Raw genomic sequence first — 64,846 nt, forward strand, 5'->3', positions numbered from 1 at the left:
TTATACCAAAATATTTATAACAACTCTATGATCTTGAGTGAAATAAGTGGAACCAGGAGAATAATTTATGTAATATAACAGCATTGTAAAGAAAAACAACTTTGAAAGACTCAAGAACTGTGATCAATACAATCGCTAACCATGACTCCCAAATACCAAGGATGAAGCATGTTAATTATCTTCTGGAAGAAAGGTGATGGACACAATATGTGTAATGGAAACATCTGTTTCTGGATATGACTAATTTGTTTAACTTTACTGTACATATTTATTATGAAGGATTTGTTTTTCTTTTTTTGTTCTTTTCAGTTTATTAAGTGGGTATGTTGTACATAAATTTGCCCAGATATTTAAAAAGAAAAGAAAGAAAACAGAGTCATTGAACATTTTTTAAATGCACAGAAGATAACTGAAGGCATTTCAAAAAGTAAACATAAATGGGACAGTTTTAAAACTTAAATTTTGAATGTATAAATTATATATCGATGTACAAATACTTAAAAAGAAAACCAAGATCTACATAATAGAGATTCATAATTTCATATGCAATCTTCTTCAGTTATATATATTTATTGAAATGTTTGTTGTAATTGTTGTAGTTTTTTGGGGTCAACTAAGGTGGCATAGTGGATAGAACGGATATAGATCCAAAAGACTCATCTTTGTGAGTCAAAGTTGACCCCAAATGCCTACTAGCTGTGTGACTCTAGGCAAGTCACGCAACCCTGTTTGCCTCAGTTTCTTCATCTACAAATTAATCCTGAGAAGATAACAAAATACTCCAATATCTTTGCCAAGACAACCCCAAATGGAGTCACAAAGTGTCAGACACAAAAGCTAGCCCTACATAATAGAGATTCACAATCTCATATACAATCCTTTCCAGTTCTTCTACACATATGGAAATGCCTATTGTATTTGGTGTTTGTTAAATCTAGGGAAAAAAAGAAGAAATTTGATGAAATGATGTGGAGCTCCCCCAAACTCATCTAGAGGTGATTCAGTTCAGTGTCTATCCTAACAATAGTGTTTTATCCTATTCGTGTAAAATTAGTGTTATCTTTCTAGGCTTGTAACTACATACAGAGTGATACTGCAAGTTGTCACTATCCTAATTAACTCTAATCCTCTTTGTAAAAATGTTCAAGTTCTATTCAAGGCTCTAAATTGTGCCAATTAAGTGACAAACCTTTTGGAACCAGTACATTCAGAAGCAATAGGTTGTTAAAGCAAGGGTCATGTTATAACTCCCAGCATAATATTTACAGTCTTTTCTCTTTACCAATTACAGATTTTATAAAATGACTATGATTATATTCCACTCATGTTGCTAAGTACTTGATTATTGCTATTTCCTTACAAAATGTAGTGATATCTTTATAGATTATAATGATCATGGTCCTCACTGGTAACAATTTGAAGGTCATTTTGAGGACTGATATTCATACTTCCCAAAATTCTCCTTAAAGAACCATTTTTGGCCACTGAGATAGGGATTGGCAGGCAAAGGTATACCATAATAAGGGTAGATACATCTCAGATTCATTTCCAGTTAAGTCCTTACCAATTTGACACTTATCATAACCATCCATAAGAGATTAATAAATAGTCTTTTTGCTCTGGAAGAAGTCCATCAAGCATTTTTTTAAAGTGTCTACTATTTGCCAGACATGATGCTAAATGATTTATCATTTCTTTTGATCCTCTCAACAATCCTGGGAAGGAGGGAGGTTCTGTTATTATAAAATGTCTGAGGCTGGATTTAAACTCATGTCTTCCTGACTCTTTCCACCTCACCACATATCTATATCCAAGCCTTCATGTCAACACTGCCACAAGGATCACCCAGGAGGATCAAATCCTCTACTTCAGACAAGGGTGAATTTATAAACAGTCACTCTGTCCTCTTGACTGAAGACTGGCTTTTAGCTATAGCTGCAGGTAGGAATGGGTGGAGGTATTAGTGTTAACCTGAAAGTCTTTGAGTAGTTTCTACTAAAGTACAAGCACAATTCATCCTGAAAACATATACTATAAACTAGGATATATTGATAATTAGAGCTTTTAGATAGTTAAATTAAACTGTAGGAAGGGAGGAAGGGAGGAAGGGGGGAAGGGGGATGGGTGGGTGGTATTTTCATTGTCCTGATTGGTTTCCTAACACTATCTGGCAGATGAGACGGACAAGACAATAGCATTGGGTTATTTGGAAAAGCAACAATAGCAATCAATACACCCCCTCCGTTTGATCTTTGATGCACAGGATTAAGGTAAGGAATACCTTAGTCATAAACAGCAGAAGAACAAGGTCTTCTGAACAGGTTTACTTTTATGCTGGGGGGGGGGGGGAGAGGGTGCATATGTGAAAAAAAAATAAAGGTTCCAAATTTGAGCTTTGGAGTCAGACCAGGTCTTCTTGGCCATTTCCAAGAGTATGGTCTTGGATTGGAATTCTGAAAACAACAACTTCTACATAGAGTTCATTTATGAATCCTAAGTAAATACAGAGATGCCAAAGTTTTGTTTAGAACCTGAAATTTTTATTTAACTCACAAAATTGGTTTAAAATAGCTTGTTATAAGTATAACTAATAATTTCACATTTACTTTCTTAGTTCTCCACAAACTGGGGTCACTTACATTCCTGAGAGTGGTCTGTAGGACTAGAGCTAAACTAAATCTCATTATAAAACATCAGTAACTACTTAAAAGATAGGTGAAAGTTACTCGATTAGGCCACATTAATAAGATACAGATTTCTAGGTCATAATCCCAAATACCATTTAAATTCAGTATATTTCAGCTTCCAAACTAAGCTTTCAAATTGGACAACCAGTGTCTTCTGGGCTATTTCCCAAAACCAAATCAGATGAGATGTGCTAGGTAAATACTTTGAAAAACCTTAAAGAAGTGCATAAATGCTAATTATCATTATCAAATTATTGGTTGACACAAAGGAATATGCTGGCTTAAATAGACCATCTTCCAAGAGCACTGTAGCTCCCAGATAAAAGTTTCTATTATACAATTTTCTCATTTCATAAAAATCAATCATAACATTCAGATTAAAGAAGATTCAACCTCCTAATATTATAAATGCATCATATTCTAGGTATCATTACAAATATGAAAAGAACTTTTTGAAAAGATTTTTTAAATTATGAAGCAAGTGGCACGAGAAAGAATCAATATAAAACAAATTTTATGAAATTAAACACAAAATAATCAAAGCTATCTATAGTCATATGGAAAAAAATATTCAAATTACTATTGATTAGAGAAATGTAAGTTAAACAACTCAGGTGCCATCTCACATATATATATATATATAATCATAAATTTTAAAATGCTGGAGGAAATGGAGCACAATATTGATCTGCTGATGGAATTGTGAACTGGTTCAGTCATTCTAGAGAACATACTCTTTGACCCAGAAATATCAATCCTAGGTCTGTATTTCAAAGAGATGAAAGAAAGAGGAAAAGCTCCCATATTTACATATTTATTTGTGATGAGAAAGAATTAGAAAGTGAGAGGATGGCCATCGATGAAGAAATTGCTGAGCAAGTTGTAGTATATGATTGGGAAGAAGTTCTATTGTGCTCTAAGAAATGATGAGAGAAATGGTTTCAGAAAAACTTGGAACACTAACATGAACTGATGCAAAGTAAAGTTGAGTAGAACCAGATCACTGTACACAATAAGGGCAATATTATAATGATGATGAACTGTGATAGACCTAGCTACTCTGATTAATATGACTATTTAAGACAATTCCAAAGAATTCATGATACTTCTAGAGAGAGAACTGATGAACTCTGTGTATATAGTTTTCTCACTTTATTTTCCCTTGCTTTTTTTTTAGCAACATGACTGATATGGAAATTTTTGCATGATTTTACACATATAACTGCTATCCTGCTGCTTACCTTCTCAGTAGATAGGAGAAGGATTGGAAGGAGAGAATTTGAAACTCAACACTTTTTATAAATGTTAAAGTAAATAATAAATTTTTAAAGTAAAAAAAATGAAACAGAATAAAGTAGATTGCCATCAATCTAAGAGCATTAGATGATTTGAATGTATCTTCAGCTCACCCATATGGAAAAAAATTCATCTTCCAGTGTTGGCATTTTGTGCAGATTTCATTCAAAGACCAATAATTTCTGAAGATATTATGAGAGGTATTATAACAGAAACTGTTAATCTCATAGCTACAATGGTAAAAGGACACCATTCTCCAGCAATTACTATTTCAAATGCAGATCAAATATCCCATGTGTAAAAAAATTGTCCCCAATTGTCCCCAATTAATCAAACCTACAGAAATCTAAATTTTAAATATCTCAAATTTCATCGTGTTCTATTTTTCTAAATCCATGAAGATGCCAGCCAAATTAAGGTTGAAAATCATTACAAATTTCAAATCCAATGACAACTGCTTGAGTTAGAATTATCTAATCAGAGATATTCTCCTGTCCTAAAGGGTTTCTAAAAGATAGATCTTCTGTGGTGAATTTCCTTTTCACTGATATATTCCTTTACAATGGATTTTCACCATTGTCCTTTTGGTTATATGAATTACTTAAGGTGTGAGTCTTTATAAATAGGGTTTTTTAATATGAACAAAGTATTCTACATTTACCAAGCATTTTCCAAATGACATGCCAATTCCAGTCTTTCTGTGTATCTTGTTCCCTTATCCTAAAAAGAGAGGTAAATGGAAAAGGCTCTATCTGGAGTCAGGAAAACTTGGGTTCAAATACAACCTGAGATACTAATCATTTAATCTCTGTCTGCCTAAGTTTCCTCACCTGTAAAATAAGGGAAAAAAGTAGGATCTACTTTCAAGGCTGAAGATAAAATGCTAAATGTGTTAGCTAGCATTATTATCAATATTAAATTTTTAAAACTTTCTTCTTTTGCTATTTCTGTGCTTTCTTTTCTCTTCTTCCTGCTGCTTTTTAGCTGGCTATTTCTAGAGACTGAGAACTGGACAAAAAAAAATACAAAACCAAAGACCTTGTATTAATCCCTGTTTAATGAAAGAACTTTGTTCTATCTTCCTGCTCTTTGGAACCACTGGTCTAAGCAATTCAATCAGTCATAGCTTGCTATCTCCACTTAACCTTTATTAAACTTTTATGGCTTTTTTCTTTAGTATCAAGAGCATCTTTATATATTTCATGTTGCATTTAATTGAGTTTGAACTTTGTGCTGTTTAATTAAAAATGATGAGAACAAGGGTAGATGGGAAATGGAACTGACCTGAAATTGTTCAAAGAGTTATTTTAGCTCAATAGGCTTTATCTTGAAATTCTGGTTAGTAGTAAAATGATTAAGAAAAAGGTAGAGTCTAAATAAATATCTGAATATCCTTTTCCAGTCCACCTCCAATTACCCTAAAAGTTACCAGATCATAACTGTAAAGCTAGAAGGGTCGGGAGTTAGCTGGACAGTCAATAAACATTAGCTCATGTCAGACATTGAATGGTGGAGAAACAAATGTGAAAAAGAAAAGACAGTCTATGCCTTCAAGAAACTTATCTTTTTTTAATTGATATTTTATTTTTCCAATTACAAGCTATGGTAGTTTTGCAACATTCATCCATTTGAAAATTTATAAGTTCCACATTTTTGTACCACCTGCCCTTTCCTTCCCCCTCCCCCTTGGTAGGAAACATTCTGGTAAAAATTGTATATGTACTTTTGTTTTTAACATTTTTATATATTAGTCATCTTGCATAAGAGGTATTAGGACTAAGGGGAAAGAAAGTCACAAGATAGGAAGGAAAAACACAGAAGTTTTTAAAAAGTGAACATAGTATATACAGATTCCGTAGTTTTTTTTTTTAATCTGGATGTGGATGGCATTGTCCAAAACATATCTCCCAGGTTGTTCTTGATCTCCGAACTGCTGAGAGGAGCTGAGTCCATCACAGTTGATCCACTCACAAATGTGTACAATGTTCTCGTTTCTGCTCCCTTCCCTCAGCATCAGTTCATGTAATTCTGTCCATGTTTTTCTAAAGACCACTCTAAACCACTCGTTGCTTCTTATACAACACTCTTCTATAACATTCATATACTATAACTTGTTCAGCCATTATTCAAATGATGGGCATCCCCTCAATTTCCAATAAAGAAGCTTATGATCCAATGGTGGATGACAACACACATGCAAAAAAAAAAAAAAATGAAAAGGAGTGGGAAAGTAAAAAAGGAAGCACCAGATCTGGTACATGATAGAGAAGCCAAGGATGCAGCCTGGCCTGGAGGCTTACAAAGAACTCTGTGTTCTGCCCTACAATCCCAGTGGCAGAGGAAACATCTAATTCAAATTCTTGATTCTCCTCACACCCAATATCTAATCATTGCCAGATCTCATCCATTCTACTCCCTAACATTGTCACCTTTGTCCCCCCTCTCAACATTTGTAAAAGTTATTTTGTATATACTATCTCCCCCTCCCCACCATATCCTGTTATTTGTGGTCCAGGGTCCCAGATCAACATCCCTGTGGTACTATTTTCTTATTGGCTGACCTAAAGAGGAGATAGATCAAAGTGTGTTTGCTATTCTATTGTAATGGGTACTCTGGGTTAGTCAGGGAATTGGGGCTGGGGTCTATTCCATCACCTCCATTCACACACCCTCCCACGGTTATACAGGCTCTCACCACCTCATAGCTGAAGTATCATAACAAAAATCTTCAAACTCATCTTCCTTATCAAAAGCCTCTTCTCCACTCCTCTCCATCATTTGTTTACTTGCCAAAGTGATTTTCCTAAAGTACAGGTTTTTTACTTTTATTGACTAAAATTTCCAATTATATGTAAAGACAGTTTTCAATATTCATTTTTATATTGTTTTCTCCCTTCTCCCTTTTGCCCCACAAAAACAAAAAGACTGTGTATCTCCCTATTTGCATGTTGTTTGCCCCATCCCACCCCACGTTGGAAGGTGAGCTCTTTGAGTAGAACCTGTTGAACTGACTTTACATCTGCCCAGCTAACTAATCACCCCAAATGCTTTTTGACTTGTTCACTGCCTGATGGCAACGCTGTCTTAAGAGACAGTCCTAGAGAATAGGGTGAAATCACCACCAATGAAGGGGAAATTAAACTAATAATCCGGACCTGTTTTGCCCAATTCTACCAATAGATTTGACATTCTAAGTGAAATGATGAATATTTACAAAAATATATATAAATTGTCCAGAGACAGATCTCCAACTGGTGTGTTGGGCTCGGGGGTGGGGATTCCAGATCAGTTTAGACTCTCTTTTTTCTTGAAGGACTAGAGGGTTTGGGGGGGGGCAGGGATGCCAGATGTGGCTTGGTAGATTCCAGTTCAGACTCCCTTCTCCAATGACTAGGGGGCTTGGGGGGGGCCTTGATCTGGCTGCGTGATTCGGGTTCAGACTCGCTTTCTTCCCCAGGGACAGGGCCGGTCCGGGCTCTGCCTGCTCTCTCCCGGGCAGCGGGCCGGGCAGCGGGCAGCGGGCAGGGCAGCGCGCAGCGGGCAGCGGGCAGGGAAGCGGGCAACGCGCAGCGAGCAGGGCAGCGGGCCGGGCAGCGGGCAGCGGGAAGCGGGCAGCGGGCAGGGGGCAGCGCGCAGCGGGCAGCGGGCAGGGAAGCGGGCAACGCGCAGCGAGCAGGGCAGCGGGCCGGGCAGCGCGCAGCGCGCAGCGGGCCGGGCAGCGGGCAGGGCAGCGGGCAGCGGGCCGGGCAGCAGGCAGCGGGCAGGGCAGCGGGCAGCGGGCAGGGCAGCGCGCAGCGGGCCGGGCAGCGCGCAGCGGGCCGGGCAGCGGGCAGCGGGCGGGGCAGCGGGCAGCGCGCAGCGAGCAGGGCAGCGGGACGGGCAGCGCGCAGCGGGCAGCGGGCCGGGCAGCGGGCAGGGCAGCGGGCAGCGGGCCGGGCAGCGCGCAGCGGGCAGGGAAGCGGGCAGCAGGCAGGGCAGCGGGCAGCGGGCCGGGCAGCGCGCAGCGGGCCGGGCAGCGCGCAGCGGGCAGCGGGCCGGGCAGCGGGCAGCGGGCGGGGCAGCGGGCAGCGTGCAGCGAGCAGGGCAGCGGGACGGGCAGCGCGCAGCGCGCAGCGGGCAGCGGGCCGGGCAGCGGGCAGGGCAGCGGGCAGCGGGCCGGGCAGCGCGCAGCGGGCAGGGAAGCGGGCAGCAGGCAGGGCAGCGGGCAGCGGGCCGGGCAGCGCGCAGCGGGCAGCGGGCCGGGCAGCGGGCAGCGGGCGGGGCAGCGGGCAGAGGGCGGGGCAGCGGGCGGGGCAGCGGGCCGGGCAGCACGCAGCGGGCCGGGCAGCGGGCCGGGCAGCGCGCAGCGGGCAGCGGGCCGGGCAGCGGGCAGGGCAGCGGGCAGCGCGCAGCGGGCAGCGGGCCGGGCAGCGGGCAGCGGGCCGGGCAGCACGCAGCGGGCCGGGCAGCGGGCAGCGGGCCGGGCAGCACGCAGCGGGCCGGGCAGCGGGCAGCGGGCGGGGCAGCGGGCAGCCCGGGCGGGCAGGCCTGGGCCCGGCGCTAGGGGGAGCCCCGCTCGCAGCCGCCGGGCCCCGACTGCCCGAGGCCCGGGGCGCGAGGCTGGCAGTGCCCGGAGCTGCCGCCGCCATGGCCTGGCGCCTCCTGTGCGCGTCGCTGCCAGGCTGGAGCCGCCGGAGCGGGCAGGCGGCGCGACCCTTCGCCCCCAGGAGCAGGCGAGTGCCCGGCCCAGCCCCGGGGGGAGGGGGCGCGGCCCCTCGGGTTTGGGGGCGCCCCGTGGTAGCGGGGCGCCGGGCCGCGGGGGGGGGGACGGACGGTCGCCCCCCCACCACGGGGGAGTGGGGCGGGAGCAGCGGGGCGCAGGGCCCCGCGAACTTTGACCTTCCCCCACCCGCCGGGAGCAGGGTCTTGACCGTGACCTTTGGCCTCCTTTCCCGAGCCGGAAGCGGCCGCGGCTAAATTTAGGCTCGTGGCGGGGGGGGGGGGGGGGGGGGGCTCGTCTCCAGTGGGGGAGGGGCGGGGCCGAGGAAGTTGAAGGCCATGGACTTGGCCCTCAGCGCTTCGACCTTTGACCTCTCACCCCGACCTCTGAGGGGCGGGGGGGGGGGATAGGAATTACCAACTTTTTGTTTGGCCGCTTCCTTTCTTTTTAAAGTGTGTTTTTCCCTGGGGGGCAGCTGGGTGTCCTCAGACACTAAGGGCCCAGCTGCGCCCTTGGCCAAGCCGCTCAGCCCCATTGCTTTAAACAAACAAAAAATTTTTTGAAAGTTTATTTTTTTCCAATTCATGCAGAGATACTTTCAACATTCATTTTGTCTTTATTTTATTTTTTTACTTTTTTTCAAAGCAATGGGGTTAAGTGACTTGCCCAAGGCCACACAGCTGAGGTCGGATTTGAACTCAGGTCCTCCTGACTCCAGGGCTGGTGCTCTATCCACTGCGCCACCTAGCCACCCCTCAGCATTCATTTTTGTAGAATTTTCTCTCTTCCCCCCCCCAAAGACTGGAAGTAATCCTATACAAGGTATACATGCATAATCATGTTGAATATACTTCCATATTCTCATTTTACTTTATTAAAATTATACAGCAACCCCCAAAAACTTTTGTTGTTGATGATTATAGCTATCAACATTTTCTATGTTAGAAATATATATATATATATACACACACACACTTTCTTTTACATCACTCTTCTTTCTCTTTTTTTTTCTTTTACAAGGCAATGGGCTAGGTCATTATTAAATGTCTGAGACCAGATTTGAACTCAGGCTCTCCTGACTTCAAGGCCGGTGCTCTCCTAGCTGCCCCCATCACTTTTCTTTCAAAAGTGAAGAAACACACTATCCAGTAGAAAGGCTTGATAATGAAAAGAAAATCAGTCTTTAGGGGAAAATAGCCCTAAAAGTAAAAGGTAAGCCAAAATTATATTAAGTCTAGGTTACTACAGATTTAAGTGAGTGAATGAATGAATGAATGAATGAATAAATTTACCATTTGGTAACAGATAATTTAAAGTAAGGTATATGTTTTTTATAGAAATAAAATAATCATAAGATTATAAGACTCTTTATAAAGGCTTAGTTTCCCTTTCTAGCAACTAGAAAGAGGCAACTTGCCTCAAGGTTAAGTTCTAACTAGGAGAAAGAAGAGTTAGCCAAAGTTAAATTCTTCTTTTCAGTTTTGCTGAATAACCTTTTTTTCTTGTCTAAGTTGAATAATAGGGTCTTCTGAGGTGACTGTTAACTTCAAATAAAGTGCCTCTTTCCACTGAACTTTCTGATTACAAAAGACATTGCCTGTAGAGTAAGAACTTCTGAAGTAATTTCACTTTAACAACTAGACATGGCTGTTTAGCTCAGAAAACCTAGGAGAAGCACACAAATTAGATAATGTCTTATCTAGTTGAATTATGTTCAAAATGTGTTTTTCTTGTTCTTTTCTGCTATAAAATTAGTTCTGCGAATCCCTCCTTGTTTTTGATATCTGAGGAATAATTAATTTTAATAATTGAAATTCTTTTTATTTTTGATTTAATTTTTTTCCAATTACATGTAAAGACAATTTTCAAAATTCATTTTTGTAAATTTTGAGTTCCACATTATTTCTTCTCCCTCTTCCCTCCCTCCTCCCCAGGATAGCAAGTAATCTGATAAAGATTATTCATAAGCAGTCTTGTTAAAGTTTTCCATGTTAATCACATCATAAAAGAAAAAACAGAACAGGAAAAACCATGAGAAAGAAAAAACAAAAAGAAACAATTTTAAAAATGAAAATAATATGCTTTGAGAGAGAAAAATATAAAACAAAATTTTAAAAGTGAAAATAGTATGCTTTGTTCTGCATTCAGACTCTGTAGTTCTTTCTCTGGATGCGGTATCTTCCATCACAAGTATTATTTGGAACTGTCTACGGTCACTGTTTTGTTGAAAAGAGTTAAATTTGTCATAGTTGATCATCACACAATGTTGCTATTGCTGTGTACAATGTTCTCTTGCTTCTGCTCCCTTCACTCATCATCAGTTCATGGGGAAGCCTTTCCGGATTTTTCTGAAATCCAAACAATTGACAATCTTAAGATTCAAATTTAAAACTCAACAGAGGAAAACTATGGAAGTAACTTTTGTGATGGGCTTATCATGAAGAATGTGATCCACCTGTGACAGAGTTGGTGGCGTTGGAACACAAACTAAAGCACATTTTTTATTATTATTATTTGGGGGGGTGCAGGGCAAATGGGGCTGGGTGGCCTGCCAGGTCCTCATAACGGGGTGATCTTTGAGTGTCTGAGGCCAGATTTGGACCTGGGTGCTCCTGGCTCACCTGGCTACCCCTACTATTATTATTACTATTTTATTTTATTTTATTTTGGATCTTTTTTTTTCTTTTTTGGGTTTTTTTACAGGGCAGTGGGGTTGGGGTGGCTTGCATGTCACACAGCTGGGTGATTGTTGGGTGTATGGGGCCGGATTTGGGCTTGGGTGGTCCTGGCTCCAGGGTGCTCCGTCCACTGCACCACCTGGCCATACCTACAATTGTTACTATTAATTTTAATTTTAATTTTTTTCTCTCCCCTTTACTTTATCACTCAAGTGAGTCTATATTTTGGGGGGGGAGGGGGTATTTTGTTTACTCTTAAACAAGAATATTTTATTAATGTATAAAAAACATTATTTGTACAAAATGAGAATAAATAAATTTTTTAAAAAGTTATCAAAAAATAACCTCACCAGAATTGGAGGATGGTATATACTTTAGTTGTGTTATTCACACAACTTTCCCAGGTGCTTTGTAAACCTGAAAGTGCTAGGTAAATGTGCATTATTTCATTCTCACCTTTTTGATAAAAGTCCTTAGACAGAATTAATAATTATAAATAACAATATTTTCTTATTATAAGGTAAATTCTGTTTAGTTGATAAGGTTTTGAAAATTGTGGTTTTAGAATTCACCCATTGTCTAAATAGAATCATCTTCTCTAGGCAAGTCATTTAGCTTCTGCTGGCCTCAGTTTCCTCATCTATAACTCGGTGATGTTCAGAACACCTACCATCTCATATTGTTGTGAGAATCAAATGAGATAGTATATGCAAAGTAATCTGCAAACCTTCAATCACAATATATTCTAGTTACCATTATTATTATCATCATCATCATCATCATCATCATCATCATCATCATTATAAGTCGAGGCAGGTATCCAGCACATTATCTTTCTGGTACTAAAGTTACTCTTCTGAAAAGTCATAACTTTTCCTTGTTTAATGAAGTCATGGATGACAGCAAGCTGATGGCGAAAAAATGATGAATTATTTGAAGCAAATTTACTAAGAGGTTTTTGAATTTTTTTCAAGGTTCTCACATTCAGGAGGGGAAGGGCGACTGGAAAGTTCTTCGGCCAAGAGCCTCACAGATGTCGGTATTCGAAGAATCTTCTCTTCAGATCATGACATCTTCAGGGAAAGTGTCCGGAAATTCTTTCAAGAGAAGGTGGTTCCACATCACACAGAGTAAATAAGATAATTTTTGGTTCCATTTTAAATATTATGAATTTAGATGTAGTCTCTGATTTTACATAGGTAAGGCCCTTTCTTTTATACTTTGTATAAAGTCATTTCAGAACATTGACTGTTAATGAACAACTGAACCCAAGATATTCAGTTGAATTCAGAATACTTTTGTGAGTTTGGTGGTGTTGGGTCCCCCCCCCAACCAGGTAAAAATCATAGTTGTTTGATCTCTTTTTCCATCTTTCCTTAATCTATGTATTTTCACATCATTATGACAAGAATTGTGCTGTTGTTCTATAATTTTCAAAATCTTTTTATCTAAGTGTCTACTTGGGGGGTGAAGGGAATGGAGAACTGGCATGGAATCAGAAAGACCCCAGTGCAGATCTGGCCTCTGTCACTTAATTGATGTATGGCTGTCCCTTCGCCAATCACGTAACCTCTGCTGCCTTAGTGTCCTCATCTATAAAATTGGAATAGTGATAATACCTGCTTCCCAAGAAGGTTGGCGATGATTAAATTTGATAATATTTTTAAAGTGCTTTGAAAACCCAGCATTATATAAATATTGTTCCTATTGCTTCTATTGTTATATACTTAAATGGAAAAATGTCCTTTCTATAGAATGGATCAGGACCAAGTTCCTTCTGCAGAATTGGAAATTTATCTTCAAACTAAGAAAAATAAAAATAACTTACATTTCTCTGATACTTTAAAAGGTTTTGTCTCACTGAAACCCTATGAGATGGATGGATGGTACAAAAATATCTTCATCTTACAAATGAATGAGAAACCTGAGTTGAGATTTTTCCAAGGCCACAAAACTACCAAGAATCAGATTCAGGACCCTATCCCAAATTGTCTAACCCCTTCCAAATTCGATGTTCTTTCTTTTTTTTTAATTGGTATCTTATTTTTACAAATACACGTTATGAAAGTTTTTCAATATTCATCCATATGCATATATATTTTTAAGTTGCAAAATCTTCCACCCTCCCTTCCCATCCCCACCCCCTCCCCTCAGTGGCAGTCACTTTAACACTAAAGATTAGCCATTTTTCAATATGAGGAATTAGGTGTAAGGAAAAGAGATAGATAAGAGATTTTTTTTATAAGCATCATATTCTGAAGGTTTATTTATTTTTTCATTCATTAAGATTTTTTTTTGGTTTGGTTTGATTTGGTTTTTCTTCCTCTGGATGGGGATAACATTATCCATAGTCAGTCTAATACAGTTGTCCTAGCTCTCTGAACTGCTGAGAGGAGCTACTTCCATTAAGGTTGATCATCTCACAATGTTGTCGTTAATATGCACATTATTTTCTTGGTTCTGCTCCCTTCACTCAACTTCAGATCCTATAATTCATTCCATCTTCTCTAGAGTCTGACCATTTGTGGTTTCTTATAGAACAATAGTATTCCATAGTATGTACTATAACTTGTTTAGTCATTCCCCAGTTGATGGGAATCCCCTCAATTTCCAATTCTTTGCCACTACAAGAAGAGCTGCTATGAATATTTTGGAACATGTGGGACTTTTCCCATTTTTTTTTGGTAAGGCAGTGGGGTTAAGTGGCTTGCCGAAGGCCACACAGCTAGGTAATTATTAAGTGTCTGAGGCCGGATTTGAACTCAGGGACTCCTGACTCCAGGGCTGGTGCTCTATCCACTTCGCCACCTAACCATGCCTCTCCCACACCTAGCTGCTCCCTTTTCCCATTTTTTATGATTTCTTCTGGATATGGGCCTAGAGTTAGAATTAATGGGGTCAAAGGGTATGAACAGTTTTATTGCTCTCCAGAAAGGTTGGATCCATTCACAATTCCACCAACAATGTATTAATGTCCCAATCCTCTCACAACCTCTCCAACCTTTTTGTCATCTCAGCCGATCTGATAGGTGTCAGGCAATACCTCACAGTTGTTTTAACTTGCATTTCTCTAATCAATAATGATTTGGAGCATTTTTTTCATATAATCATTTAATGTCTTCATTTTTAAAACTGTATTCATATCCTTTGACCATTTATCAATTGGGGAATGACTTGTGACCTTATCAATTTAATGCAGTTCTCTCTATATTTTAGAAATGAGACCTTTATCATAACTCCTAGTTGTGAAGATTGTTTCCCAGCTTTCTGCTTTCCATCTGATTTTGGCAACATTGATTTTATTAGTGCAAACACTTTTTAATTTAATATAGTCAAAACCATTTATTTTGAGGTTCATAATATACTCTATTTCTTGTTTGGTCATAAATTTGTCCCCTTTCCATATATCTGATAGAGTATTTCTTAGTCTATTAATTTATCTATGGTATCACTCTTTATGCCTAACTCCTGTACTCATTTTGACCTTATTTTAGTATAGGGTGTGAGATGTGGATCTATGCCTAGTTTTTGCCATACTATTTTCCAGTTTTCCCAAGTATTTTTGTCAAATAGTGAGTTCTTATCTCAGAGGCTGATGTCTACGGGTTTGTCAAACAGTGGATTGCTGTAGTCATTTAGTGTGGTTTCTTTTGTACCTCTCCTAATCCACTGATCCATTACTCTATTTCTTTACCAGGACCTGGCAGTTTGGATGACTGCCACTTTCTAGTATAGTATTAGATCTCATAGAGCTAGGCCTTCTTCCTTTACATTTTTTTAATCAGTTTTCTTGCTAATCTTGACCTATTATTGCTCCAGACGAATTTTGTTACTATTTATTCTAGCTCAGTAAAATAGTTATTTGGTAGTTTTATTGATATGACAATCCAATGTTCTTTCAGCTGTACCTTCCTGCTTTTTTGTTCACCCTTATAATCAGTTTCTTACCAGTACTTGGAGGAAGCATGGAGTAGTGGATAGAAAGATTGTTTTTAAGTCAGGAAGACCAGAGTTCAAATCCAACATTTGGCGTATGCTGGACAATTCTTTCTTTTTTTTTAAAGGTGCCAAATTTTTCCAGGACAAGAATCACTTTTCCACTTATACTGCTAAAGTGCAATGTTATTCACTTCTCTTCCTCCACGTAATTCAGGGATTCATATTAGCTTAAATGTTATTTTTCAAATGGCCATTGCCTTTACTAAAATTTTGAGTCCTTCAGATTTTGGAAAGTTGTGTGGAATGCTCTTTTTTTTTATGTGTTTAGTCAGTCTCTCCAGAAGAATTCCCTCCAGATGAGGCTATTCCAATCCCTGGAAACCCACCAGACATGCCTTCTGGCATTCCCCCTGCTCTCCAGTACAGCTTAGTAATTATGGGACTGCAGACCTACTTCAATTCCTTCTGCTGATACACAAATTCTTCCTTCTCAGCAGTCTGATTCTTATCCAGCCAGTTAATTATTTCATTACATTTGTCAAGGGTCTTCTATTTGTCTTCCAATTTTGCCTTCCATTTTTTCATCCTCTACAGTAGCCTTCATGTTGAAAACATAAGATTCAAGGGAATTCTTGGAAAATACCTTGTCTCTCTGCTTCTCATTCTCAATCTTGTATTTCTTAGCCTCCTGGACCATATATATTCAATTTCTTCTTTGCTCAAACAACCTTTGTCATTGGTGATTGTGATTTTGTTCTACTTGCCTAGGCTCTTATCCATTGAGGATGCCATTGGCATCCAATCTGAAGAACATCCTGGGGTGCTGGGAGGGATCCCTTTGAGCTCAACTTGCCAAGCAGGTTGTTATCCTTTGTCATGGCTATCTCACCTTCATAAACTTGAATGAGCACACCAGACTGGTTGTCCAAATAGGTGGTAAAGGTCTGTTTCTACTTGATGAGGATGTTGGTATAATATTTGATCAGCATGGCTAGAACTACACCAGCAGTTTCAATTCCAAAAGAAAGACACGTGATGTCCAACAGCAGCAAGTCCATCACATTATTAGATTTTTCTCTAGGCAAAATGGCAGCCTGGACAGCTGTACCTGAGCTCCTTGCCACTGAAGAAATCTTACAGAAGATTTTGGATTTGAGGGATGCAGGTGGGGCCACCCACTGGGTTGATGTCATGAACCTAATTTATCTAGCTTGGCATCTCTTAACCTTTTCTACAGAGTTCAGGGTGCCACAGAAGAGATCAACATTGACTCTTCTAATTGGGCTCAGTGATTGATATATAAAAGTCCATAGCTTCATAGAAGGAATCAATCTCATTTCTGGCCTGGATCCTGGAAGAAAGGGTATGTTCACAAGCAGTGCACACATGATGAATAGTTCTTTTGTTCTCATCGATGTCCTTCTTGTGCTTTTGCTTGAACTCAGCAATGAATTGGTTAACCATGCGGTTGTCAAAATCCTCCCCACCCAAGTGGTCCCTAGCTGTGGTCTTGACCTCAAAGATGTCATCTTTAAGAATATACCCATCAAAAGTACCACTTCCAAGGTCAAATATCAACACATTCCTCTTGGAGACAGTCTTATCCACTGCATCACCTAGTTACCCTGTCTTTTTTTTTAAAAGATACATTTTTCAAATTAATTTAAATATGAAGTCTTTAAATATGAAATACTTCAATGACATATTTTTTTTAATTTCTCTTTTGGGAGAGTCAATCTCATTGTTAACTTACCCCTTTTTCCCAATGTAAAAAATGAAAAAATACAATCTTTGTAACCGAGCTACTGGTTAGCAGTGGCAGCAGCAGTTAGCTCATTGATGATTGGGAGCACATTAAGACCATCTTCGGTGGCCTGACACTGAACATTGTTAAAATAGGCTGGTACTGTGACCACAGTATTTGTGACAGACTTCCTAAAGGAAGCTTCAGCAATTTTTTTTCATCAAGCTCATAGGGAATGCTTCTGGGAAAAAAACTTAATGTGAAAGGCCAATGCTTCATGCCTGACTGTACAATTGCCTCATTAGAGCTTTGACCAATCAAATGTTTGGCATCAAAAACTGTGTTGATGGGGTTCAGTGCAACTTGATTCTTTGCAACATCACTGATTAAACTTTCTTTCAAGGAAGATAATGTAGCTTTAGATGGTCTTATTTCCTTGGTCATTAGCAATGCTATCCATTTTCCCATGTTGGAAGATAAGATCACTGCCAATTATAGTCTGTGGGGAGTCGAGGGTGGTAGCTGACCACTGTGGAGGAAAAATGCCTGCTGCTATGTTGAATGGTTGCCAGATAGTTCTTAAAGACTATAGGTTACAAGAAGCAGATGGGTGATGCAGTGGACAGAGCACCAGCCTTGGAGTCAGGAGAACCTGAGTTCAAATCCAGCCTCAGACACTTATTAATTACTTCACTATGTGACCTTGGGCAAGTCATTTGACCCCATTACCTTGAAAAAAACCTAAAAAAAAATAAAAACTACAGGTTACAGAGCTGGTACTGGTATACACTATATAAAGTTTATGACATCAGGTGACTTCTTTATCTGTTATTTGACTCATATATTTTATGAACAGCTTCTGGCTTAAGTTCTAGACTATTCTCCAATTCTAAACCCTGATAGCATAGTTTTACTTCTCAAATTGAGGCCTTCAAAGTGGTAGCCTCTTTCCTAAATCTCTTCAAGTGCCATTTTTTCCCTAGGCAATCAGTGTTAAAAGACTTACCCAGCATCACACAGCTAGTAAGTGTCAAGTGTCTGAGGTCAGATTTGAACTCCCAAGTGTAGGGTGGGTGCTCTATCCACTGCATCAGAATGCTGCCTTACCATTTTTTTAAAGATACATTTTTCAAATTTATTTAAATATAAAATCTTTAAATATGAAATACTTCAATGATATATTTTTATTTCTCTTTTGAAAGGCAATCTCATTGTTAACTCACCCCCTTCTCTCAATAAAAAATGAAAAAATACGATTTTTGTATCACAACTACAGGTTTGCAGTATTCAAAGCTGCACAACTCATTCTGCACCTTAAGCCTTTGTGAAAAGGTAGACCTCTTATTTCAGCATTAGTCCTCTGGAATTGAGATTGAAAAATGTATTAATGATTCAGGACAACTTCAAAAGACATGATGGAAAATGCTGTCCACATTCAGAGAAAGAACTAATTTCTGATTGCACATCAAAGCACACTATTTGCACTTTGTCGGGGGGGGGGGGTGACTTTTTTCTTTTGTTGTTTCTTTTTTTCACAAGAGTAATATGGAAATATGTTTTACAAGGTTGTACATATATAACCTATATGAAATTGTCTGAGTAGGTGAGAGGAGAGAGGGAGAAAATCTGGAATTTAAAATCTTTTGAAAAATTAATGTTGAAAATTGTACATGTCATTTGAAAAGATAAAATACTAATTAATAAAAGAAGAAAAATGCTTTGATAAACAGTCTTTCAAAGCTATTTGTCCCTATAAAGTTATTATTGTGTAAACTATGCTTCAGGTTTTCTTCTCTGAACCAGTTTAGGTGAGTCTTCCAAGTTTACTCTGAAGCTACCTCTTTCATTATTTCTTATAATGATAATTCATTCTATTCTCTACCATATTTTCCACCTATTCCCCAAATTGATGGACCATGATAAGTATCAGTGGAGCTTCCCGTTGAAAGAAAAATAAATAGTGCATATACCAGAAGCAATTGTGTTAGTTAATTTAAACCCTAAGTAGATGCCTGAATTAATTAGAGTTCCATTTCTTGGAAGTCACATTGTGGACTCACTTGTCTTCATTTTCTCCTGCTGGAAAACAGTATGGCCCGGACCCTGCTTTTGTCTTCCTATCCCTGTGCAGAGCCAATGCTCAATCTCCTGGTAAAAGAGCAGCCCCTTATTCAACTCCAAGGGATAAGCATGGCCTGTGGTGACTCCTGGGTGCTAGCCAAGCCCACATATCTACCAGAGATGAGGAAAGGGAGGCGAGAAGGGGAAACACAAGAAAACATAGGGGCACATACCACTGTGATGGTATAAGGGGTCAACCGTGGCACAGATTGACTTTCTCCATTAGAAGACAAATAAAATAGAAGGCCCAATAGTCTGGGAAATGAGAAATTCTCTAATTCTTAACTCTTTTCAATTTGCAGGTGGGAGAAAGCTGGAGAGGTAAGTAAGGAAGTTTGGGAATTAGCTGGAAAACAAGGCCTGCTAGGGATCAACATTGCAGAGAAACATGGAGGCATTGGTGGAGACCTGCTCTCTACAGCCATTGTCTGGGAAGAACAGTAAGTGTTCCATTGTAGTTTTATTTTCTAAGTATGCTGGTTGATGTTCCTGTGATGAATAATAAATCACAATGTGCCAGGGCTGGAAAAGATTGTAAACTCTTTTCCTAATAAGGAAAATGAGGCCAGCATACTTTGTGACTTGCCCATAGTCACCTGGCAATGCAGTTATATTTTTAACTTGGGCTTCCTGGCTCCCAGTCCAGTGCTTTTTCTATTTGGTAGGTCAAATTGTTAATGCCATATTTTCCTTTAAATCATTAGATTTAACCAAATCATTTAATTAAATCAGATTAAATCATTGGGAACCATGAGTATAGGGAAAGGGTGGGGAAGGAAATAGTGTCTTTTAAATCTTCAGATGTTGAAAATAGTTATTAAAAATATTTTAATCAAATATTCATAAATGTCAATTTATGAAACTAGCATTTGATCCTTTAGGGGGAAAAAAACTATATTTTTTAAAGTGTATGACTGGAGTAAATGGAAAAAAATGGTCCAGTCATATAGTAAGAGAAGAAATGATTGACCCAATGGGAACAAACAATATCAAGAAATAGGGATGGGAGCAGCTAGGAGGTGTAGTGGATAAAGCACCGGCCTTGGAGTCAGGAGTACCTGGGTTCAAATCTGGTCTGACACTTAATAATTACCTAGCTGTGTGGCCTTGGGCAAGCCACTTAACCCCATTGCCTTGCAAAAAAACCTAAAAAAAATAGGGATGAACATTAGGGGTTGTTCTAAATGTGTTACCTTCTTCATGATTGAGGGGAAGTACTCATATAAATGAGTAACATACATCAAAATATAAAGAAATATTAGTATCAGATAGAATCAAGCAGCCTTACTTATTTTTTCTGAGCTTAAATTTTTTCCTCCTTGCTCTTTTTTTCTACTCCCACTCTTACCCCCTTACTTTTTAAGAGCATACTCAAATTGTACAGGCCCTGGATTTAGTCTTCATTCAGACATTGTTATGCCCTATATTGCAAACTATGGAACAGATGAACAGATTAAACGCTTTATCCCTGAGATGACTGCTGGCAAATGTATTGGGGCCATAGCTATGACAGAACCTGGGGCAGGAAGGTAAGCTTGCATATTTTGTTTGGATCTTCTTAACAGTCTTGCCAGAAGATGACCTTTGTTTGCCAAGAATTTCAGGGTGTGTTGTTTTATCAAGTTCTTTAACAGGAAAAGAATTCAATACTTCAGTATGAAATTTCTGACTTAGGAAAATGTTTCCCTTCCCTAATTATGAAGCTATGCTATGATTTGCTGTTTTTGAGTCATTTGAGTCATGTTCATTTCTGTGTGACTCTGCTTGGAGTTTTCTTGGCAAAGATACTGGAGTAGTTAACTATTTCCTTTTTCAGCTCATTTTTACAGATGAAGAAACCAAGGCAATCAAGGTAAAATATCTTGCCAGGGTCACATGGCTAGTAAATGTCAGAGACCAGCTTTGAATTCAGGATGATGAGTCTTCTTCTCTCCAAGCCCAGTACTTTATCTTCTATATCAGCTAACTTCCCTAAACTGATTACAAACCATAAAATTACTCCAAAATTGATAATGCTGCTCAGTCAAGAAGCATTTATTATTTTAGATTTTAGGTCCAGAAGAAACCTTAGAGGCAATTGTGTCTAACCCTCATTTGTAAAATGAAGAAATGAAGACCTACCGAGCTTGCCTAGGTTCACATTAGCAAGGATCTGGAGCAAGATTTGCTTCCAGGTCTTCCTAACTTCAAGTTGGTGCTCTATCCACTATACCAGTGTTGTCAAATTTGAATAGAAATGATCAGGAAGACCGGAGTCACACACTAGCTATGTGACCCTGTGGCATATCACTTATGCTCTATTTGCATTAATCCAGTGGAGAAGAAAATGACAAACCTCTCCAGTATCTTTGCCCAGAAAGCCCAATGGACAGCTTGCTATAATCCATGCAATCATAAAGAGTTGGTCACAACTGAAGAACAAAAAATGTGCCTCACACTCTGCTGAATGCTTTATAAATATTATCTCTTTTGATCCTCACAATTCCATGAGGTGGGGGGGGTGACACTATTTTCCTCATTCATTTAGTTTAATATAGTATAGTTTGGAGGAGAAGGCAGCACTAGCAGTTGAGGAGACCTGGGAAGGTCAGAGACGCACTTAATTAAAGTGCGTTCATGGTCATGCCACAATCATTTATCAGCAACAAGCACTGTACTGCTGCTGGGACTACAGAGACAAAAATTAAGTTCTTCCACTTTACTAATAAGCCTTAACACGTTTTTTTCATCATTTTCAGAGATGGTTACCAATGATGTGCTCATTACTATGTATATGGCTATATGCATATGCATAAAAATCTCCTTTTGAATGCAACAGAAGATGCAGTGTGTGGGGTTTTTTTGTAATTATAAAGTTGACAATTTCCCTCCCTGCCTCTGATATAACATTTTAAAGATATGTTTGAATTTGCCATATTGTCAATGGATTTTTTACTGGATGTTGACACCAGTTAACTTTTAATTTTTTCCCCCTCTTTTTTTACCAATTACAGTGACTTACAGGGAGTAAGAACAAATGCAAAGAAAGATGGAAATGACTGGATTCTCAATGGTAGCAAGGTGTGTAAAACCTAACACTTCTAGCCTTATCAATTTCAGTCCAATTTCTAACTCTTTTCCTCTTTTTAGCTCCATATGAATTCCTCGTGAGAGGGACTCTCTTGCTTGATTTTATTTGTATTTTTAAAAATCTATTTTATATCAAGTATAAATTTTAGAAAATTTTTATATTGCATATATCATGCATTATTTTACAGAGGAGGAAGCCAAGGCAGATGGAGGCTAAGTGATTTACCCAAGATCAACTGCTAATAAGTGTCTTAGTCTGGATTTGAATTCAGATCTTCCTGACTCTAGGACCCTGGGGCTCTATCTACCATGCCTCCTAGTTGCTCCTCTCAGTTTTGTGCCTTGTGAATAAATGCAGTGTATCGTTCTAGAGCTGTATTCCAGTCAGTAATTCCCTTCCACCAAAATGCGAGTGATAACTCAAAGGTCAGATTTACCTGCTTGTGTTAAAGTTGTTTGCACTTGTTTTTTAATCCTAATTTACATATATATATATATATATATATATATACACACACACACATATATATATATATATTAACTTCATGTCCTAGGCTTTGTTACTGCATCCTTATCAAGAATTCATCTCCTAATATGCCCTCTATCATTTAAATCCCTTTTCATAATGTCCCCAACCACTCCTTCAGTCAATAAACATTTATTGCACACAGGATGGGCCACTGTGGTAACCTTTTGATATTATCTCATACAATTAATTATTTTCCTATTCTCATGCTGAGATTCAGCCAAACTGTCCTGTTCATCCCTTACATTGTATCTTCTGTCTCTTCATCTTTGCATCTTTGTCTCTCAATACTGAATTAAATGTGTCTTTTAGACTCTGTCTCTAAAATGTTGATCTAGATACAGAAGGAGACTTGGCATAGTTTAAAGAGAAATGAAATGCCTTAGTTATTGAGCTCTTGCTCAGCCCAGGTCAAATATAGGACTCTTCTCTAAAGGTACTATGTCCTATTTAGTCCCATAGACCTTTGTAAAATACAGTAGAGGTCTTTTGTGTGGCATTAAAGGGGAAAACAGATTTTTTGGGGCTCTTCTTAGAAAATTAGGCTCAAATTTGAGATGGAGGAATAGTCAAGAATATGTGTGAAGACATTAGTAATAACATTGTGATAAACTATGATGATAAACTATGATGGATGAAGTTTCAGCAGTTCAGTCACAAAGGACAATTCTGAGAGACTTGTTATGGAAAATGTCATCAATGTCCAAAGAAGGAACTCTGGAGTTTAAATGCAGAGCAAAGCATACTTTGTTCACTTTTCAAACTTCGTTTTATGATTTTTCTTTCTTACTCATGGTTGGTTTTGTTACACTTAGTTCTAATTCCTTTCACAACAGGACTAATATAGAAATATGTTAAACTTAATTGTGCTTGTACAATTTTTACCAGACTGTTCACTGCTATGGGGCAGAGAAAGGGAAGGGAAGGTGTTAGGAAAATGTGTGACTCATTAACTTGCAAATGAATGAATGTTGAAGACTACCTTTGCATAGAAGTGGAAAAATAAAATCAATTTAAAAAACAGAATGTATATGAAGAAATATTCCTATCCTATACATAGTAGACACATAATAAATATTTGTGATATTGAATCTAATTAAATAGAAATAGCAAATTGGAAAGACCCTTAGGTTTGTAGTCAGGGGATCCAAATTCTTCCAGTGCTATCATCATTAATTAAGCTAGGTACTCTGAAATTCTACTACTTGTAAAATAAGATTAATGGTCAAATTGAATCCTGGAGCCATAGCTGGATTTGAAGACAGCATTTAGGTTTGACTTTTGTTTTATAAAGCCTATTCCTTGTATAAGCTAGGGGAAGATACTTAATGTCTCTTAGTCAGTTTCTTCCAATGAGAGTGCTGGATTAAAATACTTAAGTAAATAATTCTAAAATACTCCAGCTTGAAATCTATCATTCTTTGATTCTTTTATTTTTAACTGTCTCCTCAGATTATTTTAAGTTTAAAACAAGGTAATGAGCATGACATTATTTTGTAAATTGTAAAACCCTATAGAAGTATAAGTTATTATCATTTGATTCATCTCTGCCTTTTTTTGCCCTTTTTTCTACCTTTGAGAAGAGAAAAATGTAAGGTTTCAAGCCCTCCAAACTAATTTCATATTGCTCCCTCTCACTCACTTTAGCCAAACTGGCCTAATTGATCTTCCTTCATTGATTATTGTTCATCTCCTGTCTGTAATGCTGACTTCCTCCTAAGGCCCATCTCAAGAATCACCCTCTATAAAAAGTGTTTCCTGATTCCCAGGAATCATCAACTCCAATTGGGAATGCTCCTTCTCCTTTCTCATATCCAAATTGCTTTATTTTTTATTTTTTATTTTTTGCAAGGCAAATAGGGTTAAGTGGTTTGCCCAAGGCCACACAGCTAGGCAATTATTAAGTGTCTGAGGCCATATTTGAACTCAGGGACTCCTGAGGGCTGGTGCTCTATCCACTGTGCCACCTAGCTGCCCTTCCAAATTACTTTATATTTATTTCTTATATTTTCCATATTTACTTAGGCATAACCAAGAGAGAACAGGCCTGTTCAGCCTCTCCTGCCCCCCCCACCACCATATTCCCTCTTAGGACATAGAAGGTTAGCTGTAAGAATTTGTTAAATTACCCAGAATTGGGGTGGAGCCAAGATGGAGACAAGAACGGATCATGTCTTAGGCACTCTCTCATAAAACTCATAAGCTAAGGTTGGACCTCTACTGAGTTGGACTTATCATAAAGAATATGATCCACCCGCAACAGAGTTGTTGGTGTTGGAACAAAATCTCAAGCACATTTTTTATTATTATTATTATTTGGGGGGGGCGCGGGACAAATAGGGCTGGGTGGCCTGCCTGGGGCCGCATAGCAATGTGATCGTTGGGTGTCTGAGGCCAGATTTGGCCCCAAGTGCTCCTGGCTCAAGGGTCAATGCTCTGTCCACCACCCAGCCACCCCTACTATTATTACAATTATATTTTATTTTGGGTCTTTTTTTCTTTTTTTGGTTTTTTGCAGGACAGTGGGGTTTGGGTGGCTTGCATGTCACATGGCTGGGTGATTGTTGGGTGTACAGGGCGGATGTGGGCTTGGGTGCTCATGGCTCCAGGGCTGGTGCTCAGTCCATTGTGCCACCTGGCCATACCTATAATTATTACTGTTATTTTTTTCATTTTAATTTTTTGTCTCTCCCCTTTACTTTATCGCTCTTAAACAAGAATATTTTATTAATGTATAAAAAACATTATTTGTACAAAATGAGAGTAAATATTAAATAAAAAATAAAAGATCAAAAAAAATTAAAAGAAAGATAGGAAGGAGCGAGAGTGTGAAAGGGCAAATGACTACAGAAGAGTTTGTGTTTGATGTTAGAGGCAATAAAAAGATTATAGTATGGAAAATAAATGAATGAATGAATGAATGAATGAATTACCCAGAATTGACCTTTGGCAAATTGCTATATAATGAGGTAAGTCCTATGGTGTGACTTTGCCTCAGGCTCCTTTCTGTGATATTTCATTCTATGCTGGTTTCTAACTGTTCAAAGGATAATTGTCTTTGGTTTGAAAGCTGAGGGTGCCGCCTGTCATTTTTTAGTCTTAACAAAGCAAAAAATTGAGAAACACTGCTCTCAACAGCACTTGGATCTTTTCTTTTTCCATTCCATTCTGTAAAATGAAGTCTATAGTTTAGCTGACCTCTACAGAAGTGGGAGCAGACATCTAATAATGCCTTTGTCTTATTCTGAATGAAATAGTTTCTTGTCAGCACACAGACTTGGAATACCATAGGACAGGAATAAAGACTGAACCTGGGGGCAGCTGGGTGGCATAGTGGATAGAGCACTGGCCCTGAAGTCAGGAAGATCTGAGTTCAAATTCAGCCTCAGACATTTAATAATTACCTAGCTGTGGGACCTTGAGCAAGTCACTGAACCTCACTGCCTTGAAAAAAATAAAAATAAATAAATAAATAAGTAAAGACTGGACCTGTGATTTCATTGATATACACCTACCAATGCAAATTGATCCCTGAGTTGCAATTTAGAGAATTGCCTTACTGATTGGGAGGCTTCTTTGACTTTTCCAGGATCACACAGCTACTCTATGTCAGAGTTGAAACTTGAACTCAGATCTTATTGGCTTAACATTACACTGTATTGTCTCTCAGGAACACTATGAAATATTTTGATGTTATGTGTTTTTATACAGGTCTTCATTACTAATGGGTGGTTGTGTGATGTAGTGATCGTTGTTGCTGTTACGAATCGTGAAGCTCGATCTCCTGCCCATGGGATTAGCCTTTTCCTAGTGGAAAATGGTATGAAAGGATTCATCAAGGGACGAAAGCTTCATAAAATGGGACTGAAAGCTCAGGTAAGCCATAGTGGCAAGCAATAGTTGGTTAATAACAATGTTTGTTTAGTATTAAACATTCTAGGTAGGGCAGTAAGCAAAGTGTTGGACTTAGAATCAGAAAGGCCTGAGTTCAAGTCCAATTTCAGATGCATACTAGCTGTGTGGCCTTAGACAAGTCACAAGCACTCTTTGCCTCAGTTTCCTTATCTATTAAATGAGATTAATAATAGCACCTTCCTCCCAGGTTTGTTGTGAAGATCAAATGAGAAAAGTTTTGTAAACTTAGCATAGACCTAGTACATTGTAGGAACAATTTAAATGCTATTGTTATTTATAATTAGCTTGCAATACATCTCATGTATCACTTATAATCTCTACTTCTGTCATTCCTAGCCAAATGATTTTTTTCCCTCTCACATATCAAGGAATTAGTAAACAAGTAAAAATTTTAGTTTTTTTCCAAGACTTCTTGGAAATTTCTTTTCACATGAAAGCATATGGAAAGCTACTATCTCCATCCATTTAAAAAGACTATGGTCATATAATATAATTGTTTTTTTCTTGGTTTATGTCCTTTTTTAAGAAGGATTTTATTTATTTTGAGTTTTACAATTTTCCCCCCCATTCTTGCTTCCCTACCCCCACCTCCCACAGAAGACATTCTGTTAGTCTTTACATTGGTTCCATGTTATACAATGATCTCAGTTGAATGTGATGACAGAGAAATCATATCCTTAATGAAGAAACATAAAGTATGAGATAGTAAAATTACATAATAATATAACTCTTTTTTCTAATTTGACAGTAATAATTTTTGGTCTTTATTCAAAGTCCATACTTCTTTCTCTGGATACAGATGATATTCTCCATTGCAGAAAGCCCAAAATTGTCCCTGGTTGTTGCACTGAAGGGATAAGCAAATCCATCAAGGTTGATCATCACCCCCATGTTGCTGTTAGGGTGTACAAGGTTTTTCTGGTTCTGCTTATCTTGCTCAGCATCAGTTCATGCAAATCTCTCCAGGCTTCCCTGAATTCCCATCTCTCCTGGTTTCTGATAGAACAATAGTGTTCCATCACATACATATACCACAGTTTGTTAAGCCATTCCCCAATTGAAGGACAGTCACTTAATTTCCCATTTTTTGCCACCACAAACAGGACTGATATAAATATTTTTGTATGAGTGATGTTTTTACCCTTTTTCATAATCTTTTCAGGGTATAGACCCAGTCGTGGTATTGCTGGGTCAAAGAGTATGCACATTTTTGTTGCCTTTTGGGCATAATCCCAAATTGCTCTCCAGAAAGGTTGGATGAGTCCACAGCTCCACCAACAATGTATTAGTGCCCCAGATTTCCCACATCCCTTCCAACATTGATCATTGTCCATTCTGGTCATATTGGCCAGTCTGAGAGGTGTGAGGTGGTATCTCAAAGATGCTTTAATTTTCATTTCTCTAATAAGTAATGATTTGGAGTAATTTTTCATATGGCTATGGATTGTTTTAATTTCCTCAACTGTAAATTGCCTTTGCATATCCTTTGACCATTTGTCAATTGGGGAATGGCTTGTTTTGGCTTATGTCCTTTTTAAACAGGATACAGCAGAGCTATTTTTTGAAGATGTCCGTTTGCCAGCAAGTGCCCTACTTGGAGAAGAAAACAAAGGCTTCTATTACCTCATGGCAGAACTCCCACAAGTAAGGTCAATTTGCATTCATTCCTGTATCATATACAGAATTTATACATTCCTAACCTGTGTAATACTAATGTGAAATAAAGCAGGGTTAATTGGAAATTTAGCAGAAGCTAAAGATATGTTTTCATTGCTTTTGACACCTGGACATTCACGTTCTAAGTTATAAAGATATTTTAAGGAATATTTGGGCAACTAAGATTGAAATGTCAAATGTATGAGAAGATGGAGGGAGAGTCAAGATGGCAATGTGAGTGTCAGTATTTTTGCCTAACTCTCCAAACAGGTCTACTCCCTAACTATCCGGGAACAGCACCCAAATGAATTCTGATTGCAAAAGCTCAGAAAAAGTAAAGTTTCCAGTTCAGTGAATATGGCAGAATAAGCACATTCCAGCACCCAGTGATGAAAAGACAACCAAGATAAAACATCAGGGCAAGAAGCACTAGGACAGAAAGAGGATCTAGACACCTCTGAATTAGCACCAGGATCAGGAACAGGTGCCATCTGACATTACCCAGAGACCAGAGCAGAGAAGAGAAGCCATGACCATGCACAGGGCCCTAGCTGAATAATAAGCAGAAAATAAATTCCAGATTATAATATAACACAATACAACATAACCTGCAGTGGAAAAAGTAGGGTAAAAGACAATATTTCAAAATTTGTGAGATGCAGCCAAATTAATTCTTAAAGGAAAATTTGTATTTCTAAATGCATACATCAATAAAAGAGCAAAAGAACAGATCAATGAATTACATATGCAACTAAAAAAACTAGAAAAAATCACATTTTAAAAAATTTAAGCAACAAAATGGAAATTCTGAAAAATCAAAGGAGGAGAGATTAATAAAATTGAAAGTAACAGAAAAGGAGAGGATATATTAAAGGGAGAGGCAGAGAAAGATAAGTAGAATAGGATGGAGAGAAATACATATACAGTCATAACTGTAAATGTGAATAGGATGGACTCATAAAATGGGAGAGGCAATCAGAATGGGTTAGAAATCAGAATCCAGTGGTATATATTTTACAAGAAACATACTTGAAACAGAAGCTACACATTGAAAGGATTTTTACAAGGAATCATAACTATGTTCCGGGTCCCTCTCTTTTGTTTACAGGAAAGGTTACTGATTTCTGAATTGGCCATTTCTGCATGTGAATTTATGTTTGAAGAAACTAGGAATTATGTCAAACAGAGAAAAGCTTTTGGGAAAACAATTGCACATATACAGGTAAGCTTTGGTCAAGTAATTTTGAACGTCATACTCTGTGTTTCTTATTATTGTTGGATATTTCATCAGGCCAACAAACTTCTTTCTGATGTACAATAGTTTAGTTCTAGTCAGTATTTCAAGTAAGCTTGGAGGACAAGACCTTAAAAATAGAAGCTCTTGTCAGAAAACAAGACATACCTAATATCAGAGAAGTATGGTTTCTATATCTCTATTTCTAACCAACCTCATTTTCTTGGATTTAACTTTGCATTGTCTTTCAGATGGCCATTACCTTCTTCAGGCATGAAGCCCAGTAATTATCACCATTTATGCATTGATTGCCAATGGTCTATCGAAATCATGTGAATGATGTAGTTTTTGAAGGAATTAGAAGTATCAGATAAATTAACCTTTATTTCTCCTAAATTTATTTATTATGTTTATAAAGAAATAAATATGAATGCCCTTTATCTCGTAAATACATTTAATTATTTATAAGTGTTTTCGGTGCAGACAAAAGATACTTTTGCTATATATAATATATATGTGGCACTTACTGATCATAATTTCTCATCAATAATTTGAAGAGAATGATGAGGATTCAAAAATCTAAGAGGTGGAACCAGCTAATCCAATTTCTACCTAAAGAAGAATTACAACAGTGTGCTTAATAAATTCCTTCTTCTTCTTCTGCTCTTTTTCCATATGATATCATGTGGATCCTTCTTACCACCCTACAGTGTTAATTTGTTTTCCAGCCATGAGTAGAGTATTGCTGAATCCAGGAAGCCACCAAGAAATCAGGGCTTACTGGGGCATCTATGTCCTGCCATCAAAGTTGGAGAGTGTGTTTTCTTTATCTTTGTGGATCTTGAGCTAGGATGAACATAGTAAGCATTCAGTAAGTGTCAGGATGATTAAAAGAACTTTATTAGTCATTAATGCTCTTAAAAATCTTCCATTAACTTCCCCATGTTTTTTTCATTTAGGCTGTCTTCCAGATCAATAGCACTGATTAAGCCATTTTTTCCACAGGTTACTCTGCTATTATTTTTTTAAGTGAATTAGTCTTCTTTTCAGAGGTTGGGAAATGTGAGTGTGTAAAAAAAATTGCATATACTGTCAGTAGCAGTCAGTTTTGCTAAATTGCTTTTTTTTCCTCTTTTTTTTTTATTCTACAAGGGATGACCAGTTGGGAAGGGAGTAGATTCAGAAATCAATCTATATAAAAAGTACCGATTGAAATGTTGAACTAGTTTTAAAAATTAAAAAGTGAGTTAAGCAACTTATGCCCTGTGGTAATGGGTAATCTAATATTTTAATGAGATGGACATGACATTTCATACTCAAATGCTTTGCTTAATGTTTAATAGTAAGGAAAATGTTTACTTCTTTGGCTTCTAGATTGCTTCAAAGATTTTTGGTTGGATTCTGTGTTCTCATTTGTACTCTCTAACACAGTACTGCGAAACTAAGGAAAAGAGAGGGACTGAAGGAGGATCTATTCTAAAGTGTTAAACACTAGGAAAAGGCCTTGAAAATGAGGTAGGAGAGCACACACATATGTGTGATATATGTATATACATGTAAGTATGTATTTACATATATATGTATAATATGATCCTTGAGGATATATTTTGTGTGCTCACTCCTTATTGTGTCTAGGTGAGCATTCTCAATAGGCTACAGCCTATTGCATACCAGTGCTGAACCTATGAATATCTATGTTCTTTAAGCCACCTGTTGTTTTGTTCCTAAGCAGGTTGTGATTTTTATTTCATGAACATATAACTACAGAGTATCATTATAAAAATAATGGTTTCTAAAAGCATCTCTCAGGGTTCTGCCCTGCACCCTCTTCTATTCTTTCTCAATGATGAGGCTGAATTTGAACTGAGATAATTTTTCTAGCCTCTGTGCCACACAGCTGCCCATCGTGTGCCCAGATAATTGCAAAAGCCTGCTGGGTGGGTCTCTCTGCCAAAAGTCTTTCAAAGTGATCTTCCTAAAGAGCTGGTCTGATAATGTTGCCCTTCCTTTATCCCCACTTAATAAAGTCCATTGAATCCCTATTACCCCTGGAATCAAATACAGAATCCTTTTATGAGTATTCTCAAACTTTTTGTTATTCCTGTACCTTGTATATTGCCCTTCCCAACCCCTCCTATCCCATCTTTCAAGTTTGGGCATTTTCACTGACTGTTTTCCTTCCCTGCAATGATCTCCTCCTCATCATCTCTGTTTCCTGTTTTTGACTTCCTTGACTTCCTTCAAGTTGCAGCTAGAATCCTTCTTCTAATGCTTTCTTTCTATTGACAATTTCCAGTTTACCCTTTATATGGCTTGTCTACATGCCATTTGTCCTATTAGATAATAAGCTCCTACAGATAGGGACTGTCTTTTATGTTTCTTTGTATTTTCAGGGTTTAATACAGGGAATGAAAGGCTGAGTGTGTATTTTGAGGAAGAGAATTCAAAGATTAAACCTATAAAGATTATTTTGGCAACTATGAGAAGGATGGATTAAAGTAGAAGTTTATGTAGGAGCAGGGAGATTAATGGAGGGCTATTGCAGGAGTTGAGGACATAGCAAATGATTAAATGACAGTGAGGAAGAAGAAATAGCTAAATATTAATAAATGTTTGACAGATTGATAAAGATAGGCTTTTGGATTAGGGTAGTGCCTGTCCTAGGTCAATATTATTTTAAGATGAGTATATATAGTAGAAGGAGTCATATTAAAAGAGTGATTCTAGGAGTTTCTCTCTGGAGAATGTAGCAGTAGGCCTTGAATTTGAAGGATTTAAGATATGCAAAGAATAAGGAGGCATAGATAAAAGGGCTGTTGTCTTGTCTTTAAATTTCAGAAAAACTGAGTAGTCATGTTACAGTTCTTTCCCTCCCAGGAGCCTATTCTGCATTCTGCAGATAAATAACATATCCCTCCCTGTTCCTGCCCCTTTCTGAGACTAATGGCAAATTATTAAGGCTAATAACACATAATTAAGTCTCCATTCTTTTCTTGAAAAAGACAAGCTGCCCTTCCCAGCTTCCAGGGGCAACTGCAAATAACAGATAATTACCCAAACTGCTCTTCATTTCCTGCTTTATATACTCACAAAAATTACTGGTAATCAAAGCCCATTATAACAAAGTATGTTGTAATGAAATGAACCCTAATTTTAAAGCCAGGATCTGAGTTCAAATTTTTTTCTGATACTCACTAGCTGTATGAACTTAATTTCCCTAGACCCCAATTTCCTCCTTTATAAAATGAAGAATTTGAACCCCTCCCAAGTTTGGTTCCTCCCAAATTTATAGCTGTGGTTCTAGCATCCTGAGGTTCAGGGAGACTTACCTGTGGACTAACCTGTGTTTTTTTCCTGCCCCAGCTAGAAATAACAGTCAAGTATCTTTATCAAACCTGGACACTAAGTTATGGGAAATATGCCTTTTTTGTTTTGTGCTATTTTTTTTAATACAGCAGGAGCCACAAATGGTCAAGATAACATTAGGGAACAACTAATGGTTTAACTTGTCCAGGAAGGAGGGAGTAGGAAGATTAGTCATATAAATAAAATGTGAAAGGTAAATTAAAGCCTGTTTGTTATGTAGGGTCTCACATAAGAGACTGAGTTTGAAGTTTAAGAAGGAGAATCCAAAAGTCAGACCTATAAAGATAATTTTGGCAACTGTGTAAGGGATGGATTAAAGCAGGAAGAAGTGAGAGGGAGGGAGATTATTATGGAAGTCAAGGATTTGGCAAATGATTGAAAGAGGACTTAAAGGGAGAAGGAATCTAAGATAGTTTGTGAATTTTTATCCTGGGGTGATTCTATATTCAGAAACAGGGAAATTAGAAGAAGGTATAGGTTTGTGAAGAAAGATAATAATTGAATGCTGAGTTATGAATTTTTGACAGCTAAGTAGAGATGTCCAATAGAAACATGAAAATTCAGTATTGGAATCATGGGAGAGGTTGTGGCTCTGTATTTGGGATTCTTCTATATGGAGGTGATAATTGAAGTCATGGGAAGAGATAAGACTTCTAAGAGTGCATAGAACCCAAAGAGATTGCCAAGGTCAGAATCTTTGGAAATACACTTTGAGGTAAGTTGAGAAAAAAGAAATGGCAATGAAGAATAAGCAGCCAGGAACAGAGCCTGAGAAAGGCATTAAAATCATAGAGTAGTAACACAGAAGTGAAAGGAAGAAAGTATCAAGGAGGAAAGTGTCAAATGGGACAGAATAGTCCAGAAGGATGAGGATGGAGTAAAAATTCATTTTATTAGTAACTGTTAAGTCATTGGTGATCTGACAGATCTTGTTATTAGTAGAATACTGCTCAGAATCAGAGAATTGGAGGATACCTCAGCAATCCAATCATTATCTAAACAATAATTTACAGCAAATGATCATCATATATTTTCTACTTAAAGATTTCCATTGATGTGAAACTTCCTTACCTGAAAAGGTATGAAGGCCAGAAGTGCTAGATCTGGGTTCAGATCCTTTATCTACTATTTACTACCTGGGTGGTCTTAGAAAAAGTTGATTAGTCTGGGCCTCATGATCCTCAGCCCTAAAACATGGAGTATGCATTGTTGACCTCTGAGGTCTATTTTGGTTCTCAATCTTTATTCCTACACAATATATACTCCTAGCAACTCCTAGCTATGAAAATTGCTCTTTCCTGTGTTCCTTTGCCTCCTTCAGTTCCACTTAGGACAAATATAGAATTCTCTGGGTCTGAACTCCTGAGAAGTTGCCTGCTTCTTTTCTCTCTTACTGTTCCACACTAGAAAGCATTAAACCCTCAAAAAATGTGCAATCCTGCTGGTTAGCAAACAAAGCATGTAGAAGGCATGTAGTAGGTCCCACTTTCTAACAGTATGGTGACTATTTGATTGTCCAATGGACAAAAGGGGGAAAGAACCCCTGGATGGTGGACTCAAGGAGGGAGGAGCTGGAGCAAGCTTGAACTGGCTCCTGAGAGCTTCAATTTTTAGTTCAAATATTTACACCTCAGCTATCAGAGCGCAAAAAAAAATCAGGGCTTGATTTACAGTTTTGTTCATTTGACTAAATTTAAGATAGTGATGAAGAAAATATTAATTGATTTAGATTGAATTTAAAGGGTATTGTGCTTATATTCTTTTAAAGTGCTGGTTGACCAGAACAACTTTGGACTCTGGAGTAGACTCCTTGCTCTCCACCCCTTTGGTCCTGGGGCAAGTCAATTCCCTATCTGGGCCTCTCTTTCCTTCTAAATAAAAGGAGACTTTTAGGCTTAGGGGTTCTTAACCTTTTTCATTATATGAATCTCTTTAGCAGTCTGGTGAAACCTCAGAATAATATTTTTAAAACCTTTTATAGTTGAAGAAATGATAAATTTCAGTTAAAGGTTAGTGAAAATAATATGTATTTTTCCAACCAATTTCACAGATTCCTTGACATCTATCCTTGAGCCTCTTGGCAATTCTAGGACTTTCAAGTTAAGAACTTCTGGACTATAAAATCCCTAAGGGTCTTTCTAATTCTGAATTATATGCTTCTATAAGCCTTTGACCTTAGAAGAGAAATTTGGTACTTCAGTTTTTAAAGATTAATCGGAAAATATTACTCCATTGCTTATATAGTCTTAGGAAATGTTATTTTGCACATAACTGTGAAAATTTAAAAAAATTATTTCAGCAGTTTTCACACAGAAAAGTTTGAAGTTGCTTCTTACTTTTTTCTATAATATAAAGCATATAAAAACAGAAATATGACAGTTAACCAACATTTATTAAATGTCTATATGAGACATGATGGAGCAGTGAATAAAGCACCAACCCTGGAGTCAGGAGTACCTTGGTTCAAATCCAGTCTCAGACACTTAATAATTACCTAGCTGTGTGGTCTTGGGCAAGCCACTTAACCCCACTGCCTTGCAAAAAAACCTTTAAAAAAGTGCATTTTAGAGTAAAAAAAAAGCGATAAACAGTCTCTGATGTCAAGGAGTTCACAGTCTAACAAGGGAAGCAACATCCAAACAACTATGCACAAGCAGAGGATTTGTTTTCATTGGGTCATTTCAATCATATCCAAGTCTTTGTGGCCCCTTTTGTGGTTTTCTCAGCAGAGATACTGGAGGGGTTTCCCATTTCCTTCTCCAGCTCATTTTGTAGGTGAGGAACTGAGGCAAACATGATTAAATGACTTGCCCAGTGTCACACAGCTAGGTAATTATTAAGTGTCTGAGGCTGAATTTAAACTCATGAAGATGAAGCACTATATCCACTGCATCACCTAGCTGTCTATATCACATACACACACACACACACACACACACACACACACACACACACACACACACACAGAGGCAATCTCCAAAGGAAGGCACTAAGCCTAAGGAGGACAGGGAAAGGCTTCTTTGTAGAAGATGGGACTTTAACTGAGACTTGAAGGAAATCAGGCAAGCTAGGAGGGACAATGCAGAGGGAGAACATTCCCAACATGGGGGACAGTCAATGAAAATAATTCATGTCAAGAGATGGAGTGTCTGAACAAACAACAAGACCAGTGTCAATGGATTAAAGTTCTAAGAAGACTGGCAAGGCAGGAAGAGGTCAGATTACAAAGGACTTTGAAAGCTAAAAAGAAAAGGGGCTGCTAGGTGGCACAGTGGATAGAGCACCAGCCCTGGAATCAGGAAGACCTGAGTTCAAATCTAGCCTCAGATACTTAATTACCCAGCTGTGTGACCTTGAGCAAGTCACTTAACCCATTACCTTAAATAAGTAATTTTTTTTTAGAAAAGAAAGCTAAACAGAGAATTTTACATTTACTCCTAGAGGTAATGGGGAACGACTGCAGTGATATGGCCAGATCTACATGTCAGGGAGATCAGTTTGACAGCTGAGTGGTGAATGGATTAGAGCAGAAAGAGACTCTAGGCACAGCAACTAACCTTTGGGTATTAGTCCAGTTCTGAGGTGGTGAGGGTCTGTGTCAGGGAAGTTGCAGTATCAAAGGAAAGTAGAAAGGTTAGAAATGACAGGACTTGCCCACTGATTGTCTATAGGGGATAAGAGTATAAGGAGTTGAGGATGACACCTTGGTTATAAGTTCAGGTGACTGGGAGGATAGAGTTAATCTCAACAGTAATAGAAAAATTAAGATGACAGTAAGGTTGGGGTGGAGAGGGGGAAATAATAAATTCTGCAGGATATCCAGTTTGGGATGACTGATAGGGAGTTACTTATTTGAGACTGGAGGATAACAGATTTACAGTAGGATTTACAAGTACAGCCAAGAGTCATCTTCATAAAGATGATTGTTGAAACCAAGGGAGCTGATAACAATGTCAAATGAAATAGTATAGAGGGAGAAGAGGACCAAAAACAGTCTTGGGGGGAACGTCCCCTATTATTTTTATTATATAAATATTTTATTTATTTTCCAATTACATGCAATGGTAGGTTCTACCAATCTTTTTTTTTGAGTTTTACAATTTTTCTTCCTCCCTCCCTCCCTTCCCTCCTCCCTCCCCCAAGAGAAGGCAGTCTGATATAGTCTTTACATTTGCATCTATGATATGCATAGATCAAAATTGAATGTGATGTGAGAGAAGAAACAGATCCAAAAGGAAGAAAGAAAACATCAGAGACAGCAAAATTTTGTGATACATATGACAACTTTTAAAAATTGAAGATAATAAGCTTTGTTCTTTGTTTAAACGCCGCAGTTCTTTCTCTGAATACATATGGTATTCTCCATCACAAATCCCCGAAAATTATCCCTAATTATAGGACTGGTGGAATGAGCAAGACCATCAAGGTTGATCATCACCCCATGCTATTGTTATGATGTACAATGTTCTTCTAGTTCTGCTCATCTCACTCAGCATCAGTTCCTACAAGTCTTTCCAGGCTATTCTGAAGTCCTATCCCTCAAGTTTTCGTATAAAACAATAGTTCTCCACTCCATACATATCCCACAGTTTGTTCAGCCATTCCCCAATGGATGACATCCCCTCAGTTTCCAATTCTTTCCCACTACAAACAGAGCTGCTATGGATATTTTTGTACATGTGTGATTTTTACCTTTATTCAAGATTTCATTGGGATACAGACCCTTTAGTGATATTGCTAGATCAAAGGTAGGCACATTTTTATTGCCCTTTGGGTATCATTCCAAATTATTCTCCAAAAAGATTAAACCTCCCCTTCTGTTAATAGAAATGAGGTGGTGTAATCAAAAAAGGAGACAAGAGGAATACTGAGATGGGGAAGATCAACCAAAATAGTGTCATCCAAAAAAGAAGAAAATAATCAAGAAGTGAGTTAAATTAATAGTGTCAAAAGCTTTAGAGATTAGCCATTAAGCTTTTGCAGTAAATATCTATTTCCTAAGATATTTTATATTATATTATTTTTATTATCATCATCATTGCTAGCATTTATATAGCTCTTTGAGGTTCAGAAAGGATGGCTATCTCACTTGATCCTCAAATAACCCTGGGAAGTAAGTGCCCACTTAACAGATAAGGAAACTGAGACAGAAAGATTAAATGGCTTGTCCACTGTTACACAGCCAGTAAGTATCTCAGGCCAAATTTAAACTCAGGTTGTCTTGACTCCAAGTCTCTCACTCTCACTCATTGCATCATAACTACCCCCCTTAAGTAGCAGATTAAAAAATTCTTGGGAATGGAAAAGATCCTTCTTTATCTCTTGTTCAAAAGCAATGCGAGTTAAAATTACCAATTTGAAATAAGAAATTTCCTAAGAAAACTTTTCTAATTCAACCAAGTTATACAACAATCTAAAACTTTTTAAACAACCTTTGGATATTTTGTGACTGTGTGGTCTTTTGGAAATGTGCTGTGAATCTTATTTTTGAAAGGAGGTCTAAAATTTTCAACTAGCACTTGTGTTACAGGATTTTCGGATCTAGTAATGCAGACTTTATTCACAATTAAAATTGATGAGAACCACAATATTGCCAATTTTCTATTAACTAGCAAATACAACTCAGAGAAACACAGAAATACAAAGGTATAGCTGGAATGCCAATTCCTTTGCTTGCATTTTTCTCGCTATTGTATTTGGTTGGAATTTAAATTCAATTTTTTTTGTCTCATTCAAGTCTCAATCTATTCCAAAGTGGTGAAAAATCCATGTTTCTTGCTCTCCTGGGCCTAATAGGTATTCCTGTTTTTCTGATTCTGAGATAAAAAGGGAAGAGATTGGGGTTTGGAAAGAACCTATTCATGCCTAAAACATGACTCATTCCCAGATTTCCACAGTTATGAAAACAGTGGGAGTAGAAAAACATTCTAATCTTAATATGTAAGAAAGTAGCTTAGCTATTATCTTCATTAACTAGTTTTATAATTAACAAACCCAGTTGGACAAGATAGCCTCTAAGTTCCCTTCCAACTCAAATTCTAATATATTTATCATAAGGAACAAAATGTTTTCAGTGTATTATTTGGATATTCATATTTATATTTAGCATGAATTAATATTTAATACCATGGGGAGCTTAGAATTCATTAACAAAAAGTTAGAAATATAAATGAAATGCCTTGATGCTACTGTTAACTTTCATTGGTAATTAAATTGCTTGTGAATAGGGGAATGGAGGATGAGGTGTTTGTTTAAGCAGAGGCCACAAGGATCCTGCTGATAAAAACCCATTGGGATGAGAGTTGGAATCTTATGTGAGGAAGGTCCAGTAGTTTTGCCAGGAGTGGACTGTTTGGACTAGAAGTCAGTCTTCAGAAAGGAGTTAGCTCTATTATGTATAAAACTTTGGGATAAGTACTCTGTCCCTACCCTCTAGGACCTCACAGATCCAATCAGAGAGGGAAAGTCCTATATATAAATTCTGTTATATTTAGCTGAAGTTAGATTGTGAAGCAGAGAATTTAAATACGAACCAAAGAAATTTTTGATTGATCCCAGAAACAATAGGGAGCCAGTAGAGGCTGTTGAGATGGGTGTGTTATGGTCAGACCTGTAATATAGGAATTTCACTTTGGCAACTCTTACAGATTATGGACTAGGTAAGGGGGAAAGTAGAAGGGAGGCAAAAACAGCAAGGAAGAAGCTATTGAATAAGTAATCAAGAGCCTCCCAAGAATGGAAAGTAAAAATTCGAAATGGGCCCTAGAGTTTCCAAGGGTGGCTGATTTACTCATTCAGAGTAGTTTCTCCCCTAGGAGAATTACACTCAGTGAGCCAGATTCTTCCATATTTTGAAAATTGTCCCAAGTTTGCCAATATGGTTTAAGTTATGTGGCATTGATGTGTTACTAATAGTTGATAAATAAGCATTTATTGGGACAGTGCTTGATATAGAAGAGAAACAGCTTAATAAATGTTTATCTACATAGCTTTTGATCTCAGTGGAGAACAGTGTTTGCTCATCTTTTTCATTTAGTGACTGACTGCTTAATTTTGCTCACCCCTCTGGGGTGAAGGAGTCCTACATGCTGCAAGAAGGCAGAGAAGTTTGAGATTTTTTAAAGGAAAGAAAAAAGCAGGGAGAATGGAAAAGTGGGAAGAGGAGAGAAACTCAGTATCAAAGGGAGACTTCCAGCCTCGTACCAGTTAGAAGACCTCACTGATTCCAGGAAAAACTCCCAAACTGGCAAAGCCAGTGTCGGGAGACAGGTGGCAGCCAAGGCTTCAGACTTAGAACTAAACCATTAAGTTTGTTATGCCCTTCAGAGCATTCTCCAATCCAACCTCGTCTCTCCATGGACCAGCCTACAAGTCTTCCTTTCCCTGATCTCCCTTTCCAGAGATGCCTTCAGGGTCACTTATACCTGAGCAGTGTTCCTGGAATAAGGCAGGTTCAAGGGCTGTTCCAGCAGTAGCCTCTAGTCAGACATCTTCCCCGAGGAGCCAGGACAGCTCCTTTGGTCATTGCAGCTTGCTCCTGCCTAATTATGCCACTTCTAAATGAATAACCTGAGTTGTTATTGCTGTTGGGAGTGTGGAATGGGGAGGATGAGGGTGGTTTACTTTATATACATTATAGATGGAACAACAGGAATGAGAATCTGAATCACACTTGGAAATTCACTGATGTGTGCAGCTCTAGCTAAGGAAGCTCCCTCTACCAGTGAGGGTTGGCACCTGTCAGATGAGAGTCTTAGAAGCTGCTCAGAGCATCAAGACAGTGACTTGCCTGGGTTCATATAACCAGTCAAAAACTGGACTTGAACCTGGGACTACAATTATATCTTTGTTTTTTAAAAGAAGGAAGAAAGAGGGCGGCTAGGTGGTGCAGTGGATAAAGCACCAGCCCTGGAGTCAGGAGTGCCCGGGTTCAAATTCTGTCTCAGACACTTAATAAATAGCTAGCCGTGCGGCCTTGGGCAAGCCACTTAACCCCATTTGCCTTGCAAACCCCCCCCCCAAAAAAGAAGAAAGAAAAACCTAATCAAAAGTAACAGCACCTTGGCTAGTGTCCTGTTGGAGGATACTGAATTTTCTTAGGCTAATTGATCAAGTACTACTTTATTCTAGGCTGCTTATGATGCTATCCTTGCCAGTTTTCTAAGCTTGGTTTTTTATTTGTTTTTGATTTTGATCTTTAATTGTCAGGTTTAGGTTTGTTTTTTAGGTTTTTGCAAGGCAGTGGGGTTAAGTGGCTTGCCCAAGGCCGCACAGCTAGGTAATTATTAAGTGTCTGAGGTCAGATTTGAACCCGGGCACTCCTGACTCCAGGGCAGGTGCTCTATTCACAGCGCCACCTAGCCGCCCCCCCCAGTTGTCAATTTTTTAAAAACAATTTTTAATAAAATAAAATACTCAGAACTGGGATGAAGTTGACTATGTTATAGTGATCTGGGGCCTAAGCTATATGGAATATGAAAGTTTAGATAAGTCTCCATGTGGAGACTGGGTTAGAGAACTAGTTAATCCAGTTAAGGATGCCATGAAATGGAAAGGGAAGTTGTGAGCACCATTGCTTGGGGCCATTGCAGAAGAAAGAAACAATCTTGTTTCCGAAGAAGCTTCAGAGGAACAGCCAGCTCACAGATCTATTTTAATAGCTGTCAGGAATTATTGAGCCACAAGATGGCACTCCAACTTGAAAGAAATAGCTGTTGTTCTTAGGAAGTATGACCTAAGGTTCTAAAATCCAAGGAGAATGTTAATTTTTCCATCTTCCCACCCCCGCACCCCCGTGTTTACAATTTTCCAGAGCGCTGAAATTTCGGGTTTCCCAATAGGAAGTGTAAGAGTTTGACTTTTGAACAAAATGCACCATAACCATTTAGGGCCAGGAAGGGCTGTACATTGTTTATAATTCTTGACAAACCATGCATTTAAAGGTTCTCATATGTTCCCTTTTTTAAAAAATTTCCTTTTCCTCCTTCTCCTTTGGATACAAGACGGTGCAGCACAAACTCGCTGAATTGAAAACACACATTTGTGTGACCAGGGCTTTTGTGGACAGCTGTCTCCAGCTGCATAAGACAAAACATCTGGACTCCGCTACTGCTTCCATGGCAAAATACTGGTATGTATGTTCCAATAACTGAAGGGTGTGTTTTTTGCAGACGGCTGTGGAGGTGGGCCAACTTTACCCATAACTCTGAACCCCTCAGAGGGAGGAGGTTGTAGCAACACAAAAGAGTAAAAATAGGCAACCATTTTTATTTGGCGAAAGGTCCCACTGAGGCAAATTTAAGCCATACTGAGAATTCATCTGTCACAAGGTTTGGTGATGAACTCTGAACTCCTCTCGATTGAAATAACCAAAGACTGGATGAAGACCAATGATTTCTCCCCATAGGAAGACTGTCTGGTTTCAAAGTGGCTTGAACTTAATAATTACCTAGCTGTGTGGCCTTGGGCAAGCCACTTAACCCCATTGCCTTGCAAAAAAATAAAAAATAAAAAAAAAAAACAAAGTGGCTTGAAGCATTTGTTTCAAGAAGACAGAATTGGCTATCCAATCAAACATTTTAAATGTATTTTAAGATAGGAGAATACCCAATTTTTTTTTAGGTTTTTTTCAAGGCAAATGCAGTTAAGAGGCTTGCCCAAGGCCACATAGCTAGGTAATTATTAAGTGTCTGAGACCGGATTTGAACCCAGGTACTCCTGACTCTAAGGCCGGTGCTTTATCCATTAAGCCACCTAGCCTCCCCAAGAATGCCCAATTTAAAGAAGTTAAAAGTTCTGCTGTTGAATAAAATGAATATAATGATTGTGAATAAGAGAAAGAGTTCACTCAAACTTCATATGGATTTTTGTATATTTTTTAGGTTTGTTTTTTTTTTTTTTTGCAAGGCAATGAGGTCAAGTGGCTTGCCCAAGGCCACACAGCTAGGCAATTATTAAGTGTCTGAGGTCAGATTTGAACTCGGGTACTCCTGACTCCAGGACTCCACTGCGCCACCTAGCTGCCCCCTTCATATGGATTTTTAAGATCCAAGGATGTAGAAACCAAGTCAGAGATAGTAGGCTACTTTCTCTTTAAAAAAAAAAAAAATAATCCTATTACCTTGAAAACTGTAAGGGAAAAAAATCTGTCATTATTCATTAACTTCAAATTCAGTCAGGTCAAAAGGAAAGCAAGCAAAAAATAAGCAAGATAATGCTTGTGTTCTCATACAAATAATTTTTGTACCATTTGGGGAGATGTCTTAAATTGGCCTCCCCCCACCAATTTCAGATTTAACAGAGCAAAAGATAGACAGATTTCAAAGAGCTTTGCTATCTACTGTCCTCAGCATTCTTTGGAAAGACCTGGTATGGTAAAACTCATATTAAGAGATGAAGCAAGGAAACAGTTAGTTGGAACCTAGAAAATATTTCACATATTTGCCAAATATAGATATTTCCAAAATTCCAACTGTCCTTGTCCCCCAGTTTCTATCACACTTGTCTGTAAACAGTTAAATTAGTGCTTTTTCTACAAGTCAGATCTACCTCTTGAACTAAAACTTATTTGATATAGAAAATTGATCTATGATTATATGTTTATCTTAAGTGTTTGTCTTTTTTTTCAGACTGGGAAGGAAGGGGGGAGATATGGATTTTAGTTTAAAAATTGTATTATTTTTAAGTTGGATAGATAAAATTCCCATCCTGTTATCTTCTCATGAAATTTTGCATTTAAATTGATGAGATTGGGGGTAGGAAATGGGGAACACGTTCCCCTTTTAAGTTCTTCATATTGGTCTACTTAAAAAAACAAGACTATACAAATATGGTTAATTCTTTTTTATATATAAATATATTGTTGCTATTTCAAAGACATATACTTTTAATTAAAGTGTCTTCCTTAGGACTTCACTATTACCTAAAAAGGGCTAGTCTTTTTTTTTTTAGGATTTTTTTTTGCAAGGCAAATGGGGGTTAAGTGGCTTGCCCAAGGCCACACAGCTAGGTAATTATTAAGTGTCTGAGGCCGGATTTGAACTCAGGTACTCCTGACTCCAGGGCTGGTGCTCTATCCACTGCAGCACCTAGCTGCCACAAAGGGCTTGTCTTTTTATGACTGTGACAGAAATTGCATTTATAACTGCTAATAAATTTGGTGATAAGAAGTCAGAGAATAACTTTCTTTCAAAATAGATGTAGAAGGGGGCAGCTTGATGGTTCAGTGGATAGAGCACCGGCCCTGAAGTCAGGAGGACCTGAGTTCAAATGTGACCTCAGACACTTAATAATTGCCTAGCTGTGTGACTTGGGCAAGACACTTAACCCCATTGCCATAAATAAATAAAATTTTAAAAAACAGATGTAGATTGTGAATATAAACACAAAGAATTGTTGCAGTTTTGAGAAATTTTAGTTAAACAGAAAATCTGAGTAATTTAAGTAAATATCTTCTTCCTGAACATAGTACTATTTTGTGGGAGAGGAAGAGCTGAATTATTTCAACATGTAATAGGATAAACTTTATATTTCATTTACATGGACACAACCTTAATAAAAACCTGGCAAATAAACAATTAACCAAGAAGGTTCTATGTAGTAATTTTAAAATTTATTTTTATATATGCTTTTGAAGGAACAGTTAATTGATTATCCATCTATTAAGAGCTGCTTTTTTTGGAATATGAGGTTGAGGAAGGGGGGAGAGAGAGAAACTAGATTTTTGTTTATTAAAAAATTAAATTAAATTTATAAAATAAAATTGGCCATTTTTGATAGGCAAACTTACATGATATATCTACATATAAGAGTTTAATGGCTCCATAAACTTGCATAGTTACACAGTCATAAATAATCCATTCCCTGATTTGAGACCATTCCACTATCCTCTTTAAATGCTCCTTTTTCCTGTATTTTATCCATTTAGGGCATCTGAACTACAAAACTGTGGCTTACGATTGTGTGCAGCTTCATGGAGGATGGGGATACATGTGGGAATACCCCATTGCAAAGTGAGTATTTCTTAGGAAGAAAAATTGTTTTGTTATACTCTTCTTTGAAGATGAGCTTTGATCATGAGTTCCATTGACTATAAATAAAAAGCAGAGAGAAAACTACCCAATAGTTAGATGACTGAAGATGACCATTATATGTGTGACAAAGCATATGGTAACAATACCTTCAAAGAGTTTTCAAATCAGGTTAAAATACAGGAAAGTGAGAAGGGAGGATCATTAAAGAGATTCATTTAATTCATTTAATCTTTTCAGCTTGTGATAAATAAGATAACTAGACATTTTGTTTTTGAATCTTTTTTTAAGTCTTTAAAAAAATCTTTAAAAACTTAAAATTGATGTAAAAAAGAGGTCTAATATCTTAACTTTTGAAGATAATTTTGCAGGAAAAAATTAATTCAATTCCTCTTGGTAGAAGTCTTAAAATAAGAGTGTTTAAAGGTACCAATTCTGTGCCTTAGCTATATGTTTATAACTTGTCGGTGGAAACATGCCAGTTTGTAAAGAGGCAGACAAACACATTCCAGAGGTTTCTTCCTCCCTATAACTAACTCCCTCCCTTCACTGTTGTGTTTTGCCACATCAGTCCCCACAATGTTCTCTCCTCACTGAACTGGGGAATGTGTTATTTTTTTCTCTGACTCACCCAGATTAACAGTTTACACACTGTCTCCACAAAAAAGAAAAATTCATGCTGAACACACAAAAGTTGCTTCACATTTAATCCAGTAGTGAGAAGGCTGTGGGATTTATAAAAGTCATCTTCACTTTGCTTAAATGTTTTTAGATTTTTTCTAAAGGGAGGAAAAACCCCACCTTTTTTCTAAATTTGGCTTCAAATTTGGGTAGTTTGAGGCTTTCAAACCTTTCACTTTGCCTGGCTTAGTTATAACCATTTTGATATACTTCTAGTCCCTAATGAGAATAGCAGCTGTCAGTTATATCAAAACAAGACAAAACACCCTCATAAACTGCTTAGGAATAAAGACAACATATACTTAAATTGTTAATTTTCTCATCTTTAGTAGACACTGATTGATTTTGGCATATTTATTTTAGTCTCTAAATAAAATAAAATAAAATAAAGTTTCTTACAGGCCTTCTTTTGCTATGTACAAACACTCTTGGAACTGTCCCCAAAAGCTCTGAAATTAACAGCAAGTATTTTCCTCCATATATCTCTGATACTAGAAATAAATTTGCATGCCATCCTCAACTCCTTATTTTCTCTCACCCCCTATAAGTTAATCTGTTGCCAAGTCCTATTGATTGTACCTCTTTAACATTTCACATGCACCTATGCTTCTCCCCTGTGCCACTGCCACCATCCTGGGCCTGGCCCTCATTACCTCAAGCCTGGACTATGACAGTTGCCCGCTATAAAAGTCTCTTCCTATTACAATGCAGCCTTCACCCAGCTCTCAGGGATATTGCTAATACCCAAGTTTGACCATGCCATGCCCCCCACCACCGCTATCCTCCCCTTTAACCAGTAAACTTCAGAGACTCCCTATTCACCTCTAGTATTAAACATAAAATCCTCATTTTGATGTTCAGAGCCTTTGATAACCTGATAACTTTCTTCTTACATTCGTTCCTCTGCATACTCTGTGATCCAGTGACAATGGATCAGACAACCAGAATGAGTGCCCCCATCCCAACCCCCTTTGCCTCCTGGCTTCCAGGCTTTCTTTAAATGCCAGCTAAAATCCTACCTTCTCCAAGATCCCCCTTAAATCTAGTGCCTCCCCTCTGTTGACTGCCTCCATTTTTTCTTCTACATGACTTATTTGGACAGTTGTTTAAATGTTGTCTCCTTAATTAGGCTGAGAGCCTTTTAAGGATAGGAGCTACCCTTTGTATCTCCAGAGTCTTAATAAATTAATTGGAGTTTTTGAGGAAGGCACACAGAAATGGAAAGGGACCCACATGCTTTGAGCACAACAGAATGGTTGGTCTTGACTTTTTCAGGAATAATCACGCATAGGTCAGTTAAAAGCAAAAGACACAGCATGATGGCACGTTGGACATAAGCTGTCTGAATCCAAGAGACTCATATTTCTGCCAAAGAATAATCATGGTTATCTGATTCAAATGAACTGGGAATTTTTTTCCTCCTAAACACAGTAGAAAGAATTAAGAAGGATGGTACTGTATAACCCTTCATATCACAAAGTGAATCACAGGGTTTTAATATGTCATTCTTAGATACTTGGACCTGACCTGTGATTTCATACAGGGAATGTGGATACCCCCTATATCAATTCAAATCTTCTCCAACTTAGAGTTTTAGAAATGCTTCCAGGGAACTTAGAAATGCTTTTTCCAAGCTCACACAACCAATATGTGTCAGAAGAGAGACTTGAATTCAGATCTTTCCACTCTGCCATAATTCTTATTCGATGAAAAAAAACTTTGTTTATTTCTCATAAGCTAAGAGATAAGCTACAGTATTACAGCAACATACATATTGATAAGTCTTGCTTTTATATGGAAATTAAATTTAAAATAGCATTCTAGGATTTTTGGAGTTTTAAGAGATCAGAAAAATAATATTCTACTCTTTTGTTTTACCATTGAGGTAACTGTTGTTTAAGTAACATCACATGCAGAAGTCACAGAAGTATTAGTATTCCTACTCAAACCTTCAGACTCCACATCCAGGGTGGCCTCTCATTGCCCCCTTCTAGGGGCAGAACATTAGTTTATCTCAGTCTCACGTAGGGTCTCATTTCATAGTTCAGGGACATAGTGCGAGCTTTGGCACTTTGTGGCTTGTTATGATTAAACATTCCTTCTGTTTCTTTTCCTGTTAATATGCTCATGACTAGATTTAACCAGTAACTTCCTGACTGATTTAGAGAAGTGGGATGGCATAGGAGAAGACCACTGACTCTAAAGGCAGGACCTGGCTTCAAATTCTACTTCTGGTAGTCACTCCCTGAGGGGCCAGAGGCCTCCAGAAATCTGTTATGTTGTCAGTAAAATGAGGGAACTGTACCAGATGGCTTCAGAAATGCCTTTCTTCTCTGAATCTTTTGTCCTAAGAAATCAGTTTGATATTTGGGGAAATGACTAAATCAGTCCTAAAAGCAAACAGGAAAAACAGCATTATGAGTTTCTATAGCATTGGAGAAATAAAATGTAAACATTGTATGTATTGGCTTTGGTGTTGAAGGGGGGGAGAGAGAGAGAGAGAGAAACAGAGAGAGAAACAAAGAAACAAAGAGAGAGACAGAGAAAGAGAGACTGAGACAGAAAGAGAATATGAGAGTATAAAAGCACTTGGAAATACCACCATCCCAAGAACTACGTCTCAGTAGTCAAGTCAGACTTTTAAAAATAGCTTAGTTAGTGCTTAAACTCAAATATTTGTTAAGTGTCTGCTATTTGTAGCAGCCATCATGTTAAATGCTGTGGAGGAAATATCCAAGAATATAAGGTATATGTAAACAATAGAGTCAAATTTCAGAATTTGGGGCCACATTTTCTACAGAAGTGACATGTTATATTTTTCTATTTGTATAATAACCTAAATTTCACTCCTGGAAGAAATGATAGAAAATATCTTAGAACATATCTCTTTGGGAAAAGACCTAAGCTAATTTTTACCATATTGTCTCAACTAATCAAAGTTATATGAATTAATGAGAAAAGGGATTCGGACTGAGTATGGAAACCTGGGCTCTTTCAGCATTTACATTGATTAATGTTATCCCTAAATAATTTCCATTAATTAGAACTGCCAAGGTGACTGAATTTTTCCATGATTTTGTGTCCTCACCTATAAAGTAAGAATAATAATATAACTCCCTACCTCACAGAATTATAAGGAGAAGGGAAAAGGAGATGAAATGGAAGAGAATAGAAAGTAAAGAACATTGGGAAAATGCCAAGTGATAATTAGTATAATTATTATTTTTGTTCTTGGGTGAAGTCAAACATATATAGCTTTGTGGAGAACACTCAGTCTCTGTTACCTCTGCATATCTTGATAGTGTAGATATTGAACTTTTGTTAATTCAGTATAATTTCCTTTAAATCTGTTGGAAATGTTCCTTGACTTTATAGCTATGGGAGCCTATTGGAAAAATATAAAGCTTTTTTTTCTTTTCTAAAATAATTCTTGTATTGCAGTTTTACCTAAAAACTCTGAGACCTGAAGGAAATTAAGACTTTTATTTTTAAATCCAAAAAAAAGTTTCATTTCCTCCTCTGATTATGTTGGTAAATTGTAGAAGATTAAATTTAAAAAAAATCATAACTATGCTGCCTAATTAAATTTGTCATTTTCTCAAGGAATTACAATGTATGTGTTACAGTTCATATTATATCAGATTATTTAAAGAAACTTAATTTATGTTTTATAGTTACTTCAATCCAAAGATAATACAATTATGTCAAAAAAGAAAGCTTTTTAAAAATATTGCCCTTCCCTCTCTCTTGGGAACTATCTAACATGAACTTTAAAATAATTACCCATTATCTTGTGGTACATAATTTACTATTTTTGTGACTTGTTATTCATTCTTTTAACTCCTTCCCACCCAGAGCATATGTGGATGCCCGAGTCCAGCCAATCTACGGTGGAACCAATGAAATAATGAGGGAGCTGATTGCTAGAGAGATTGTTCGGGACAAGTAAACATCTGCCTCCATCTGAGAATCCAGTTACAGCTGATCTAGATTTAAATCTTTATAATAGAATACAACCTGGAAATTTTTTTTTTAATACAGGACAAAAACAAAGTTTGGAGATGAAAAATTGCTTTGTTGAAGGAGAGTTCTTTAAATACTAACTTCTAAAATTTTTAAATGGAGACAACTTTCAATTCTATTTTTATATGAAACTGAGAAGGGAAAAGGACAATACATTTTAAGGTCTGAATCACTCAAATTTGAATTTAATCTAATATTTTAATGACCCTAATTTGAGTTTGAGTTTACATAGACTTACTTGGAATAATTCCAACTGCCTTTTGCTAAAATTATTCAAATAATTTCTTCAGGTCCTTTACCTGATGAAGCCTTACTCAGCAATGACCTTTCCATTTTAATTTATAATGGAACTATCATTTGCTACCTTACCCTTCTTTAAAAATTTTGGTACATTTCATGAATCTCCAGGGATTGGCTCTTATTTCAGAGTAAAATAATTAATGACAATAAATACAGTAATTTAATTTGCAAATAAACCACATTATTCTTAAATAATGTATATTTTGTGAAACATCAAATAAAATATTTTAAATGCTTAAATTATTCTTGTTAAGTAGCATGCCTGTCATTGTGTTTTGTTTTTGTTTTTGCTTTTTGACTTTTTACTGTTGAGGATAGAGGTATTGCTGTTGTCTCTCTAGTTGTCTCCTAAATTTATATGCATATTCTCTGTGGATCCATACCCACTTCTTCATGCTCCAAGGTAGAGTCAGTGCTTTCTGACTCAGGCAAAATATTTTCTTGGCTATTATTAAATTTTCCCAATGGAATATTTTTATTAGCAGCAACTTGGATGAAGTGTAGTTGGCATCCAAATAAAATTTGCAAACAATATAATTCTGGCAGAGATAGCTAGTAAGTTACATGGCAGAATCAGGACCTAAAAAGATTCTGACAGGCTATAATGATGAGCTAGCTCCCTTAAATAATGTTGAATTTTAAAATGTTTCCACAAAGGCCTGTTCTGGTGCCACTACCTGTTATGGAAGTGATCTTGGGTTCAGAGCCCATGCTCTTGACAAGCTCCTCTATGCTGGAAAGGTTTCAGTTATTTGAACCAGCAATGGACTGCTTTTCAAGGACCAGTCTAAGTGCAGAGAAACTGATTTGTAATCAGTAGGCTGGACTTTTAATGATGAATTCTTTATCTGTGTCCCACAAAGAAAAATAAATACCAACTTGGGTGGCCCTTTCTGTACTTTCTTAATGATGATATCAGAGGATATGAAAAATCATAATTTTCAGATTATTTATAAGCATTAATTCATTTGTTGGATATAAATGGTATAGATTTTTCCACTGACATATTGCTGGAGAATCAAAAAGAATTAAATCAAATCTGTCTTTAAAATTCTTGCTACAAATAAAACCAGAAGATAAAAGAAAATTGCATCTAAACTGAAAAATGACAGTCTCCATGGAGAAACCAGTAAAGCAATTGGTGACACTGGTGTGTCATACTTCCAAAAGCAACAGGAAACTTTTCCTCAAAACATTTGTTCATCTTTGTTTGTAGAACTTATTATGAATAATTTGTGAAAAAAGACCATCATGAAAATAATTGCACTGCATATCAACATATAATCACAAAGATGAAGTGGTTAAAAATGGTTTCAAAGAATGACCCTGCACATTAAATAAACATATATTTGAAGGGTCAGTACCTTCAATGCAAAGGTAGTTAGGGGAAGGATGGTAAAAATGTGTTGGAAAGCATGGACAAGGATTAAATAACAAAAAGGGTCAAAAAGTTCACATACCAAAGAGAAGCTTCATACCTGTGACTCTACCTATTTTCTTAGGAAATAGAGTTGAGACACTGGGGATGGCAAGTCTTCAAATAATACCACAAATAAAACAAAATATTTTATCAGGCAGGAAATGACTGGTTACTGATTAGAAGCCATTTTTTTTTAGTTTTTGCAAGGCAATGGGGTTAAGTGGCTTGCCCAAGGCCACACAGCTAGGTAATTATTAAGTGTCTGAGGCCAGATTTGAACTCAGATACTCCTGACTCCAAGGCCAGTACTCTATCCACTGTGACACCTAGCCGCCCCCAGAAGCCATTTCTAAATCAGCTTACTATACCATTAGATTGGCAACTTTTTAGAACAAAAATAGAGATGAATGCCAGATGAGACGATAGAGCATGCAGTTGAGGCAACTTCAAATACCTGATCTATTTAAATAAGGTATTGATAACAAAAAATGGGAAACATAAAAGAAGAGTTAAAATTTCCACCATTTCCTAAGGATTTTTATGTAAACAGTTTAAATGATTTGTCCCATTATAAAGATCAAAAGAGTCTAAGAGTTGCTCTTGCAAGCAACAAATTAATGTCCTTGGAAAATATGACAACTAATATATAAAATCTTTTGAAGATCAACTAAAGTTGTAGGAATGGTGTCTCTTCATTAAGAGAGATAAAAGGCTGTATGTTAGATCTTTCAGAGGACATTTAAAAGTTGTAGGAAAATCTACTTAAGGTTTATAAAAAGCACAAAGAAGAATCCCAAAATCTTATTAATAATTTTGGTTTGATACAACAGACTCACAAATGCCTAGTAATTTCCAAAAGAGTTTAAATAAAACTGTCTGAAAGTAATTGCCACTTAGAGTACATAGTCGTGTATTTTTTTTTTGACTTGTCATAGGTACCAAACTCTACTTGAAAGCCCAGTCCTTGTCTTTTGCATCACAGAATGGAACACAAGAGAAAATTCTGAAATAGCATTATAGTGTAAATAGCATTCATATCTGTATGTTCTTTTTTGAAAAATTATTATTATGCAATCTAATTGAGAAATTAAATAAATGGGTATTAGATAATTCCTGATCTACTAAAATAAAAAACTAATTCTTAGAAAGAATTTCTTGTATAACATTTCTTATATTGCACAATCTTTTTAATGAGTAAACTAGGTTAGGGTTATAAACTCCTGTGATTTAAATCCTACTCTTTGTGAAGTTTGCCTTGTCTATGTTATTGAAGGCTCTTCCAGCATAGAACAAGTTTTGACAGGACTTAAATTTCAGACACTTTAATATGAGCCCAGTGGTAGGCTGCCTCTTTCTCTATCTGCTGATTAGTCTAATTAAATTGGGAAAGGCTTGTCATGAGCTTCACTTTAGAATAATGACTTTTTTTGTCTGTAGCAACTACTGAAGTTAAGACAATCATTTCTATGTGTGTAATCTTGTGCATTTTCAGGCCTCTCTGCAGGATTAATAACAGTAAATTGTTTGTATATTTCTGTGTATTGCTATAGTGAGGTACAGAACCATTGCATTTGTGCAAGGTTTGTAATCCTCTGACTGCCCCCTAGGTCTTCATACATCATCAAATTGTCAAAGATGATAAAAATTGAAATAGTTGCTGTTAGAGTGTTTGTGGGAAGATTGGTGCATTTAGTACACATTGGTGAAGCTGTAAAATGACCAACCATTCTGCAAAACAATTTCAAACTATGGAAGAAAAGCTGCTAAATTATTCATAACCTTCAATCAACAGTCTCAGTACTGGTCAGATATCCTCAAGGAGAGCAATAAGAAAAAAGGTCCCACAAATAACAAAATATTCTTAGAATTCTTTGTTGTAGCATAAAATGAGGTGTCATGTATTGATATATAACTATATTGATATATCAATTAAATGAGTTGTTATTGCATTGGGGAAAAAATCTCAGAAATTAAAGAGAAATTTGAGAAGTTTTGTGTGAATTGTTGCAGAATAAAGTAAATACAATTGAGAGATCAACAAACCGAGACTTTAATAAATGATAAAACCACTAAAAATAGCAGAATTCAGGTCAGTGTAATAACCAATTTTGACTGCAATGGACTTCAATTTATGAAATATGTCTCCCTTCTTTTAATAGAAAGAAGGTAGTAAGTAGTCTGCAAGTGTGGCATGAGGCATATGCTATCAAAGGTGGTCCATGTGCTATTAGTTTGTTTTGCTAAACTACTCCCTTTATTCCAAAAGAGGGTCCAGAGCCAGTATGACTGAAGGCGTGTTGGGAAATGCTGCAATGTGGGAATGTTTTGCTTGAAGTATAGGAAGAAGAAACTTCTTTCCAACTTCCTTGCCCTCCATCCAAAGAAAAAAAGGAGAAAACATATGGTAGACCTGAAGGAATCACTCATAAGCAGGACAGCTTTTCTCTCTCCTCCAATGAATATGGGAAAACTCATTTAGACTTCAGAAGAAAGAAATAATAGTATTATAAACAGAAAGTTACAAAATATTTTAAGATAATGGTTAGTGGTACACACACACACACACACACACACATATATATATATATATATATATATATATATATATAGTGAATATGTAATTATATTATTAAACACTATTTGACACACACAGACACAAGATCTCTATGGAAACCTTTGATTTCACTGGTTTGGAATCTTCTTTAATTGAAACTCCCTCCATTGAAACAGATTACCACCTTTTCTGCATCAAGTCACAGAAGTTAGGAAATTTGCTCAACACAACCAGTATGTGCCAAAGACAAGAACTGAATCTGAAGATTTTCCCCTACTATGTTGGCGGAATGATCAACAAACATTTAAGCATTTACTGTCCTAAGCAATAAAGGCAAAGATACAGCCCATATCCTCAAGAAGCTCTCATTCTAACGGCAGATAACAAACAAGAGGAAAAGCAGTAATTAAGGGAAAAGAGGATTATTGATAGACAGTAGTTTCTGGAACATTTTCATTTTTTCTGAAACCATTTTACAGTTGTTCTCCCTTTCCTACCTTTTTTTTCTCTTGTCCACTTTGTCCATTTTTTTATACTTCCTCCCCCAAAGAGCAATAGAAATATGCAGTTTATCTTGTTCCTAAAGTCAAACAAATAAAGGGAAATTTAGACTTTACTTTTGCAACATTGATATGATTATTTTTTTTAAGTTAGTCTTAGTGTTGTGCTTATGTAATTTGGATGGATAAGCTCCTGTATCTCATGTAGAGCTACATATCTGACAAATGGAAAAATCAGTATGGTGTTCTTAACAGAGGGGAACCAGCGCAGTAGGTTAGCAACATCATGTAAATAAGATGAAGGAGGTGAAAGCTAAAGTGTTTTTGGTTTGAATTTAAATGTTTTAAATGACAATTATTGTTTAAAATCTTGTGATATTTTTTCCTTGAAGTGTCATCGAAAATGACATTATACAGTAGCACCTTGGCTCAAATGTGCTATGTAAAATAGTTCTATTGAAAGTATTTGTTAAATTATGATAACTCATGATTTCTAATGAAAAATTTTTTATTAAATTATTTAAGAAATAATTATTTTTTCCCTCAGAAGTTTTGTCTCTTTGCAGTCACTGGGAAGAATGCACATAAACATTAAAACTAAATGTGTTGCTATGGCTGTGATTTTCCTATAAATGTTGAAAATAAGGTAGTGCCCCTTTTCAAAAGCTTACTTTTCAGTTGGATTAGATTAAAAAAAGTTTTGAACTGTTGCCAAATGTGCATTTTTTCTTTATTATTTTTTCTCACATTTTGCTTCATAAAATCTGCCTAAAATTATTTTGGTGGCTCATAATTTTAAAATTCTCTCTATATTTAAGCATTTTTTTCCTTTCATCTAAAAACAATGAATAATTTAGTTAAACATTATATGGAGAAAACATTATTTGGGCTTAGAATAAATAACCATAAATTTGATTCTAACCATGAGAATCAATATTATCTTTTTTCTTTCTTTCTCAAAGCTTGGTCCTACTGAGTATTCTGTTTATTATGGACACTTTTGAGAATTTTATTTGATTAAACATGTTTAATATTTCTAAAATTACTTCAGTTTTAGCCTTTACACTTCAAACTTATAAAAGAATAGAATATTTGCAAATATATTGTTTTATCTTTTGGGGTCTGTTATCTCATTTGTAAAATATGAAGTTACATTAGATGACCATTAAAAGACCTGTCTAGTTTGAAAACCTATATAACTCTAAAATCTATCATATCAATTTTCTTAAAACACTCATCCCATCATGTCACTGCTTTGCTTAAAAATGCGAATTCTCCATTGCCCATAGAAGTTCAAACTTATAGTTAAATTCAAAATTCTTTATTATCTCACTCCAATATACCTTTATAATTATATCTAATATTAACCTTCCATGTTAACCAAACTGGCCAATTCTTTATCTAAAAAATGCTTCATTTTTTATGTAGCTATACTTTTGTTCACTTCTTCCATCTAAATTCAACCCAGGCTTTAAGACTCAGATCATTTATCTTGCCATTCCTTCCCAGACAATTCTGTTATCTACTAAAATTGTTTATTATTAGATTGTTATATAGCATTGGATGGAGGGTATTTATGTATAATTTCCCCAATTACAGTGTAAACTTCTTTAGGGAAGGAATTATTTCTATAATTTTGTCCTTCTACCCTTCCTTCTCGAAACAATCTAGCACAACACTTTGCACAATATACTTTGAAGAAGACTTGAATTCATGTCTTTTATTTAACACATGCAAAATCACTTGACTTTTTAGTGATCCCAAGTAACTACAAAACTATAGGTTATAGAGAAGGTGGTGATCTGCAATTCTAATAGGAATTCCTTACAAGGATGAAATCACTGTCACAGACCTCTCAAAACTGTTAATATTGTACCAAGTCAGACTTCACATCAACAACAATTTATTAGATACCTAATATGCAGAGATATTGTCACTAAGTATTAGGAGAGATTCAAAGTTTAGATAAGATGTAATCCTCATGCTAAAAGAGCTCATTTGAAGGATAACTAACACAAAAATCTAATGTCAAAGGGAGTAGACATTTACCAGTTGGAGGAGACAGTATTAGCAATCCTGAAGAAGCATGGTGGTTGAGTTGAGATTTAAAGGACAAATTGTAAAACCAATTCAATAGACAGAGAGGAAAGAGGCAAAGGAAGAGGGTAAATATAGGCAGAGAGCTGTAAACATGCTACAAATTGAAAAAGTCATCCCAATCAACTGGAGCATAGATTAAATAGATAAAAGTTGTATAAGTCTGGAAAAGTATTGTCAGACTGAAGGGGATGTTTAACTTTTACTCCTTGGATACAGAAGAGCAGAGAAAAGTTGTCAGGTTGTTCTTTTGGATTTTTGCGTGTGTGTGTGTGTGTGTGTGTGTGTGTGTGTGTGTGTGTTTTAAGCAGAACAGGGACATAGGGACATGAGTAGACCTGTACATAAGAAAGATTTTTCTGGCATCTGTTTGAATGCAAAGGGGGAAAGGTGGAGTTAGGAAGACCAATGTAGGAGGCTATTACAAAAGTCCAAGAGTGTGGTGTAGTTATCAAAAAGAATATGAAGGAGGGAAAGGTTATGAGTATTGACAAAACTCAACTGATTGATTGGATTTGAGAGATGAGAAACTGGAAGAAATAGAATATAAATCCAAGGTTTTGAACATGGGAGACATGGGGGAATGACAGTGCTGAAGGCAGAAATAGTGAAGTCAGAAGGATTAAAAGGTTTAGAGGGGAAATAATGAGCTTGTTTAGGATGTAGTTGAGTTTCAGCTTATGATCACAAGTTGATTAAATATTTTAAAATATTTCATTATATTCAATATTAATAAGCAAAGTACAAAACAGCTTTCAATCTTTTTAGCATCTCTCTTCTTTTTCTGTAATGGTGACTTGAATAGAGGAAAGAGAGTAAGAGAATGCCAAAAAAATCACAGTTTTAGACCACCCACCACATTAAAATAACTTTCGTTCCAAATGTTTGGAGATGCTGAAACATCACAGTAGACATTCTTTCTATAAAAAGAACTATTAAACTGATATAGGACAATATTAAGAAACTGTAGCTTGGAGGAAGGAAAAGATCATAGATTCTATTTGAAAAAAAACAAATGATTTTGGAAGGTCAGTTTCATTAGAGAAGCAATAAAAAATGATAATTGCAGTCTATGTGCCAACTTATATCGAAGAAGATAAGGTTCACAAGGGCTGAAATACTATGCCCACTCACTGTTCTGTATTCAGGTATACAGTTAAGGACCATGTCAGACCTGGAATTTCTGACATCTAATGAAAAGAGAACTAACCTTCCTATTCTCACACTCTTTTGATTTATTAAGGCCTCACTCTGAGGTCCAAGGAAAAAATTTACATATACTGTAGTTTAGGTCAATGTTTCCCAGAGTTTTTTGTTCTAAGAACCCTTTCAGCAAAAACAAAAAATGTGTGTTGTGATCCACCAAAATAACAGTATATTTTTCACAATTTTATTTATTCATTAAATGCTTACAATAATTATAATAAAGACTTTTGCCCACCCAAAAGCTCAAAATTAAAATCTTCTTTATTCTGTTCTACCTTTACCTATTCTATATGTAATTGTGAAAACTCTAAATATGAAATTATAAAAAAAATTATTACTCTCTTATGTGAGCCATTCTGTAAAAATTAAAGTAATCCAATAGGACTTCAGATGCTTATAGTCATCTGCAAGATTTCATATTAAATTTCTTTATTATATGAAGTTTGTTGAATATAAAGAACATTTTAATAACAAGTTATGACTTTGAAGACTTAATATGATATAACCATCAAATATGAGCTTATTTCAACATTTTGACTTAAAGGATAAATTGAAAATATTTACTCATACATTGTGGCAAAACATGGTTGGACAATTTTACAAATCCTTTTGCTGAGAAATAGAAATTCATTTTTTATTATTAGCCAAAAATTTTTGTATGACTATCATTTTTTAATATTTTTAGTTCAAAATTCCCTTGATATGACAATTACATTTTCTTTTTTTACCCATTGTCAATTCATTAGCCAAGATCCCAAAAGATATAAAAAATAGATTGTGAATCCAATTTAATTTTTTAAACATTTCTGGAAAATATACATTAAAAGACATTTCTGCAAATTTAATATTTCATGTCTTTCTTGACAGCCTGATCCAAGGATAGTTCATTTTATAAGAAATTACATGATATTACAAAGCACTCACTATTATTCTCAGTTGTGTGATTCCAAATTCCAAAAATTTTTCCTTAATCATGATTTTTACTTATCTTGAATCTTGAATATGTTTGTATTTGTATCTTGTAATGACAAATTAAGTTCATAATTGTATAAATAAAAGTCTGATGAATATGCTAACTTTGAAATCATGTCATATCACAAGTATATTTACTCAGGTGAAAAAAAGATAATCAGTGAAGAATTCAATTAACTCTTCTCTCAATTCAAATAGATAATAGCTCTGCAGCAGGAAAACTACCTCACATTTCTGGGAGTGAGAAGCAGATCACCCTCTTCATAACATGGTAAGCATTTGAGATAAGGTCATGATTTTAATAAAATAAATTATTTTGACAGCAACATCTGAAACACTTTAAGTTGCTATAGCATTCTCTTTGAAACCAAAACTTGTTTGTGCATGTTGCCATATGTCTATGATAATTTTGAGTTAATTTTTAAATTTATTTGTTTTGTAAAGCAATCCTCCCAAATTGTCCCCAATTTTACCTAATCTGTGCACATTCCACAAGAGAACTAATTTGTTTTTCTTTAAAGTATTTAATTAAAATAAAAATACCTTCCCCACATCTACATCTTATTAATTGAAGAAAATAGCACATTTTCTTCCCCTTTGTCATAATGCATATATCTTCTAAATCCAATTAAAATTACTAGGTTACAAACATAAGCTGCTTCATTTACTAACAAAATGTAATTGTCACTTTTGTTAGCTCTTCAATTATTGAGTCAGCATCATCAGAAATAGAAGTTATCTTATGAGGTACTGTATTGCTAGAAAAGGGTATTATCTCTAAATTCCTAAATCTCTAAAATGCTCATCCCCAGAAATATAATTGAAAATTGATTTGGCATAATGCAAAGTTAATTTTTCTACAATAGTTTGAGCTTCCCAATTTTTTGCAATTTGATAGCTTACCAAATATGGAGCTTCAATTGCTTGTCTACTTGTTTATCCCTAAAAACAAATGAATAAATATTATGTTTTAAAATTTTGTTCTTTTTTACTTAAAAAATCAACAGGTTTGTCAGTATAGCTTTAATGTCTTGATTGTAACATAATTGAGGAATTATTGTTGATTTAGGTACCATTAAAGAATTTTTAACACGGGGGTTTGCAAACCATTAAATGGGAAGCACTGGATTAGGTTGTGACTCACTCTTAGAGTTTTTCCCCCCCAAAAAATGGAGTAAAAAACGTACTATTTACAATCTGACTCAGATATTAAATAATTTAGTCCTACATACAAAAGTACTGCAAAATATTTCACTGAGAGCTCTGGAGTAATTTGATACCTTTCCACTCAGACACGAGACCCAGCACCTCTGGACCTCCTTTATTTACATGGTAACCAATCATAGACTCATACTCTTGGGGAATATATTCTAAAATCAGGAAAAAACTCATCTCAGCTTTGCCTAGGCAGACCATTTTTAGATTTGGTACCATAAGATCACAGCCCTACAAAGATTAACTTGGGTGTTAGAGCAATCTGTCCCTTCCCTTACAACTCTCAAGAAGTAACTTAAAACAGTGTTTAAACAATTCTTAGCTAAAAATAGAAAGCGAGACCAAAGGATTGTTTCTCCTTTTCATTTTTTCACTGACCCTTCATCATGTCAAAGTAAAAGCCTTGTAGTCCAAAGTCACATGTGGTCCAAAGCTTAAATGTGACAATTCTGAGCATTCTCCATGGGATGGCCCCTTCAGATCAATTCACTTCTCTACAGAGAAATTCATTTAAGAACTTCATAAGATGCTTTTATCCAAATCAACATATAATTTGACCTCCTGTAGCTTTGGTGAAAAGAGTGAGATAAATGTTTTAAAATATATGATATGGGATTAAGAAATTAAAGAGACCAAAGTCTAGGATCATTTGCATATCCTTTATAAAGTAGAGAGAAAGCATTGAATATGAAAGTCACATATTTTCTCCATATATATATATATGTATGTATGTATAAACTGTAAATTACAACCTGCTATTGGAGTCATTTCTGAATGAATTGCCAATGTGCAATCATACTATTGACTATAGCAAAAAGTCAAAGATAATACCAAATTAGAAGAAAAGGTAAAGATGAGATGACAGTGCAATACCTCTAACCCAATCTTTCAAATATACTGCATACTTTAAAAATGGAAAGTGCATAAATGTAATGACATTTAATCTGAATATTATCATTAAGAAGCACAAAGATCAGAAATAATCTCTGCTAACAAATACAATTTTCTTTCACGTTAAAGAGATGTGGTAATCAAAGACTACACCCAGTTAAGAATGCAGGATCATTAATAAAAGGTTATGGAGAAGAATGATGGAATATTTTGCTTTTGAAAACAGCAAAAAGCTATTGGTCAGTAAAGGAAAAAGTCAGTAAAGAGGAAAAGCTCATAAAGCGTGGTATAGAACAAGGGAAGGGAGTGGATTTAAGATTAAGCTAGGAAGAATTGATGAACTTGTCTAAAAAAAATTCAGAAGAAATTCAAGATGGAGGCAACAGAGTTTTAAAGGAACTCAGGGATTAATTTTTGGGGTTATCCCTATATCATCCAGGCTAGAAGAGCAGAAGACTATAGTCTTGGGCCAAGACCCAGTCTAATCCACATGGGAACTTGACCTGTTCCTTTTCCAACTTGAGGGCCCCTCACTCTCAAGAATTTACCATATGAAAACTGAGCATAGTACCAATGGGCTTAGCCTACTATGATTCAGAACTCCTGAGCTCAAAGGATCATCTTAAAGATATCTCAAAGAGAAATAGCAAACTAATGAAAAAAATCACAGATAGTATTCCTATCTCTACTTCCCCCCCTTCCAAAAAAGGGACTGAGAAGACTTTAGTAAACTATTTTCTCATTTCTCTAATATCAATATGAAAAAGATAAATGCATATCTATAGTTATCTATCTATCTATCTGTGTATATATATATATATATATATATATATATATATGTTTCAAAGTAACTGAAAAAAATGTGAAAATAGGGAGGCTTTCATAGACATGTTTCTCCAGTAGGACACCTTTTCAACAAAACAAAGTTAATTGAAAAGTATAGTGAAAATGAAATCTCATCATATTTCTTGTTTCTGTTTTTTAAAAAAGTATTTGATTTAGTAGAGCAAATTGGAAGTTTAAAAAGTGTCCTTCAATAATGTTTATATATATATATATATATATATATATATATATATTAAGATCATAAAAGTCCCTTGATGAATGTAACCAGAGATATATTTATTCAATGAACTAATGATTTTCAATATAAAGCAAAAAAAAAGAGAGAGAAAGAGATGTATACTGACAATTATGATCTCCATGTTACATAGGATAATGTTGTTTTGAATCCAAATGGAAGAGGACTAGCTTATAAAATCTCAATTAGGTTTTCCAAATGTTTCTATTATTATTGCTAAATGACTAATTAGGAGTTGATACCCAAAATAAGTAGGGATTGAGGAGAAAGGAAAGGAATGAGCATTATTAAGAGTCTATTGTTCTCATCACATTCAATTTGGATCAACTTATACCATGGAAACAATGTAAAGACTGGCAAATTGCCTTCCGTAAAGGGTGGGGGAAGGGAAGCAAGATTAGCGGAAAAATTGTAAAACTCAAAATAAATAAATATTTAAATTAAAAAGAGTCTATTGTACATCAGATATTGTGCTAAGTACTTTAAAAATGTTTTCTCATTTGTAGATAATAACTGAGATTGTAAAAATATGCCTACCTAGCCTGGATGAGAATTTCAAAGTTCCTTCCCCCCCCCTTCTTTTTTTTCACTAGAGTTCTCAGTTTTTTAATATCGAAGTCCAGAACTTGACTGTTTCTTCAAAGATTCCCAGACATTCTCAGACTTCTAAGGGGATAACGATCTTTTCACCTCCTTTCAAGTAAGTAGGCAATCTTATCATCATCTAGTCCTGACTTCTTGGCTTCCCTGATTTCCGTCAAGTTCCATCTAAAGTCTTACCTTCTGGAGGAAGTTTTTCCCAAAGTCTCTTAATTCTAGTGCCTTTCTTCTGAGAATTACTTCCTATTTGTCAAGTATCAAATTGTTTGCACCTCTTTGCTAATTGTTTCTCCCCTTAGATTTTTAGCATCTCAATTGGGGGGATGCCCATCATTTGGGGAATGGCTGAACAACTTCTGTATATGAATGTCATGAAGTACTATTGTTCTTTTTAAAATTATTTTTAATTATTTAAGACAATGAGGTTGAGTGACTTGCCCAAGGTCACCACACGACCTAGCTGTCCCAGAGTACTATGGTTTTATTAAAAACCATGAGAGAGGCAGGTAAGTGGTATAGTGGATAAGAGCACCAGCCCTGGAGTCAGGAGGACTGAGTTCAAATGTGACCTCAGACACTTAATAAGTACCTAGCTGTGTGACCCTGGGGAAGTCACTTAACCCTATTGCTTTCAACCCCCCCCCAAAATATAAAAATTAAAATAAAAAAACCCATGAATGGCCAGACTTTAGAGAAACATGGAAAGACTTACACGAACTGATGCTAAGCAAAGGGAGAAGAACCAAGAAAACATTGTATGCATTAACAACAATGTGAGATGATCAACCATGACAGATGCAGCTTCTCTTAGCAGTTCAGAGAACAAGGACAATTTGGGAAACCTGTTATGGACAACATCATCCACATCCAGAGGAAACTAAAAACCAAACCACAGAATCTGAATGGACACTATGTTCATTTTTTAAAAACTTCTCTTGTGTTTTCCCTTACTATCCCATGGTTTTCTTTCCTTTCTCTTTGTTCTAATTCCTCATATACAAAATGACTAATATGTAATCATGTTAAACACAAATGTATATAAACAACTTTTACCAGACTTTTTGCCACTGAGGGGAAGGTGGTGGGAATGATGGGGGAGAAAAATATGTAACTTATAAAAATAAGTGGATGCTTGTTGAAAAACTTTCCTAACATGTAATTGGAAAAATAAGTTAAAATACCAACAAAGAAAAAAAAAGGATTGTGAGCTCCTCAAGGTCAGGGACTGTCTTTTCCTTTTTTCTATATCTTTCATGTTCAGTACAGTGGTTGACCCAGAATAGGAGATTAATTAATAAATGAGTCATTCTATTTTGAGCCATTCAATCCTTTCCCACCTTTCTCATTGTGTTTATATTTCAAAGATTGCCCAGATATGATTTTCTTAAAAAGAATACTTGATAGTCATCAAAACTATTTTTGCCCTGTAGCATTATCCTCCAAGTCACAGGATAAGTTTTGTAAACTCTTTAAGGCTCAAAATAAATGTCAGCTGTTGTCACTATTTTTAAGTAATTTTTCTTAATTTGTTATATCATGTTATAATGTTTCCTTTTATTTGTCACAGTGAATATAGTCCTGTGTATTTCTGCATTGACTTCCTTGGTACAAAACATGTCTATTTCTGACCACTTACAATATTTTGTCTTTTGGTTGGGAGCACTAGAACATGACTCTAGTACTTCTGGATGAGTTAAATGTCAGGTTTTTCTTTTGACTCTCATGAAATAGAGTTTTGCACATTATATTTTGGTTCTAATATTTCTGGAAATTTTCTTCTTTGACTTCCTGAACTATAGACTTTTTTGTTTCTTCATGTTTTTTTCCCTAAAATGTCATTTTTTTCCCTAGGACTTTTTTGAATCGTCTTTTCCACTTTTTTTTTTAACTGAAGGAATCTCACGTTTAATGTTCATCCCTCGTGACTGCTTTAATAATTTTTATCATAACATTAACTGTTTTGGTCTACTTGATCCTTACTAAGATAACTATTCCTTTGGTGGTTTTTGTACAAACTATAATTTTACTGTATTTCTTCAATATTTTTAAGCCCTTAAATCATAAGATCATATGGAAGTTTTATTTTCTTTTCTGCCCTCTGTAGTTATTTTAGAAGTATGCTCTTCACTTGGGATTTTTTCCTGGAATTTTCTTACTTGGTAGTGTTTCTTTAATATATTAGGAGCTAGCTTCAATTTCTTTTCTGGATGTGTGTGTGTGTGTGTGGGGGGTGATATTCTTTTTTTTTTAGTTTTGTTTTTTTTTTGCAAGGCAATGGGGTTAAGTGGCTTGCCCAAGGCCACACAGCTAGGTAATTATTAAGTGTCTGAGGCCAGATTTGAACTCA

General features: G+C 36.6%; 1 protein-coding gene across 1 annotated transcript; it reads left to right on the forward strand.

Moving 5' to 3' along the window:
• The first annotated feature begins 8,592 nt into the window (after window positions 1–8,592).
• On the forward strand, window positions 8,593–50,203 carry ACADL (acyl-CoA dehydrogenase long chain). The gene is given in 12 exon segments (XM_074191463.1): window positions 8,593–8,695; window positions 12,335–12,490; window positions 19,467–19,604; window positions 20,529–20,693; window positions 22,158–22,224; window positions 26,471–26,635; window positions 28,217–28,318; window positions 29,439–29,552; window positions 41,933–42,060; window positions 44,857–44,874; window positions 44,876–44,941; window positions 49,496–50,203. Coding segments are annotated over 12 exon segments (1,299 nt in total). The 5' UTR covers window positions 8,593–8,609; the 3' UTR covers window positions 49,590–50,203.
• Window positions 50,204–64,846: the final 14,643 nt, after the last annotated feature.

The sequence above is a fragment of the Macrotis lagotis genome, chromosome 6 (genome assembly GCF_037893015.1).
Source record: "Macrotis lagotis isolate mMagLag1 chromosome 6, bilby.v1.9.chrom.fasta, whole genome shotgun sequence".
Lineage (NCBI taxonomy): Eukaryota > Metazoa > Chordata > Mammalia > Peramelemorphia > Peramelidae > Macrotis > Macrotis lagotis.